The sequence below is a fragment of the Ixodes scapularis genome, unplaced genomic scaffold, assembly GCF_016920785.2.
Source record: "Ixodes scapularis isolate PalLabHiFi unplaced genomic scaffold, ASM1692078v2 PGA_scaffold12__126_contigs__length_90152505, whole genome shotgun sequence".
Lineage (NCBI taxonomy): Eukaryota > Metazoa > Arthropoda > Arachnida > Ixodida > Ixodidae > Ixodes > Ixodes scapularis.
The window spans coordinates 52027525-52099408 of record NW_024609838.1 but is presented as its reverse complement, the minus strand read 5'-3'; the positions used below and the strand labels follow the sequence as shown (position 1 = coordinate 52099408).

Sequence of the window (71884 nt, the reverse complement as noted above, 5' to 3'; positions counted from 1 at the left end):
TAGTTCTTAGCAAGACAAGCTGAAACTCGGTGTACGACGCGTTGAGGTTCGTTGACGTCACTCTGAAATTCAAGATCGGCGCCGTGTGCGATGTCGTATCGTTAACGCGACTGCAAAGAAACGGTACTGTTTTTATCGCTGAGTACTGTCAGGTATGTTTATTCTGTTTAGTATCAGTTATTCGCGTAAATAATCCGCTTCAACATATCTCTTTTTATCAGACCATGATAGGAGTCGCCTAGAGCCTTTGAGAATCTACAAGAAGAAACAATACATCTTCATGGGCGCTTTATGGCAACTCAGCAGTCCCTATTGCGACACCCTACTGAAAGAAACCATTTGAAATTCAAACGGGTGGCAAACAGGTCGACCCGTTTGAATCAAACGGTTGGCAAACTTGTCGACCCCTTTGGATCAAACGTGATTATGGGATACGGGTACTCGTTTGAAACGGTACCCGCTCGAAACGGTACCCGTTTGATACGGGTGCCCGTTTGATACGGGTGCCCGTTTGATACGGGTGCCCGTTTGATACGGGTGCCCGTTTGATACGGGTGCCTGTTTGATACGGGTGCCCGTTTGATACGGGTGCCCGTTTGATACGGGTGACCGTTTGATACGGGTGCCCGTTTGACGTGGCACGTGATCACACGCTTGGACGTGCCATTCCAATTGACAAATTATGCGCTAGCCCTAAATGGGTATCGTCTGGTAGGTTGGTTATCTTAAACGTATTTAAGATGTTCCGAAAATCATAAACCTATTTATAACATAGAGGAAACACGTAGAACAAATGTGCTCGCGTAGGTGCTTGCAAATGGACAGGAAAGCAGATACAAAAGATTGTTTTCAAATTATCCTCGACGTTTATTACCTCTTCTTTAGACAAGTCGGTGAGGTTGAGGGGCTTAGCGTGATAAACCGGAAGTTTGGAAGTGGCGCCCCCCCCCCGGTTTCCGCCATGTTTTGCGCAAATGTGACCACTCGTCACGTGACCTCCCAAGAGCCGTGACGTCACAGTTAAGATGGCAGCGCCCAGAGCTGGCGGATGCGAGTTTGTTCGGTGCGCGGCAGCCGTGATATACAGCTGCTTTCAGATGATTTCGGGCTTTTTGTGCTCGCTGACGCAGGTATAATGTGAAAATATGAAGGAATGAGACTTCATACCCTTTTTGCGCGAGTTCGCTCTGGATCATCTGGATATTAACACCTGTGGGACAGCATCAGCCGTATCGCCGTACCGGTGCTCGGATTCAGGATCTGTTCGAGGATCGATAGAACTTTGAGTGCTTTTAGCATGAAATTTTTGTATTCTCTTAGCTTTGTTTGAACGTTGAAATGTCTGAGAATCGACACAAAATGTATGCGTCGGATGTAGGGCCAAGGGGAAATTGTTTCAGCCCTAGGTAACTGCATAATCGCAGCGACGTTTAGCGCGGAAGCTCCTGCGATCTTTAACCCTTTGTGCTAATCGACGATTCTACATTCGATGGATTTTCTTCCTTTTTTGGTGAGTGCGAAGTGCACACTTATTTTCAGTTACGAGGATGACGTTTTATTAAGGGTGGGGATGAATAAATCGTTGCAAGAACCTCCTTCAAAGCTTTTCGACTTGCAATAAGAACAACTGTTTTGGTCGTGTTGAATTGAACTGACACTGGGGTAGAAAACAAACATCAAAATGTAGAAGGGACAGAAAATAGAAAGGACGACGTCTGAGCCTGAGACATCGTCCTGTCAATTTTCTGTCCCTTCTACGTTTTGATGTTTCTTTTCTACCCCAGCCTCAGGTTAATTCAACATGGTTAATATTCGCCCGCTCGCCTGCACCCTTGCGATTTTTTTTTAGATTTTACTGTTTCGGTGTATGCATAGATTAACTGCACTTTTTTCTATTTCGTAGGATTTATTGCAGCAATGCTTTTTTTCATCAAGAGTCTATTGCATTTGTCGGTCAATTATTTACTTGTTCTAATTACCTGGATAAAGTGATTCATATTTGTGTTCATCCCTTGCCTGAAGAGCAGTCTTAAGGAAAAATGTTGGCCATTCCTTTCGGTCTCTTCAATAGACTTTTTGAAAAGTGTGGGTTGCCTATACTTCGTGTCATTGTAACCTGGAAAACGGCAACCGCCACAGCCCCCTCGAGCCAATCAGAGAAACAGAGCGAAGGTGTGTGAAAAATCTGTGCAGGCGAGGATGACATGTTGTCATGTCATCCTCTGAATGACATGTTGTCATGTGCCTCTCTCCAACGTGCAAATTGGCTCACCGAGACTGTAGCTTTTGCCGTTTGCCAAATTGTGATGAAACGAATTACAGTAGCTACTACTCTAATTACCCCAGGCTTTCATACTTTGGTCATTTGTATGACAAGAATGTTATTTCCACCATCACTGTGAACTCGGCTCAGCGCCTATTGGACTCGAATGGTGCATTAGCATTCGACGTGAACTGGGGCCCATTTGTGTGCTTTACGCCGAAAAAAAATGGTAACAGTTGTGTTGCTTGATGGGGTTCTTCAAAGGGTCTATTTTGTCATATGTATAGGAAGTGTCCTGCTATATAACAATGCATCAACACATACTATTAAATTATGTGCTCAGAGGTGTGTTTGTTCTTGCAATTAACAAGTTACAGCAGTGTGCTTTAATGTTATTATCATGTGTGTAGGTTTAAGTATCCTCTCTGCAATGCCTACGAAGGTCCCTGGAGGGAATAAATTAATAAATAACATTTACACATCACTGTAGTCGCTTTTCGGATGTGCCACATGTTAAGGAGAAGTGGAATGAGGGCAGCCTAATGCAACAAGTCTGCCAGCCCGGTATGTCCCAATAATTAATATTGAAGGGTCAGAGATGCGAGTGTCCTCAAAAAGACCTGCGCGTGCGGTGAACACAATTCTTGGTGTATAAAATCTCAAGGCGTAAAGGCAAGCGGAAATATGTTCATCTGGTTAGTGTATCAAATATGTTTATTTCCACTGGATTACATAATTATTGATTCTTAGTTAATGGTTCCAGAAGAGTTCTTTCTGCGACAGTCTCCTGTCAGGCGCTCAGTCGTAATACCTGTGGATGTTGTTGTGGAAGTATGCTCCTGACACGTCGGTGTTCAGTTTGGACGAGTAGCAACTTTCAGCGACTGATGCCATCTTGTGATCATACGTCATGTGCGGCCACTGACATCTGATGCACTGAAGGTGCAGGGCTGGCTTCTAGTCCGCAAACTTTTCCTGTTAGTTTTCTGCATCAATGTAGCAAGCTCGGGCATGTATTGGTTATGTGGCTGTGTCATTTTGCTGTACCACTAACTTGATAGCTGGCAACAATGTTTGTTTGCTATCAAAGCCATTTCACTTCCATTTTGCAATGGAGATTCATTCTGCATCCCACGACCACTGCCACTTGTGTAAGTCTTGTGTGGCAAAGTGAAGTCTCCTGATGCTTGCAGTCCACTTTTGAGAGCAACCAATCATTCTATTTCTTTAAGTCATTGAGAGGCATTCTCCCTCAAGGTTGGAAATTGTGTGCTTCGTGGCGTGGACGCCGATAATTAGTGTCAGCAAATTATTAGGTATTGTACTTGGACGACTACCGACACCAGATCAACTCTCCTTGCATTGCGCTCACTTGCTTCGTCGTGCTTACCTTTCGTCCAGCTGAAGTAGATCACGAGCTTCGGGGTAATGTCGGCACCAGGGACAAAGACCGTCCAAGATAATCCTCAATCTCCCGTCGACGCTCGTCCAGATGTGGTCGAGCACGAACCCTTGCAGGCCAATTCATTGGTACGGACACCTCCAGTAGACATGGTCGGCCTCTTGCAGTGGTAGCAGATTGGATTTCGATCGGCCATTCGCAGTACCTCCGTTTTCCTCGGTGTACTTTGTTCAGCGCGGACCTACACTGGTTCTTCCCGATGTCGGGAATGCTTCGGCGTTGGGGTGTCTCGTTGAATTCGCATTGAATAGTAACAGGTAGCCGGTGGTGGTCGTTGTGACTTTGTGGCATAAGTCGCCCTCGGTTCGTCAGATGCCGCTTCGCTCGAAGAAGTCTCAAGTTGAAATGCCTGTCGAACTTCTTCTGAAACAATCTCGGCGATCAAAATAACAGCTGGGCAACTGATGGCAGGAACTACCTTCCTTGTCTCCTCCTGGGCATCGTTGTGGATGATGTCACGGATGCCTGGGCGGCTCGCGTCGAAGTTGCAGCTGGATGACTCGAGTGTCGAGACGCTGGGGAGTTGTTAATAGTGACAGGCTCGGGTCTGGAATGTACATTGAATGTTGCAAGCCTCATTGATATGAACCCTTTGACTGTTGTCGTGGGGTTGCGGACAAGGCTGCCGAAGGTGTCCCTCACATGAAGCACATGGGACTTTTAGCTTCTTGTCTTCTGTAGCATAAGGATTGGCGTGGGTGCTCGATCGCAAGCAAAACATCCTCCACGAAGGTGGTGACGCTCTCGCTGGGGCCGTGTCCTCGACAGAATCAGGAATTCGGCTCTCTCTCTTCAATGTTGACTGATGAACCTGCACTTCAGCTCGATCTTGCAAACTTCCCACGACGTTAAGGAGGATCCGTGGTTCTCAAACCAGTGCCTCGCAGATTCTTCCACTAGAGTATAGGTTCTGCAGGAGCTGGTTGTCCATCTACCCACTGTGGCGGGCGACACGGTCATATTGTTCAATTCAGCCCTCGACGTTTTATGCACCTGGCGTGAAAGGGCATCAGAGTGCGAGATGCGACAAACATGCAAACGATGGTAGAGCGGACGTGGTTAGCTGCTACAGGTTTGTCATTGTTGGCTTAGTCAGCTTCGGTTTTTCTCACAAAAGACCTAATTCCGTGGGCCTTGCTGGTAGCAGCGACAGGCTTGGATTTCAAGTTCTTCGTCCTTGTGGTACTCGCTCGTCTCGCAGTTTTTCTGCCGGGCTCGGGATAGGACCTGGTTCACGGCTCGCCGGGGGTTTAAGACTCGGGATAATGTGCCACCTGTGTCTTGTTATCGGGCAACTCGGCTGAGGAGCCGCCAGGGTCCACACAGAGTGAAGGGCTATGGGTAAAGTGCGCAGTACCTCCACCAGAAAATACAATGACAGATGAGCATGGCCTGGAACTTTCCAGAATAGTAAATATTGATAGAAAATAGGATTGGAGCAAGCATCCGTGACAATATAACAAAACAGACAGAAAAGAGTCTATCCTGACCAGTAAAGAAGCTGCATCGCTTTAGCGGCATTCTCTCCGAATAAATCCTCTCCTTCGAAGTCTGGCGACTGCCGTGGACGAGCTGAACTGAAATGGATGGAGGAGCATTTTTCTGGTAATGAGCCGCTGCAAACTGCCGTCGCAAAGCGGCGTGAACGGGTGGACTGGGTAGGTAACGAACGCGATGAAATGTCCCTACAGCTTGCAATTCACGTAATGAGTGTTCATGAATCTTTGGTGTCGACGAAACGTGCGACAGACCAGCGGAATCAATACCAACTGCAACACCTGTGCCCCGTGAAAGTGCACGTCTACGCCCGAACAATTAAGTAGGCAGCACAGCATCGCCTAAAGCACGGCACGGGAACTACCAGCTTGAAGGCAGCTCTTCGGCGCGCCACACACCTGTGCTTCGTGAAAGTGCACGTCTACGCCCGAACAATTAAGTAGGCAGCACAGCATCACCTAAAGCACGGCACGGGAACTACCAGCTTGAAGGCAGCTCTTCGGCGCGCCACACACCTGTGCTTCGTGAAAGTGCACGTCTACTCCGGAACAATTTGGGAAGCAGCACAGTATCATTTAGCACGGAAAGGGAACTACAAGCAGCAAGGCGGCTTTCCGGTGCACCGCACAACCAAAGTGAGCCTTTGGTCATTTGAACGAAGCGGCACCACGATTGCACACTGCCAAGAACGACTCACGCAATTTCCGTCTCTAAACTGTGTATCCAAATTTATTGCACACGCTTTACTGCAGATCTAGAAGGTTCCGATGATCAACGAGAGCACAGAAACGTCGCCTTAAAATTCATCCTAACGGTGTCCGAATCAATCCGAGGTTCGAGCAACGTAGGGCTGATTATCTCCTTCGTGGCAATATCCCCGTCGGTCACTAGCAAAATGCACACCGTTCCTCCGTATTTTCCTGTTATACCTACGTCAGACGCCACGCTGAACTCTGAAGTCGCTTTTGACCGGCCTCATACAATCTCATATGACGGCTTCCGCGTCTAAAATCAACTCGCCGAGACGAACGACAGCGAACAAAGCATCCGACAAGCTCCGGCCAATGCTCCGGCCCAGCTGGGGCCAGCCGCTGCATGGGCGCTGCCATCTTTCCTGTGACGTCACGTCTTTGGTTTGGTCATGTGACGAGTGGTCAAATTTCCGTACAACGGCAGCCGCCTTAGGGGGGTCACTTTCGAGTGCAGACCGGAACCCCGGTTTATCGCTCTAAGCCCCTCTACCTCGTCGAGACAAGTACAAACGTGCAACCGATCTGTGAAATGTGAGAGGCACTCTAAGCTTTTATACAACTGAGAAGACTGCAAAGCAAACAAGAACAGAGGTAATTCTAGGCTATAAAGGTGGACTTTCGGAGAAAACATTCTCCCGGCTGCCGCCAAAATAGACGCTCCATAATTATGCACAGGGTGTCACAAAAGAAAATTTACACGGTCTTTTTTACCGCAAAAATAAACTAGGCATCGCCGAACGCTCATTCTCCGCCCAAATGTAGAGCTGGAGGTCACAACCAGATGCCAAAGTTTCAACCCGATCCGATTACTTAATCGAAAGTTATAAATGATTTTCTGAAAATTTCAATGGGAAAATGGCGGCCGACGGAGTTTTCAAAGACATGGGGCTCTATGGCATCAGAAACCGAAAACGAGCGAAAATGGGGTCCATTTTCCCATTGAAATTTTCAGAAAATCACTTATAACTTTTGATTACGTTATCGGATCGGGCTGAAATTAGGCATCTGGTTGTGACCTCTAGCTCTACCTTTGGGCGGAAAATGAGCGTTCGGCGATGCCTAGTTTATTTTTGCGGTAAAAAAGACCGTGTAAATTTTCATTTGTGACACCCTGTAGATAATCTGGAAGAGTACGCGTAGAAGAACGGTCAAACGTTGCCAACAAGTAGGTTGCAGTGCACTTACCATAATAATAGCGGACTTGAAAGATCTAATCCGTGATATTTCTCGACACGGTTAACGCAGAACAACCAAACAAACACAAACGAGAGGGAACGGCTCCTTGGAAGTTTCAACACGAAGCGGCGCACAAGCTGTCAACCCAACCAAACCGCAAGAATTCCTTACTTCTTTGAAGAATCGCGTGTTGCCAATATAAGTGTAGGACTTTTCGAACACTGATAGATTTGGTGCACATCCAATACGTTGTCGAGAGCCATCCTAATAAGATAACGGAGTTAGGCGATAGATCGAAGCAGGTAGGACAAGCGAAGTTCGAGCTGCAACTGACAATAAGCAGACAAAAAAAAAAGCGGCTGTCAGGCGCACCTTTCCGGATCTCGAGGCATATCAACGTGTAGCTCGCGCGTTGCTGCGGGTCACGTGACAGGTGATAAGAGAGGAAGGAGGGGCACCGGGACAGCGGGGACAGCCCCGTACCCTCTCCCCAGGCATTCCATTGAGCCGTGTTTGTGTAGCCTCAGAAAGCAAACGCGCGCGCGCGCGCCCGCGCATTTCAGCACACTTGAACGCTGGAAGTGGCGGCGGGGCGTCCAGAAGCTCGATTTGCGCCCGAGCGAAGAAAGTACTCAGCGCGAGCTCGTAGTTTGACTGGTGCAACGGCGGGCGTACGTGCTCTCGCAATGCTCGATGTTCTTGCAGCCGCGTGTTCACGCGGACCTTCACTGCGTCTTGAACTGAAGTGAACCGGAGTGTAGAAGTACACTGTTTCACGCGGTCGCGTCTTCTGCGAGAGAGATTCGAGCTGAATGCATAAATTGAGGCAACGAAGAATGACAAAGTTTTAAAGTTCTGTCAAACATATCAGCTCACCAACGTCGCGCGTTCACATAAAAAAGTGTTATTTTGAGTTGCAGTATAAGCGAATATCAGCGCAATTGAAATAAGCATAATTACTTGCATTACGCGGACGATCTGAAATCTATGAACTGGTGCTCCCAGCCTTCCGGAAACATTGGCTGCCACGGCTGACACAGGCGTACCCATGCCACCGATCTGTACGTTCAATATCAAACGAGCTCCGGAGAGCCGTTTGATTAAACCGGTACAATTTGCCGGTCACCGGTCACCCGTCAATACAACATGGTCACCGGTTTGAGCAAGCGTGCGACAACTTTGCCCCAACGAGTCGCCATTTGCCCAGACGAGCGACCCGTTTGCCAAACGAGTGACCTGTTTGTTCAAATAGGTGACCCTTATGGCTCATACGGGGTACCCCTTCGAGCCATACGAGCGACCCCTTTGACAAACTGGTGACCGGTATGGTTAAGCTGTGGCCGGTATTGACCCGGTTGTTTTCATTTAGGTGCGATTTGTTTTTTTTTTCAATAAGGCATCTACGATTTAATTACCTGTATTCATGTTCCGCGGGCCGCTCGTGAAAACGCTCAAGCTGGCTGTAAAGGACAACGCGAGTCTCATTTTAAGTTTCTTATTAATGCATCTTTGTATAGCTTACTTGCGTCCACGAAAGCAAATTCTGGCATATATTTCGTGACATTCGTAACCCTGTCTTTAGGTTCTCATAGATAGCTGACAACGACCAACGTGATTTCGCACTCCGGATGTTGGGTGATGAATGTAATGGAGGACGCGCTGTGCCAGCGCAGATGAAACATAGAAAAAAAAGTCAACCGACAATGATGATGAATATTATTTTTTCAACTACGCCCAAAACGTTACATTTACAATTACAATGGTAAGGTTACAATATAAAGTAGAATGTGTACGTTCTAATTTTATGCAAAAAATCTTGGTGAGGGCCGTTTTCTAGTTTTTCCAACATTTTTGCGTTATAGAAAAGTAACTGAGAAGTAACGTCATTCGTTTTTAAAAGTAACTGTAATTATAACGAGTTACTCCTTTTGCTGTGGTAACTATAACGGTAACTTCAGTACATTTTTTAATGTAACTCTAACTGTAGCAATTTTCGTTTTAAAAGTTACTGACCCAAGACTGATTCTCTTAGATATGCATACAAAAATCTTTAATCCAGGCCGCTATGGCTTAATCTGCCGTAATTGCGATATTTTTTTCCAAAATAAGAACTAGAATACTTGGTGATTCTTACGTTTTCGTCTATCCTTCCGATGCCTAATGCATCAGTAATTATTTCTAGACCGTAGCCGGAACAGTTTTTTGGGGAAGCCGCCCGAAATGCCAACAGCGCGCGATACGCAAAACGCGCACGTCACTGAGAGGGCTCTTACTAACTGTGATCGCAAAGACAACTTTTTTGTACAAAACAAGAATTGCTTTTATTCTTCTTGACATGAAGCCAGCAAAATATATTTTTTCATCAAAATTAAAAAAGGTCATCGGACATGGTTGTTCTATCTTATTGAAGACGCTTCGAAGCAGCTTAGATCTAACCCTCCGCGCAAGACAAGCACTCAAAGCCTGCCTGTGCATGTCATTGGCGACGTCTTCCTGCCTCCAGGAGTGCGAAAGGTAATCAGCTTTTGCCAAACGTTTGCGGTAGAACCCCGCGAGTCGGCTTCTAAGCTGTTTTCTATGGTCTGGCGAGTGTCTCAGGGAGCCTCCCTCACTGATGTTGATGGGTGCATTTCAGAAGGAGTAGACATTCACATCATAACAACATGCTCAGACATCTGCCCATAAAGAAGATTGAGACTTACTTAAAGGGCACAGATTATCTCTCCTGCCTTAGGACAAATACGATAGATTTGGGATCATGCAGAAGGATTTTTCGGTACAAAGGCCTGTGCAGCCCTAGAGTCTGTTTTCCAGTGCCATCATGATATTTCCTTGAAGGGGCCCTGAAATCATATTTAAGCGTCTATTTTTTTGCGGTTTCCACATCTCTTGGGGTTCGGGCAAGCCAGTGGGCACGGAGAAAATAACCAAATATACGTACGTCATAATTTAAAAGGACGACGCGGAAACCTCCTGCACCTACGGGGACGACCAGCGGTGCCGAAAACGCTCAATATGGGACGTTTTTGGCCCTAGTCTTACTGCTCGTCAGAGCCGCTAAAAGCTTCCTTTTAGTCGAAATACAAAATGTAAGTGGCGCGCATCGCTTCAATTATTTAAGAAATTAGTTTTAACTCTTAGGGGCCCGTTTCCGACTTGAGTTGCGTCGGTATTGCCGTCGGCGTCGGCTTCGCCGTCGACTAAACCGCGAGGTCACGTGACCCCCTCAGAACACGTGACCCCCAAGGTCACGTGACGCCCAGGTCATGTGACCCCTGAGGTCACGTGAGCCCCCCTGGCGTCACGTGAACTCCCCCTGAGGTCACGCGACCCCCCGATGTGACGTGACTTTCTCCCCCTGAGGTCACGTGACCCCCCTGACGTCACATGACCCCCCTGAGGTCAAGGGACGTCAAGGAGTCACCTATTCCTCAGCACGCTTCCATCCTCCTCCTCAAGAGCTCCGTCTAATCCGGCGTCACAGGGAATTGTAAACGGCTTTCATTTTTTCGTTCAGTATTTTAAATCAGAAAAGAAACAAATGCAGTTTTTAAAGTGCGGAAACACGAAATGACTCGTCGACATACCCGCCACCAAGCGGTGGAAAAGGCGGCGCATACTAGATAGGGGTTGTGGGATCAGGCTTCGACGAGCGGCGAGCGTTGAAAGGTCCCGGACGTACGCGGCGGCGCTGCGGTCGAGGATCCGACCGGTTTCGAGCGTTGTGAAGCCCTTTAGAGGAGGCTTTGCTTTTTGACCGTTTGGCTGTACGGCAGCGCGAAGTGGCTCCCGTTCTGAACTGATCTTTACCCCGTGTTTTCTGTAATTTGTCGCCAATGAAGTGTCAGGCCGAACCAGTGTTTAATCGCGCAGCAAATTCAATGTGAGCTGCCCTGCCAGGCCGCTTCATACAGCCTATCCAGAACATGCTTTAGTGGCGCCCTCTCGAGCCGTCGACACGGAGTGCGGCAGCCGTGAGCGCTCGCTGAGATCATTACCCCTCCTCTAGTTCAAGGCCCCGTTCAAGCGACTAAAGACGTCATGAAGGAGAATTTTTTTGCGTGTTTTGTAATTTTAGCTGATAGCGTTTAAAACAAAGCGGTATTCGAGAAAATAATAGTTTCATTAAGTTACTATGTTCAGTGTGCTCAGGTTCGGTGCAAATTGAAAACCATTAAAAAGTCCTTGCAGGGCCTCTTTAAGGAAAATAAGAAGGCGAGCTAAGAAATTATGCATTTCGCTTGACCTGAAGCAGCTTGGTTTATCCATTGACAAGAGTAAACTGCCCAGCTATGAGATTTTCTTTACTCCAAAAACACATAAAACCGATTGCCCCCTCAGGGCCATTGTGTCTGAAAGAGGCACTTGGCAAAATATTATCGTTAACTTCCTCCAAGAAAACCTAAATTATCTTGACATTAAGAATCCCTACTTGATTAGGAGCTCAGATGAGGTATTGCGATTTCTCCAAGAAACCAAGGACAGAACGCTCATGGCTTTTCGATTGTCGTTAAGGATCATTATTATGCCCTTCCTCCAAATCTTCCCCTGATGTGCATACAGGACAGTGTTAACCCATTCAGTGTCGTAGCTTTTCAAAATGCAGCAGGGGTGTTTATCAAGGATTTTCTGGACCTGATAATAACCTACTTGCTTTCTACTTTCGCACCTGGAATAGCTTAACGTATTTATTGTCTTGCCTTCATTGGCTTCCCGAAGCTTAGGAAGAGTTGACTTATTTGAAGAAAGGGCTTGCGCCCGCTTGTCTTCAGCCGTAGGAACTCTCGTCTATTACAAGAGGTGTGCACATTGCAGTCTTATTCTAAGGCGGTTAAAAAATGCAGCACTTCCTCTGAAGCTCATGTGGTGCTCATGTAGTTTGTGCATTACTTGAAGCATCGCGTGCTAAAGTTTAACGCTAAGGTTACCTTTTCCGATGCCTTTCCTCCCAAGAATAAGAGTACACAGATATTCCCAGATTCGAAGATCGTTTGATAAATCTTAGTAACTCCCCCACGGGTTTACATAAAATGATAATAAACCAGTCGTGTTGGGATGTACTTCGAGTACATGGTGCTTAAAGTCCTACTTTAACTGTGTTTAGAAAACTCGTACTTTACTTGAAGCGCATTCCCTGAGCATGTAGTATTTTACTTAGTATATTTCCGGTACTTTCCGAGGAACCGGCTTCAAACTACCTTCCATAAATTCGAAAACAAATAACATGGCGCATCGTCATGTGAAAACGCGCGCTCTTTTATTTTGAGACGTTTTTTTGGTCATTTCTCTGAGTGATGTAATGGCGGCCGTAAGGCCTATACAAACAAGTGCCTTCTAATTTTGATCGTGTTAAATAGTTTGTCAGCTTGAGTAATACAGCTACTCTGTGGAGATCTGAGCTTATCCAGAATTTTCCGCCATTTCCGTAAAAAAATGATGCACCTCCGATTACCCCTGGATAAATTCAAGCTAGTTATAAAAACACTGTAAAGGGGATGAAAGGACATCATGAAAGATGGTGTTAAACGTACTTGTACTTTACTTTGAAAGTGCACTGAATTTACAGTACTTCACGGCAGGTACCCAGTCAATACACAACATCCTGAGGACATCTTCATAGGTCCTATCATCCTCATCCGCTAAAAGTATTTCATTGAATGTAAGCAGAATAAATCCTACGGGCGATCCTCAATTCGTCATCAACGTGGCGTCCTAAGGACTTCCCCACAAGGTCCTACCATCCTGGTCCACTAAATTTGAACAATACCGTGCAGGTTTTTCGAATAATCTTTAGGGATCAAATATAGAAAGAAAAGAAACCACTGCAATGCCAAAATGCCGCTAAAAAGTTTAAAACAGTTCAAACCGCCGAGCAGCGGGCCGACTTCTAGGCGGCGAGTGCGTGATGTCGTCGCAATGCGGCTTTTGCTTTAGAGTTTGGCCGAAATGCCGAAGCGTTCAAGGCGTATTTCAAGCGAAACCCCAGAAATGGAGTCTGACACAAAATCAACAGAAAATACTAAGTGGATTATTGTATTGAAATATTTTGCTGTAAAATTACGCTGAGCCAACGAAGCAACGGCCGAATCCGCTTTCTGCACGCCGCCGCAAAAAAAAAAGGAGGCCGGAAGTTATATGCGCGGGAAAAAAAGCAGGCATTTTTTCGACGATATGTGCGAATCGGGTAAGTAGCTTTTAATTACTATTATATATAATTTGCAGTGCAGAATGAGGAAGCTAGGTCTCCTAGTGAATCGTTAGCACAAATCTGAGGCTGGCCAGGAGTATCTGCGCAAGTGTATTTGTATTTAGTGCAATGTCTTTCTTATTGCTTCCGAAAGTGCCGCAGGTCATCCCTTTCGCCGAAAGGTTGCCAGACGTGTGAGTGGCAGTGTTCCGCTAATTGATACTTATTCAGACTCATCAGAACAAGCAAGCTCCAGCGATGCTAGTGAACACCACTGTGATGCTATCGCAGCTGTTGCATGTGCTGTCACTCGAGCAATTGGAAAAGACGCTGACGACTGGGCGGAAGTCTTGATCGCTGAAAGTGGACTCGAGCAGCTGATCGCTCGTTACCGCGTTAGCGGAGAGAGTCCCCATGGTCGATGTCCTCGAGTCGTTGAAACTAAAGCTACGAGAGTGGGCTGTTGAATACCAGTGTGTGACTCGCATGCCAGCGGTTCTTCACAGTCACAAGTGCTTGGCTACCCTTCCCCTCGCTGCAAGAACTATCAAGGGAACACCTAGAAAATCTGGAGTGATAGAAGATTTTGGCAGTGAAAAATACGCGCACTTTGGTATTGCAGCTGGTCTTGACATTCACCCGAAGAAGTTGGAACTGCCAGTCTTTTTTGTGTTAAACTTTTACGTTGATGGCCAGCCCTTAGACAATAGCTCTAAAATCAGTTCTGCCCTATCTTTTTCCAAATTAGCAACTATAAAAATAGTCATTTATTTCTTGTAGGAGTGTTTTTGGACAAAGTAGGCCCTCCTCAGTAAAGGACTTCCTTGCTGCGTTTGCTCAGAACTTCAACAGTTGCTGATCTCTGTAATCTCCCCTATTGATAAGGTAATTTCTGACAGAGTAGGTGCTATCATTTTTTATGCTCCTGCTATGGTATACACACTGAGCACTGTAGGTCACACTGGGTACTACAGCTGCTATAAATGCACAGTAGAGGGCGTCTACCCTTATAACCAAGTGTGATTTCTTGATTCTGTAGCTATGCTGAAAACAGATTCAAGCTTTCGAGGCACGTTGCTGGAAGAAGATCACTGTGGGAGTAGCATCCTCATGGAATTGCCAATTGACATGATTAACCAGATAACCCAAGATTACATGTATCTTGTTTGTCTGGGGTTGTACATAAGCTCCTCGTCTTGTGAATTAAGGGGTCAAAGAAAGTTCGGCGGGGACCCTTGGTTCGGGAAATCTCTGTAGGAAACATCGAGCTCGCATTTTATGTTTTGTATGAGTTCAATCGGAAACCACCAAGTCTGAATGAACTTGACCGCTGGAAGGCGACTGAGCTTCGTTTCTTTTTGCTTTATGGCGGACCAGTTGTCTAGACGAAAATCGTTTATAGGATGTTTCAAAACTCTCTTGCTTTTTATGTAGCAATCACCAGTCTGGCTACTCCTAGTTCAAGTTCAGATGATTTCGGCTATGCCGATAGTCTGTTGATGTCTTTCATCAAAGTCTTTTCAAAGATCTATGGACAGGAGAATGTCTCGCACAATGTCCACGGGTTGTGCCACTTGACAAGCGATGTACGCTCGCGTGGTCCTCTGGATTTGTGGTGCGCCTTTTCATTCGAGAACCCCATGGCTGCACTGAAAATGATGCTTAGAAAACATGGGCTTCCATTGGAGCAGCTCTGCAACAGAATTGCTAAAGAGAAAAATGTAGCATCAGGGAAGAAGGCAAACATCCAGGCAAAGCTTTCCTTCGATGTTGAACATGAGGATGGCCCCTTGTTGCCACAATGTCAGGGCCCTCAATTCGGACGCGTGACTGTGCAGCACAATTTTTTTTAAAGAGAGGTAAAGGGGACATTGTATGCGTTTTGACGATGGTGCCTTCGTTAAGATTGAAAACATCGCTTAGTTCTCAAGATGAGGTTTTCCCTGCATCATTGGTCGCAAATGTCTGTAAGTGAATTATTTTTACACTACTCCTTGCTTTTCTTCAATCCTCGGTATCCTTGAAGTTTCTGGTTCGTCAAGCATGTGTTGCTGGCCCACTTGACAGCGTATCAAAGAAGTGCTTATAATTCATTTTTAACAAGCGAAACATCGTTTTTTTTTCATGTTCACACAAAATTGTAATTTGCACTTCGTGTTTTCTAAGCCAAGTGTGTACTGTGAAACAATAAAGTGTAAGTGGTTAAGCTTGGCGGCGATGGTACATCAAAGATGAATCAACGATGATTGGTGGTATTGGCCTCCCGCAAAAGGTTCGAAGATAATTTACATGCTTACTAAAAGACGCGAAAAACACAGGAGAATGGAAGCGTGTGCTGGGCATTCCAGTAGCATCATTTCGGTAGTATGATGGTTCTTCTTTATAGCTCCAGTTTATTTCACCAAGAGCCCAAAATGGGGGAAATTCAAAGGATACTTTCTGTGTGTTACTATCAAGCATTTTAATGTAAGCTGTTTATTCTGATGTGGTCAAAGGGCAATAAAAATTAACACACTGCTGCATGTATATATGGCATCATGAGGCACATACAATTTTTTTGTGTTTCAGTAGGCAAAACAATGTCACGAGTAGTTATTTTAAATAAGCTCAATAATTAACTGCTATAGGTTTTTTTTTTCTCTCTTTGCGCTGAATAATTAAAGCAGCGTGCCGCAGACAGCTTAAAACGTCGAGCATTATGTTCTCAAAACTGTTGTTTTAGCGTTCGGTTTGGCTTTTTGGGTGGGTTTTCTGGGAAACACTGCTTATTTTTAGTTGTTTGGCGTGTTCCCATGTGTGATCCCGAGTGCAGAGAATTTCACTATTGTTTGCGTGTTTATTTTTATTTTCTTTCATAGCCATGCATTTGCATGTCAGACGTGTATTTTCCAATTAGGTGAGGAATAAAACTTGAAAATTTTGAGATATTCTGTTTGGTACACTGTAAAAAATGTACGTAAAATCTACATGCATTTTCACAATAAAAAAATACGACGCGCCCTCCTATTTTTAAAACACGAGTTGTGATCGTTTCTCGGAGTGCGCGGGGCGAAAAGCGCGCGCGGCGAGCCGAGAGCCCGCGGAGCATGCCAGGCGCCAGGACGCCGAGCATGCGCAGAGAAGGGCGAACCCGACCCGTGCTCGACGCCACCACCACCTCCGACGCCCGGAGGCCCCCCTCTCCCTTTCCGGCGCATCGTCGCGTTTGTTCATGTACCGCCGCGTGTAGGACGTACTAACAAACTTTTTCTTTTCGTTCTCGCGGCAATCACAACCTCGTGGTTTTTGGCGTTGCCTTATAAGCCGTTCCCTCCATTCGTTCCTTGCGGGAAGCGACGTCCAAAGGTATGCACTACTCCAACAAACTTTCTATATAATATCGAAGACAATATGAGCGTGAACGCGCCTCCGCTTGTCACTGCGCAAGCGCGTTCACGCTCATACCGTTTCCGATAGCACTTGACCCTTTCGCACCGCAATCGAAGCATCGTGGTTTTTGGCGTGGCCTGTTTGGCTGTATCTAGCCGTTCCCTCCGTTCGTTCCTGGCGGAGCGACGTCCAAGGTATGTGAACACTACTTTATTGCTTCAAAGAAACATCGAAAGGCATAAAAAGAAGGATGGAGCTTCTTGAAATCGGTACTCCAAAGAACATGTTGTATACGCTACAAAGTGCTACTGGTCCCCGCTCTGCATTGCCGTAGGTAGTGTCTGCGGTGCTGCATGAGGACCGAGTGTGAGTGCGTCCTTTTGAATAACTATTGTATTTAAAATCCAATAGATTTGGCGTGTCTTTGAAGGTTCAACACTCAAACGTGCTTACTTGAAACTGGTCATACAAACAGTTTTGAGCCAAGAGTATTATGTTTTTTCTCTTATTCGTCAACTCTGAAGCCGTGAAATCTTAAAAACAGAACAAGAACGGCTACCGTGCATATTTTCGTTGCCGTCGGCTCCGGTAATGTAGTACTGAATGCAAAAAAGAAGCCTCCTCTATCCTACAAGAGGCTGGTGTCCAGCAAAATAATCGCGTTAAATAATGATTTGATCGAGGCGTTTGAAAAATCGTGCATTTCTCGAAACAATGTTAGGGCCTTCTTCTTGCAAATCTGGATAGCTCGCCGAGTGAATTCCTGTGCCCCTTGTAAATCGCGAGCGATCTCTCTGTGTGTTGCGCTTGTAGATCAAGAGACGAACTGATGTGCCCAAGGAGGTGGAGCGCGTAGAGCGGTTGGAAGAAATTCGCTGCGTAGTGGTTCCGCATAGGCTCGCGCGGTTGACGTATGTATATTCACTCGCGACATTTCGGTTTCGATGTTTATGCCGCCGTGTTTGTCACAGCCGCGACAGCGTTCGTATCCATTTCGCTAGCAGTACTGTTGATGTCATGTTATCAGGTGGGTGCATTTATGTTACACGAGCCATACGAACGTGCTCACGGTGCCCACCGTGCTACCCAAGTTTGGTGCCGACGCTCTCGCCTAATAATCGAAGTTGAAATCGGAATCCACTAATAGGTACTTGGGAGGGTACGAGTTTCGTCATTGTTCCGTGGGGAGGGTAACAATTCGTTTTTTAGCTAAGGCAGCAGAACCGTAAGTTATGTACCGTATGTCGGATCACGACGCGACGTCATCGCCCGAGATGGTTTCCGTGCAGCCCATGAAGTATCGCCGCAGAGCTCGGCAGTGGCAGCGGCTGCCAGAGGACAGAGCAAACTCGTTTGGTGCAACATGTGCCGCTGAGCTCACTCGCGGAGGCTGGGCGCTCGAAGCTGCGATTCTGCGAGCGCTCTCGGTTCGCAAAGGGAAGGGGCTATAAAGCGGTCCAACGGTTGTTTTTGCCATTTCGTTCTGGGGACGCCCAAACAGATAAGCAAGACGAAAAAAAACAAAAAAAACAGGTGCAATCTTTTTTTGTGTCTGTAATGTAGATTTTTCATAAATAAACGTTTCTTCATTTTCAAATATTTGTTCATCTGGGTAATTGTTCATGTGATCTGTAAAATTAAATCTTCATCGCAATTATATCGTTCATCGCCAGCTGCAAATTTTGCCAGCGTGCCAAACGTGCCGGCTTTTACGGTCGCACGGAGCAGATTTATGCAGACGGTAAATTCAAAAAAGTTTCCGTTACCTGGACCATGCAAATTCAAGCGTGTACATAATATTAATTTGTTTTTCGTAACTTTTTTCCCCAAACATATATCACTGTTTTGTGTGACTATGTGACCCTGTGTTATGTTGTGGCGGAAAGTGAGTCATGTAGTATAACTGACATCAGCAACATCTCAAATTATGTGTACACCACTTGACTAACTCTATCAATGAGTGTGTTGATATAATTAGGCCAAACATCAAAAGGCAAAACGGATGTGTGCAGCTCTCCGGAATCAGACAGTGCGTATTTTCTGGTCTACAGTCCGTAGACTATGCATGTATAAAAGTTGTTTTTTTATGTTGTGCAGACTATCTACAGATACGGGTTATACTATGCAATAATTTTTGTTTCTAGATCCTTCGTTAGCACCAGACTGGTCTGATTGGCTTGCAGATTTTAGAATGTTTTATGCCGGGATTAAGAAGTGAACGTCACACTTTCAATCTGTTGCTCAGGCTTTCTATGCCTTGCGTGTGACACACTGCTTGCTTGGATGCCTGCAAGCGGTCAATGTGGGTCAAGCTGAGAGCTCTGTGGTTCACCCAGGAGAGCTGCACAAGAAAATCCAGACTTTCGTCCGCAAATATCTTTTGTGCGAGAGGTGCGGACTGACAGACTATGGATGTTAGCTTTTCAGCCTATGTTTTGCCCTGCGGACTATGCATTGAGCGCCAACTATCCAAACGAAAACTTATTTTTTAGGCAAAATTGGCTCCTAGGGTCTTTAAACCGGAAAATACAGTACTTTAAAGCACTTGTTGCTTACGCTAGAAAGTTAAACGAACCCTGCCGTCAGTGTTCACTGTCTTCGGAGCAATAACTTTCCTATCAATCATGTTCGGGAACCGACAGTTGGAGCTTAGTCATTAAAATCAGCATAACATGCTGATGATAATTTAACAAAAAGGGCTTTCGCACCGTCCTCCCTGGAAATTATTTTGCGCGCCTAATTTTTGTTCCTGTTTCCCCAGACCTACAGAAGGGCTCTTTATGTCCCTCTGTCCGATGGTGGTCGCAAGCGAGGCCTGCACCGTTATTGCCATCACCATAGTCTGAAGGTACGTTTACACCACTTGACCACTTCCATAGGCGAGTGTGCTCAAACATTAAAGGGCCAAATGCCAGCGTGCTGGTCTTTTACATTGGGCAACACTCCAAACCATTTGTTTTATAGGCAAAAAAGAAGTTTTGCACTTGAGCGGTCAGCGGTGGTGGTATTTCACTCTCTGCGGAGTTGTAACTTTCTTGAGAATCATGCAAGCGCAGCACAATTTGAAGCCAAGCAACCATAACATGCGGATGGCCAATTCACATACTCTTTCCTCTGTGGCAACTACTGCAGGCGTCTAATGTTTCTCTTTTTTACCCAGACCGACAGCAGGGCTCTGCCTGGCTCTGAGTCCCTCTGTCCAGTGGTGGTCGCAAGCGAGGCCTGCACCGTAATTGCCATCACCACAGTCTGAAGGTATGTATACACCACTTGACTACTTCCACAGAGGAGTGTGCTCAAACATCAACGTGCCAAATGCCAGTTTGCTGCTCTTTTGAATTGGGCAACACTCCAAACCTTGTGTTTTATAGGCAAAAAAGAAGTTTTGCACTTAAGCGGTCTGCGGTGGTGGTATTTCACTCTCTGCGGAGTTGTAACTTTCTTGTGAATCATGCTAGATCAGCGAAATTTGATGCCAAATCAATAGCAACCATAACATGCGGATGGTTAATTCACATACTCTCTCCTCTGTGGTAATTACTGCAGGCGTCTAATGTTTCTCTTTTTTACCCAGACCTACAGCAGGGCTCTGCCTGGCTCTGCGTCCCTCTGTCCAGTGGTGGTCGCAAGCGAGGCCTGCACCGTAATTGCCATCACCATAGTCTGAAGGTATGTATACACCATCTGACAACTTCCATAGAGGAGTGTGCTCAAACATCAAAGGTCCAAATGCCAGCGTGCTGCTCTTGTAAATTGGGCAACACTCCAAACCATGTGTTTTATAGGCAAAAAAGAAGTTTTGCACTTCAGCGGTCTGCGGTGGTGGTATTTCACTCTGTGTGGAGTTGTAACGTTCTTGTCAATCATGCTAGAGTAGCGCAATTTGAAGCCAAATCAATAGCAACCATAACATGCGGATGGCTAATTCACATGCTCTCTCCTCTGTGGTAATTACTGCAGGCGTCTAATGTTTCTCTTTTTAACCCAGACCTACAGCAGGGCTCTGCCTGGCTCTGCGTCCCTCTGTCCAGTGGTGGTCGGAAGCGAGACCTGCAGCGTAATTGCCATCACCATAGTCTGAAGGTACGTATACACCACTTAACTACTTTCACAGAGGAGTGTGCTCAAACATCAAAGGGCCAAATGCCAGCGTGCTGCTCTTTTAAATTGGGCAACACCCCAAACCATGAGTTTTATAGGCAAAAAAAAAATTTGCACTTGAGCGGTCTGCGGTGGTGGTATTTCACTCTCTGCGGAGTTGTAACTTTTCTGTGAATCATGCTAGAGCAGCGCAATTTGAAGCCAAGCAACCATAACATGCGGATGGCTAATTCACATACTCTCTCCTCTGTGGTAATTACTGCAGGCGTCTAATGTTTCTCTTTTTTACCCAGACCTACAGGAGGGCTCTCCCTGGCTCTGCGTCCCTCTGTCCAGTGGTGATTGCAAGCGAGGCCTGCACCGTAATTGCCATCACCATAGTCTGAAGGTACGTATACACCACTTGACTACTTCCACAGAGGAGTGTGCTCAAACATCAAAGGGCCAAATGCCAGCGTGCTGCTCTTTTAAATTGGGCAACACTCCAAACCATGTGTTTTATAGGCAAAAAAAAAGTTTTGTACTTCAGCGGCCTGCGGTGGTGGTATTTCACTCTCTGCGGAGTTGTAACTTTCTTGTGAATCATGCTAGAGCAGCGCATTTTGAAGCCAAATCAATAGCAACCATAACATGCGGATGGCTAATTCACATACTCTCCTCTGTGGTAATTACTGCAGGCGTCTAATGTTTCTCTTTTTTACCCAGACATTTGTAGTTAATTTGTGGAATTGAAACAAGCCCACAGACATCAAAATAGCTTGTAAAGTGGGACACCTGTTCTACAATTTAAATGGAACACAGATTCGACAAACATTTTGCTATTTTGGATCGTTGACTAATGGAAAGCTGGGTCAATTAAACTAGGATGTCAAATAAACACATTTAACGCACACTTTCAGTGTAGGAATCTGCCTTTTCTGGACATTTGATACTTTATGAACCTCTGCCGTTGGTTACATAAGCACAACATTATGGCAGTATTCATCAGCTATGTTATTTCTTATTTCAAAACCTCTCCCATTTCAGGCCGGAAGTTCACGTCATTAAAACTGCCTGCATCATGTACAGTTGCCATGTGTGCAAGCTGCAACAGAAAAACTTGTACCACTATGAGAGACAGTATAGGCTTCATTCAACAAGTCACAACCTAAGTTTGCCCTGCTTGAAAGAATGGTGTAGCAGGTCTTTCCGCTCATTCAATGCGCTAAGAGTGCATACGTCAAAATGTCACAGTCAGCAGAAATCTTATCACGACGGGAGAGAATATGTTTGCCCTCACGCATTCCGCTCACAAAAGGTTTGGAGCAGACTGGAAATGACCAAACATATCAAAGGCCACATCAGTTCAGGCCTCAAGACAAGTTGCTTCATGGAAAACTGCAGACGGCAGTTCCATAACTCAAATACATTCTCAGCGCACATGAGTCGCTGTCATAGTCACCCCAAAAATCAGTCTCGCTTGCTACGGTAGTGTAGTTTGTGACGTAGGTTCAGCTAGGTGGTGGATTTGTTTTGTTAAAATAGTACCAAAGAAAACACTTACCTCAGCAAAGAGTTGCAAATAAAAACAATATATTTGTTATGGACCAACGTGGTTTTGAGCTTATTCAGATTAGAGCTTGAAAATGTTGTGAGCCGATGGGACGTTCGAATTAGCTCAAACATTGAAGGTAGGAACGAAGACACTTATCACTTCACTCTCATCACCCGGTTTGTCTCGTATATGGTTTAGTGCCCCTCAACCGCGTTTTTAAACTTCCACCTGAGACAGCCTTAATTCCATGTCTGTCCGTAGGAAACCTATTGTATTTATTTGTAACATTTGACCGGGGCAAGTTTCTCCTTCGAAATTTTTATAAAAGAAATCCACCACCTAGCTGAACATACCGTAGTATACCGTGCATCCGCCCACTCTCCACTAAGTGCCCATTCCCAAATTTGTAATATCTGAGAAAGTCTGCGCAGTACGTTGAAATGTAAAATTAATAACCGGAAAAGCGCCCATCTCCCATTTTTTTTGCGATTATGTCTAAATATTGAGTGGGCGCTTGCCCGGTATTTTACGATACGTCACAAATTACAGTGCCGCTTCTCGCGAAAATGGGTTAGATTCCCTTTGGTTCTCGCTGTAGAATGTTTAAAAATTGGAAGACTTCCTTTGTTTTCCATAGTTTATACGTATCATCAACCTGATTACTTTTTATATGCCATATTTTTTTAGAGTGATTAGTGGGCAGGTTTCATATGTTGCCCTAGTAGTCTTAAAATAGTCTTGTTTTCACCTGTAGCATATGTGACTTGCTGTAATTTGTGGATGATTTCTAAAAGATCCTAAACACAACACCTGGCCTTGAGGTGTTGGGATCAACGAAAACTGCATTTTCCCTGATAACCGCAGGCTTTTTTCAGATTAAAGCGTAGGCTGGGGTCCTGACAAGCCATTCTTTTTTTAACCGGTCCGGGCACATCGTTTTTTTGAAGGTAAACTACGGTCTTTTCCAAGTGTCTGCTCCTTATTCATCATAGACATTATTTGCTGCACTAAATTTTTCTTCTCTTCTGAAATGTCAATTGGTTTTCAACTAAATCTAAATATTCCCCGGCAATTGCAGGTTTTCTGCACGTAAAGCGCATGATGGAGCGTGGACAAGTTTTTTGTTGTTTTAATCATCCAAGGCATGGAGTTTTACTGAAAGTGAGCTATGGTCCCGTTACAAGTGGTCCATGTTTTATTCGTCAGACATTCACTGTGTCAGGTTTTGTCTTGTTCCTCTTGTGCAATATCAACTTAAACTCCATTTTTCCTGATAAGCGCAGGTTTCGTCAGACGAGAGCGTAAGCTGGGGTCCGGACAAGCTGTTATTTTTTTTTCTTAAACGGCCCGGGCACATTGTTTTATCGAAGGTGAGCTATGTTGTTCTTTAAGTGTCTGTGCCTTATTCGTGACAGACATTATTCGCTGCACTAGATTTATCGTCTGAAATGTCAGTTGGTTTTCAACTAAATCTGCATTTTCCCTGGCAAATGCAGGTTTTCTGCACGTAAAGTGCAAGATGGAGCGTGGACAAGTTTTTTTGTTTTTTTAATCGTCCAAGGCATGGAGTTTTACTGAAGGTGAGCTATTGCCCATTACAAGTGGTTGTGTTTTATTCATCACAGACATTATTAGCCGCATCAGGTTTTATCTTGCTCGTCTTCTGAAATATCAATTGGTTTTCAACTAAAACTGCATTTTCCTGTTAAGCGCAGGTTTCTTCAGATGAAAGCGAAGACTGGGGTCCGAACAAGGTGTTCTTTTTTTTAACTGGCCCAGCCATATTGTTTTATTGAAGGTGAGCCATGGCCTCCTACCCGCCTTACTTGTCACAGACATTATTTGCTGCCCTAGATTTTTCTTCTCTTCTGAAATGTCAGTTGGTTTTCAACTAAATCTGCATTTTCCCTGGCAATTGCAGGTTTTCTGCACGTAAAGCGCAAGATGGAGCGTGGACAAGTTTTTTTTTTTTGTTTTTTTAATCGTCCAAGGCATGGAGTTTTACTGAAGGTGAGCTATGGTCTCATTACAAGTGGTCTGTGTTTTATTCATCACAGACATTATTAGCCGCATCAGGTTTTATCTTGCTCGTCTTCTGAGATATCAATTGGTTTTCAACTAAAACTGCATTTTCCTGTTAAGCGCAGGTTTCTTCAGATGAAAGCGTAGACTTGGGTCCGAACAAGGTGTTCTTTTTTTTAACTGGCCAAGGCATATTGTTTTATTGAAGGTGAGCTATGGTCTCCTACCCGCCTTACTTGTCACAGACATTATTTGCTGCCCTAGATTTTTCTTCTCTTCTGAAATGTCAGTTGGTTTTCAACTAAATCTGCATTTTCCCTGGCAATTGCAGGTTTTTTGCACGTAAAGCGCAAGACGGAGCGTAGACAAGTTTTTGTTTCGTTAATTGCCTGAGGCCCGAGGCACGGTGTTTTACTGGAAGTGAGCTGTGGTCTGTGTCCTATTTGTCACAGACATTACTTGCTGTATCAGATATTTCATGCCTCTCTCCTGCAATGTTAATTGGTTTTCAACTAAAACTACGTTTTCTGTGATAAGCGCAGGTCTCCTCGGAGGAAAACACTAGGCGCCGAGATGTGCTGGCCTTCCCTTATGGTCCAGACCAGTTGTTTTCCTCAAGGTGAGCTGGTCTCTCTTTGCAGATGGACCAGGATTATTTGTATTGTGTGCATGTCAGGCTCACCTTGTTTTGTATTGTTTCGACAGCCTTGTGCTTACCTTATGACTATATACATCTTTCTTTTGCATACGCAGGGAGCATTGAGATAGCCCTACACCTCGGAAGAAGTACCCATAAACGAATTTTAGATATAATAAAGAGCTATTACAATTTCCCTCGTTTTTTGTTGTTTAAAATAAGCTCGAAGAAAACAGCTACAAAGAGCTAAAGAAAAAAATTTACAAACGACCGACCAAACTATTTTGCATTTTCACTGCTGTCTCAATTCTGAACCCTTTCTCAAGGGTGTTTATGTTGTGAGAATTTGCTGCCGATATGATGCTTTAATATGATCCGGCCAGCTTGAGCTGCACTTTCGAAAACCTCCAGGTCGCTCTGGTCTGTTGCAACTCTAGAACAGTAAGAGCAAGCCCCTCCCACAGTGCCCGCCACTCTTTCAACATCAGCAGAGCGGAGGCTGGAGAGTAGGGGAGTGGGGAGGAGAAAACAACCAATCATGGTGCAATGGTGGTTTGCTTCTCTCCACTTACCTATTATTCTTGGGTTGCAACAGATTTTAGCAGCTGACAGCTGTGTCTGCAGGTGCATCACATGAGAAACACTGTAGCTAGCTGCTGTTTTGCTGCACCCTATCTCACCTATTTTGAAGTTAAAGTTTCTGTGCCAATTATTTTCTCTTCATTTTAGACAAAGCAGCAGAGCTGCTCCAAAGTGCATGAATTCACTATTGCATTGCAATCCCCATAGTATATGGCTCACGTTTTCAGGTGCATTAATGACCCTGAAGTTATATTTCAGAATATCGTTGCACAGAAATTTGTGTGAGTGAAAAATATTGGACAGCAGAACATGAGCTACTTCAGTGCCTCAGCTAAAAAGAGATGTAGAAACAAATATTTTGTAAAAAAGAAATGATAAAATGCTTAGCAGCTCTTTTAAGAGTGGTTGCCCATTAAAATGCTAATGTGCCCACATATTGTGAAAATATGTGAAAAAAGATGTCGTCAATGCAACGGTACCCATTTTACCAAAGTGCCAGGTTGCTTGTTGAAATTATGTGCATGCATAATTTTAATGGGCATCCTTATACTTCGGAAGAATGAGTATTATCATATTAACGACTTTTTTCACATTTTTTCAGAATATGGGGGCACGTTAGATTAATGTTATAATACCCATTTTTTTAGAGTATAAGGATGCTCATTAAAACGATGTGCACACATAAGTTTAACGAGCATCCTCGTATTTTGAAAAAATGGGTATCTTTGCATGAACGTCCTTTTTTTACATATTTTCTGAATATGGGGGTGCGTTATATTAATGGGCATCCCTTCTTAATAGAGCTGCCAAGCATTTTCTCGTTTTTTCTACGAAAGATTTTTTACAGTGTAGTTCAAGCAGCCTTTTAACAGCAAAGCTGCTCAGACTCACCGTAAAATGTCTGATGTTAACAAAACAATTCGGACTGCCCCGGCCTCCTTGCCCACACGTGCGCAGGGGCGCCGAGAGTAGCACTGTGGAAGGCGTTCGCGCCTTTGACAGTGATCGCGGCGTACCCGGCATTGCCTAGGTGGACACCGCTACCTAGGCTCAGTTTCATGTGTAGTGTGCAGCGCTGTCAAGGAAACTCGCGCGAGCGCGTCGCCTTGCATGCACTTCGCCTCATTCCAGCGCGCTGTTGTGCAGATGAGACGCTAGAAAGAGCCACGCTCTCATGCCTGTGGCTCTGACCGGCTGTGGCGAGCACAGCCGGTTAAGCGACCGCAGGTGGCGTGAAAGCTGTCCCGGTTAGCGAGTCATGTGAAACCTCCAGTGTCGATTCTGCCAGTGCATGAGTGGCGCGAAGGGCCGTTTTGAGCGGGAATTTCTGGGCATGGAATTTGGGCACGGCTTTCACATCTGCGACCGTCTTAGCTAAACTTAGGAAAAGCTAGGTCTATTCCCTGCTCCGCTGTTTTCCCAGTTTTGCACTACTAGAGCAAGCTGCTCACATTTTAGTTTTATTTTACAAGCCCTGTACGCTTTCCACAAGGCCTAAAGAAAAGAGAATTATGTGAATTACACGTTCTTGAGATTTTTAGCTCATATTGTTTCGGTGGATATATTCTAAGAGTGTTTGTAACATTTGTGAGAGGTTTCATTGAAATCTAAGTAGAAATAAGACAGGAATGTGTTAAAGGCCATGTTCTACCTTATACTGGAGCTCGGGGCTCACGGAGCCAAAGCTCTTAGTAGGGAGTGCTGATAGCCTGACTTCAATCCCGACCCAAACGTGTGAAGTTTCTGTTAACATGCTTTTTTTTTTTTTTTAGAAAAGCAGTTTATGGTGTACGCCTTATGTTGACATATAATCTAAATACGTATGTCTCTATTAACTTGTTCATATATTCTGTTTATTTTTTTTGGTGGCAACTGTGTTCTAACCCAGCTTCCAAAATTTGCCCCAGAGTCTTTAAAAAAAATAAAAACTCGCAGAAATCCCAAAGCAGCTGAATATATCTCGAACCTGTAGAGCGAAACTGACCTTGGAAAAGGGAAGAGGAAACAAAAAGCAGCACGCATCAGCGACTCCGATTGAGATGTTCCGCAAAGGAGAAGGCCACAGCCCCCGCCTCTGACAGGACGCAATGCCATGGTGGATGAGGGCTCCTCTAGTCCACCCACTCCAGGTCGTGCAGCCACACTAAGAGGTACTCTGGTTGTCTGATGTGCCACCATTGCAGATCTCTATACCGAATTTCTTGATAACATGTACCGAGCTAAAACAAAGTTAAGCACTCCATGCAGATGAGGCAAGTTTTATGTTGTTAGCAGTTGAGGGGAAAGTCTCAGTTATTTTTTTTTGTTCCTTATTAATAAAGTAGTTAAAATTACTTAACACAATTTCTAAATACCAGCTTTAAAAACGCATTAGAAACCCACAATGCAAGAAATTGAACTTCCCATATTTCTGTTTAAAAGATAAAACAAATCCCAGAAACTTAAAAAAAATATACATTGCGACTGAGTCTTCCAAGTTGCGACTGGTGGGTAAGTGTTTATGTGGTTTTGCTGTTATTTTTTAATGTCTCATCAGATGTTGGGAAGCACCTGACAAATGTGCAAGCTTGTGTTTATTGCAGCCACCATTTGGAAACTTTTTCAACTACTCATAATTGCGGGCAGTGTTTGCATACAAGGGGGGGCACCTATTCAATGACACAGTTAAAGGAATTTGCACTTGCTTTTCAAAGTCATGTGCATATAAACCTCCTCATACCTGAAAAGAAACTAATCAATTGGTTTTTAAATAGCTTGTTCTATTTTTACTTATAAAGTGCGTAGGGTTCTGGTCCGATTCACCGGGCCCCTGTTTCCGGATGAACATGACACAGCAACACCTAGATCTTGGCAAAAGGGGTTTATTCCACTCACATTTTGCTGGGTGGGGGGAAGGGTCTCGGGATCGGAACAAGTAATCATGGAAGCCTGGAGAGGGTGCGCCGTCACTGTATGCTGCCGGCATGCCGATCGTCCGTGCGGTGCTGCTCCACACCGCGTGCTATGGATGTCGCCGTCGAGGGTTAAATCCGGGGTCTAAGCCCGGACCATGTCACCGGGCCGTCGCTCGAGCCGGCGGCGCGGTCACCGCCAGCGCGAATGTCCGACGTGTCCCGTTTCCCACGCAAGAGTCCCCTCTGCCATCTCCCGTCGTCCGTCGTCCCAGCTTCCCTCCTCTCCGCGCGGTCGTGCCCACCAGACAGACGGAAGCCTCCGGTCTCCCATCCTGGGCGGTCTTTCGCTGGAGCTCCCCGCCTGGCTCTGCCGCAGCACTTGCAGGGCCTCGGGCACCGACGCTGTCCGGGAGGGGGGTCCTAGGATGTCCACCGCCGACACCTCCAACCTCTTCAAGATGGGTTCCGAGGGAGAAGGCACTCGGGCACCAAGCTTCAAGGGCGCCCTCTTTGCCACGGAGGCGAGCATAACGAGTCCCCAGGCACCGGCGTCGGGATTTCGACCAGAGGGTGTCTGACAAGACCCCACAAGTCTTATGAGAACAAAAAGGAAAAACCGAAGTCGCAAAATTTTACATCATGCTTGGAAGAATGACCCGAGGTACAAAATTGTTACCTCAGGCTTTAGTGCTTATGAAAGGTCGTGAAGCAGTTGCTATCTTGTAAGCATGCTAATATAAAAGATTATGTTGTCACTACGGATGATTTAAAGAAGGGTCTACAAAAAACTAGTGGCATAGGGAAAACACCTTTGTTCTTAAAAGTACCATCATACACCTCCGGAATAAAAAATACTGGGTAAATGACTTGCTCTGTGTTTGTTCACATGAGTGCTCTTCCTGTGCAGCGTCCAAAACGCAAAAAAAAAATAGTTCCTGACAGGTAACAATTGCAAAGTGAATAAGTGCTCACGACCTGTAAGCGTTTTAAAACTGTTCGGTGGTGAGGTCACTTATTTGTTTTTGATTTGTCTTCAGTGAAACTGTGTTTTTTTTGCAGCATTCAATCGATTCAGCACAACCCCCAACTCCACAACTCCTTAACGTAATGCTGAAAGTAAAACTGTATCAAAAGGAACGTGAGCCTGAAGGTATGAAACCTTTCTGATTGCCTTTGAGAGTTCGTTTTAACAATTTTATAGAATGCTCCTGTTGATGGCTAGGGTTTCAGGCGACACCCCTTAAACATTTTACACATGATCCGACAGAGGCTTGACATCCTTATTGCCTTGATGGGCACTTTGTTAGAAGCTCTGAACAAGCACAAGGAGGAGGATGACGACGACTGCACCATTCAGGAGCCACACGCGAGCTACGACAGCTTCATGGAATTTGAGTGCCAAATACAGGCTAGCGAATCTATCAGGAAAAAGGTTGAAAGTGGATTACGTGATAATTTGGCTAGACTCCATGGAAGCGCCTTTTATTTATATAAACCTGTTTTCTGTGACACAGGTAAATTGGCTCGCAAGACTGGGAGGGAAGAGTGTAGGAGCCACTACTCGTCGACTGCTGGAATCTCTAATTACCCAAAATGTTATCAGTTATCAGGTTTATTGTGCGTAGATCAAAGGTAAATACATTATAAATATTACAGAAGGAGGTCCCAGAGTCAGAGACTGGAAAGGGACCTCCTGTTAATGGTAGCAATAATAATAAAACAAATTTACAGCAGTCAGAATAGAAAATAAATTATGACATGAATAAGTGAAACACAGAACTAATTGCAGTGATATAAAATGAACAAAATAACAGTAAGTTAAACACTCATAATAATTATAAACTTATAAATAAAATAACACTGAATAAACAGAGCAAGGTTATAACAGTTGGAATTGCAAATCAATTTTGAGAATAAGTGAAATGCAGTGCTAATTACAATAATATGAGAAACAAAACGGCAATTATCAAAAAGAGAGATACACAATGACGTCATGAGAGCAATGTATGACTAAAAGGACTGAAGAAATATGCGAAGTTTCTGCTTAAACACGTGAATTGATGGTGATTGCTTGATGGCTAAAGGTAATGAATTCCACACAGCCGTGGCTGAGAAGTTGGTGGTAAATTTACCATAGTTAGTCCTAGGCTTAGGCAATAACAAGTTATGATGAAATGCGAATCGAGTTATCTTATGCTGTGGAAACTGATTATCGTTAAGAAGTGTTGGAGCGAGTTTGCCGTTCACGAGATTATACACAAGTAACCCGAGGGTATATTTATTTAAATTGCTAACAGATAAAATATTAAAAGCACGCAAAAACCAAGAAATATCAGATGAAAAGTGACTAAAGGTGATGATACGAAATGCTTGATTTTGGACGTGCTGCAATGGAGACAAATGTGTGCGATAAGCATTTCCCCACGAAGATATGCAGTAGTTAAGATGACTATGTATAAATGCGTAGTAGAGGGAAATGAGCGTATCGATGTGGAAAAAGGCGCGTACTTTGATTAATGCTCTTATGCCGAATGCTGCTTTTCTAGTTAAGGAGTTAATATGCCTGTGGAACTTTAAATGAGTGTCTAATTCAACCCCAAGAAATACAACGTGGCTTCCAGCCGTCAATACATTAGAGTTTAAGTGAACCAATGGAAGCCCTGGAACGATTTTGTTGGTTGATGTGAAAATGACAAAAGTAGATTTAGAAGCGTTAATGTTCAGTATATTACGCCGACATCAGTCAGCAACATTGGCAGCGTCAGCGTTAATTTTGAGTAACAATGAGTCAAGGCTGTTATCGGAAGTAAAGATGGTAGTATCGTCAGCGTATAGTAAACAGTCAGAAAAATTAATGCACTGAGGAAGGTCGTTAATATATATTAGGAACAGCAGAGGTCCAAGAATGCTGTGAATTTCAGCTGGAGAGGGCAAAAGGGCAAGGCGAAATTTAAACAGCTGCAGTGTGTTGAGCTCAAATACCGTAAGTATACAACACATTATACCAATACTTCTTAGAAGGGGCGGTGTTTGGAATTAGTGGTTTTTCCCTAAATAACCGATAAACATCTAATATATGCTCTGAAACTGCGCAACAGTTTCACAGTGTGATTGATCAGTTGGCTGGCTCTAATATTCAAAGTATTTATGATAATAACCCAATCACCTCAAGGAAGGGATGAGCAGACTCGTGACATTGTTGCGATTTTGCCGCATAGCTAGCATTCTTGGTTTTGAGTAACTAGTAATAAAAACCTTCCAACTTTTCAGAAGCTGTAAAAGTAAACCCCCGTATCGCAACGACCCGTCACGACATCAAAGAGATAATCAAGACATGGCTACGACACGCGGCGGAGAGGCGCAGGACGCTTGAGGAATCTGCTATTGGCAACATCCCCTAACATTTTATGATCATCTATATTCACGTAAAGTGTGCATCTTGTTAAATTCATGCTTTATTTTTTTTCTTTTCAAGCTCCTCTAAAGGTAATAAATTGTCTGACCTGCAGCCACCATTACACCATAGGAAAGTTTTCTTAGTTCACCATTACCATTTCCAGTAATTTTAGTGTTCAAATTCTAGTATCTATAGCTAGTTTCTTTCTGTTGAATATTTCTAGTCATTTTGATTTCAAGTATTGCTCGTGCCTGACAAAGCTGTCAACTTTAACTGTTTTATGGGTGCTTATATTGAGGCATAATGAACGTCTCTTGTCTGCAGCCAAATCATAACTTGTTAGACATGCAGCCAGAATTTCTCTACAGAATTAATTACCATTTCCGGTTATTTCTGTTTTTAATTTTAGTACCCTCATTTCAACATTAATCTTTATTGCTTGCTGTCATATTGCTTAGGAGCTCTGACAAGCCCAAATTCATATTTTCATCGTCTAAATAAAAATATAGAAAAAAAAATCTAAAATAAAAACATCGTAGCACGCCAGCTGACCATTTAAAAATCCCAGTCTTCGTTCCCCATATTGACTCCTCCATTCATTCATCCAGGGACGTCGCAGGAAAGCCTTGTCACTGTCATTCCTCAAGGCTTTCCCGTGATGTCTCCCGATCAACGAAGGGAGGAGCCCAGAAGAAAAACGAGGACCGGCATTTTTAAAAGGTCTGCTAGCGTTTTAGAAATTTTCTTTTGAGGGGCTCTTTTTTAAGAGCATCTCAAAAGAAAATCTTTTGTATCTTTTTTTATTTTTAAGACAAAACAAAATTGAGTTTGGCCTTTAATATATGCACAGTACTTTTCTTTCTTCTACTGTTCAATAAAAAAAATGGATGGTGCTTTCTGCCTACTCTCTTGTTAAAATAATTCTAATTTTTGTGTATTAGTTTTATGGTTTTCGAAGAACCTCAGCAGCATCCATCGCAAGCCAGTTCGGCATTTGCATGGGTTACCCAAAAAGTCCGGTCAGCTATCAGGTATCGCCTAATGGAAATTTGGAGAGATGGTACCCTGATAGCATAATACAAACATTAAAAAGAATAAGCACCCTAGGCGAATGAAATCAGACGTATGTTGTGAGCAGTCATCTCGAAATTTTTCACTATATTTTTTAATGTGACATTCTGTAAAATTAATTAAATCAGCTCTTTATATATCGGTTTAAGAGCTGATTAGGAATGTTGTGAAGCAGGGGTGGCCATGCTGACCCGTCCTAAGTGCCGCCAACAAAACCACGAAACTTCCAAGAGCCCCCAGGGGGGGGGGGGGGGGGGACTTTTGTTTAGAGGAAATACGAAACTCGATCTACTTTCAATCTATGTGAGTCAAAAGCAGTACAGTTTTACCTAAGGTAGCTGTAGTACAAGACTACGAAACCGCAACCCGTCTTTCGATTTAAAGCGCTGTCCATTTTGTTTTTTTGGAAAAGTGCTCGTGTGACCGGGAGGAAGGCGGGGGATGATTGTGTGTGTGTGTGAGGGAGGGGGGGGGGGTGGGGCGGGGGGAACCGCGAGCCGCACTTTAACACGCGAAGATCCGCATGCAGCTCGCGAGCCCCAGCTTGGCCACCCCTGTTGTTGAGCATCATGAGAATCCTACAATTATACTGTTTAAAAAAAGTTGTAAATTCTATAGTTCTGTTTACAAAACAAAAAAGAAATGCTTAAGCAATTTTAAAAGGCCCTTTGACCACCCACCTTCCTACAGCGGTCCGTGTGTTGTTTCATGTGAGTTTTTGTTTGCCTTTCAAAGATGACTAGTAAAAACACACACTGTTGTAAGAATCATAATGATGAAAAAAAAAAGACCGTCCAGATATGGCGTCTTTAAAGTCAAGGGATTTAAACTAGCTTAAGAAATTTCTGAACTAGTTAACCGCAAAATTGCGAAAAGCGAAATCGTTGTACTACAAAGAAATGTTTATTGACTTCGACACAGAGCGTCCTGATATTATGCGGGAAAGTTAATGACTCTCTGAACCTCGAGACAACCTCAAAACGTATAGGTGACCTAATTGTAAATTGCCAAACTGTGCCTGGAGTCTCTCTGGCTAAACGTTTTAACGACTATTTCGTAAATATTACACCTAGCCCGCAGAGTGGCAGTCCTCTATTACTTGTTCACGAAATCAATGGCAGTTTGTTTCTAAAACCTAGAGCTTGAAACATAAATATTTAATACGTTTATTTTCCTGAAACATAGTAAAAGCTGTAATATCGATGATTCACAGATAAAGCCTATTAAATTTGTCTGAGATATGATCTCACCGTGCTTAACATATTTATTCGATTTGTCTTTAATTTCTGGTAGGTTTCCTCAGAATATGAAACTTGCTAAAATCTCAATTAGTTTCAAAGGAGGGAATAAAACATGTTGATTGTAATGGACCAATTTCTATTTTTTTCTATTTTCTCCAAGGGGCTAGAAAAAAATATATAAAGGTATTGAGCGTTTTTTCGTAAGACATTTACTACAAAAAGAGGTTCAATTAGGGTTTCAAAAAGGTAAATCTACTGAATCGCCATTATTACTAAAAAAAGAAATTATGCTTAGAAATATTGAAAAACTACTCTCACTTAGTGTTTTTATCAACCATAGTAAACCTTTGAATTGTATCAATCGCACAACGCTACTTTCAAAGCTTTATAATTATGGGGTTCGCGGCATATCATTCGAATTGCTTAAATTAAACCTAGAAAATCGCCAGCAAAGTGTCACTATTGATGGCCAAAGCTCACCGTTCTCGAACAAGCTTGTGGCGTCCCGCATGGCAGTATCGTAGGACCTTTATTATTCAATGCTTATAAAAACGATTTCGTAAACATTACTGATAAAACTCAATTTATAATTTAAGCATATGATACGAGCCTTCTCTTTTTCGGTACTGATGTCGATTAACTCATAAGAAGGGCAAATTTTGTTTTAGACAAATTTTTCTTTTGGTCGGATGTCAACGGACTTAAAATTAACACATTAAAGTCAAAAGCAAATCTATATAGATCACTTAATAAATGAGTAAATATTACAAATCCCCTAGTGGTTGGAAACACATCAATTTAAATAGCACATCAACACAAAGCTCTTGTCGTGTACTTTTCTGAATTAATGATATGAAATTACCACATTAAATATTTAATGAAAAACATTTCTCAAGTAGTGGGGGCAGTTGCCAGGCGCTGATTTTTTTTTTCCGTTATATATTAAGCTAGAAATATTCTGAGCCTTATTCAATTCCCATTTGAATTACTGTCACTTGGTATGGGGAACCACTACGAAGACACATTTAAAAAAGCATTATATTACTTAAAAAAAGAGATTGCGCTTTATTTTGCATGCCGCGTATAACCATCATACTGAATCCTTATTTCATAAATGTAAATTAATTCATGTAGAACACTTTTGTGAGTTCCGCCTACTTCATTCAATCCGCTTCTCACCTTCTACATTTGTGAACTTTTTTATATTGCACCTCCGAACTAACTCTACATGAAAGCACTATCAATACAGGTTTTTCAGAGAAGTTGTTGGTCCCTCAAAACCGCACAAACTGTAATCTTCTATCACTTCACCACATCATTGCAACATTCTTAAAAAAAATGATTACTTCATGGTAGCAATGTTTTCACTCTTCCTAAGAAACTTCGCGCATACCTTGCTTAGAGCCATGGAATTTTTTTTTTAATTCATATGTTGGCTTGACGTTGTAGCGTGAAAAAAATGTAATAATTTGTAATGTCATACTTTACAGACTGTATTATGATACTTTCGTTAAGTTTCTGCTGCCGTTTGGTACGGGACCCCAAACCCCGTCAAGGCGCCAATATAGCACTCTTTTTCTGGAAGTCCCTCCAGTGTGTACCTGGAAAAATAAAGCTTGAAATGAATACTCGGTCATTTATCATGACATCCTAAGACTTCAAATCTCACTTGACCTCCTAGACCATTAAATAAAACGTTGATCAATTAATTTACCCAATTAGTTAACTCACCACAATGAAATAAATAGTTACATTTTCCGTAGAAGACTGCATCAACATATACTGTAGTTCATTTTATCCGTCTAGGGTATTTCATTATTACATGACGTTCGCTGCATGTTATCTGGGGCACCCTGTATATATATTTGTGTACTTCATTGATCAGACGCTTCATTGAGGATATGCGTTGACTGAACCTTTATGCCAAAAGTTCCCCTCGCAGTCCTTAGGGCTGGCAACTCAGGATGTTCTCAGGACAAAATGGGTCTGGACAAAAAGATCATTTGAGGATCACTCGAGACTCTTTCAGGATATCCTCGGGACTACCTATCATCCTGGACTGGATATCCACTCTACAATTACAGGATGCCATTGCGTGACAGGGCACATTGCACCCGGTGTACTTGAGATTATGTCCGTGAAGTACATAAACTCTCACGTACATTGTACTTTGTATCAAGTACCTTTTCAATGTACTTTACGCAACTCTGTACACAATCAAACACGGTCTGCGAAATCAAGCTCAGGCAGTACTAAACCTCAAAGTGTAAATGATCCATCCACAGTACATCATTGTCGAAAAAATTTTAAAAACTATAAGGCACGCACACGCAGAACCAGCTATAAAAAAAGTTCTGTAAAAAGCACTAGGCGCTTTATATATGTGTACATTTTGTTTCCATATCAATATAAAAGTAACTTCAGAAGTCACTTTTATACGTGTGAATTTTTGACAACCGATGGGAAGAGAGCGGGCGAAGGAGGGGGGGGGTGAATTTTGCTGTTTTTCGTTTGTACGCGCAATATCGAGATTCCAATTCCCCTGCGCAAATTCATTTTAATCCCATTGCCACGATTACATTCGTTGGTATGTGCATTTATTTATCAAAAACTGTTTTGCATTCATAGAGTGTAGTAACCATTTTGTATCTCTCCGTCATCGCACCCGCGTATAATTAGGCGCGACATTTATGGGGGCTTTAAATGATAAAAATTTGGGGAGAAGTCATTTTTGAGGAAATGGCTTTTCTGATATTTGGACATACCCACCCAGGTCTGTACAAGATATTCTTGCCCTGTCTAATTTTCAAACATTAAAAAAAGTCTTCATTTTTATGAAAATTCACTAAAAAGGCACATCGTCAAGTGTTTTTTCCTCTCTTCGCACTTGTTTAAAGGGCAACTCCGCTCTACTCCGAAGAAAATTAGGCTTACATGTGATTCCGTTTCAGAAAGCACTACTAAACAGCTCTACGTCTTCGGATTCGCGAAATGTGGAATATTATTTGTGTAATCTCAATTTAAACATCAGCTGATACCGAAACCGAAACTTCGGTTGCGTCGGGCATTATTGGTTTCGTGTCCTCAGAGTGATGGCCACGTCACGTCAAACCACGTGGTCCTGTGACGTTCGGGGGGCGAGGGACAGGACACGCGACGCGGGCAGGTCGCTTCGCATGGCGTGGATGGTGATGGCCCAGGGGAGATGGGGAAGGAGAGAGGACAGAAGACGCGAAGGGGAGCGGAGAAACAGGCCGATAAGCCCGCAGGGCAGCGCAAACTAGCGCATCCGCGTTACGGTGATCACGTGGACGCCGTTCAGCCGACACCGGGAGGAGGAACTCATGACGTCAGCGTTCAATCTCGCTTTGAGAAGTAAAACAGACGAAACGTGAGAATGACGTAGTCATGCCTTTGACGTAGTGGCTCAACGGTGGCCGCTCCAACTCCGTCGCATTGACTGCACTGACAATTGCGCCTCACGTCGCACGCTAAAGTTGGCAGATTTCGGAGACTTGGCTCACTTGAAAGTTTGTTGGCCAGTTTATTAAATATATAGACGAAATTAGATCGTAATACTTGACATTGGGTCTTCCTACATGATACTGACGAGGGCTACATACTTTTCTAAATATCAAAAATGAAGCGGAGTTGTCCTTTAACAAGCGAGTGCTACCATGACGGAGGATGTCTCGTCTGTAAAACGGTGTTCAACGTTGCACCAGGAGAACGAGATCACCTGCCATTCAAATAAGGCCCGACCTGTGTGCAAGCCATCCGAACAACAGCGGTAACACATATAAGACCAGTCGCGGGACAACGGGAGCAAAAACGTGGCCGAACCCGTGGCACGAAACCTCTCCTAAATGCATCATTATGCGCGAGTTACAAAAATTATAAAACTACATTTAAAGAACTTCCACCTAAAATGCTCTCATTGCATTGTTTAATTACTTGACACGAAATATAATTGAACGTTCATCCAAAAGAAACGAATAATTCTCATTTTCTCTTTGTATCACGTGCACATTGCGACTCATAGTTTTATTTTGTGTACCAATTTATACAAACATAATAGAGTGGCTCTCAGCACTAGTCTGAGTGAATACACGTAAATCTAAAAAATAATGGGCTCCGGCAATCCAATTAAGTAAAATGTTCAAATAATATTCGCATAATTATAATGAAGGAAGAGTCACCCAAGAATTACGGCTTTGCTCTTTTTGTTAGTCAACTCGCGGAGGAATGATGAACTCCCCGGAGTCGAAAAAAAAGAATGCTGGTTCCGAATGAACACATTGCGAGTTTCCTTTGACTCGTACGGTCACGTTTTCTTAAAAATCTTGAAACTTAGCAACTCTGAATTAACTTGAATAAGAAATAAAAACCAAGCAAGAAAGTCACCCGAAAAGAGGGTACATTGCTAAAATTTTCTCGAAGTTAAAATAAATCATTCCCGAACGCAACGTTGCTCATTTCAACTTTCATGTCATGCTATTAGTAAGATGAAGCATACCATTTTGGAAGTTATGTATATAAAAAACAGAGTGAAAGCAACTCGAAAAAAAATCGTTTCACACTTGCCGACTTTCCAAAGTAGATCCCTAGTCATTTGGGTGAGTCGCTGAAGAAACTGGAAGATGCTGGGCAGAGACGAATCGCTTAGAGAAATCCGGTGAGGATGACAACGTCTGTTGAATGATCGACCTATTGATGCTGGCAGTCATACATTCCGATGGTGATGCATCCGTTGGCTCCAAATCGCTTTTTCGTTTAGTGAAGTAGGAGGTAAGCACAGTATTCGGCTGGCGCTTCAATGAGGTGGCCTAGGTGATATAAGTTATCAAAGACTCTTGAATTCGCACACCGATCATTCTTAGAAATTAGTTGTTAAACTTACACCGGGGCATGGGTGCACAATGAACAGTGCGAGATGCTATAAGAACGATGAAAATCGGCAGCCGCTGCTGATGTGAGGGGATGGCGCACCGAATATTATCGCTTCTGTGAAGTGCACGAAAACACGGCCTGGTGGAAAGGAGGTAACAAATAGAAAGATAAAGAAGCTGCAGGATAAGATAACTTCTCCTCACAACGTGAGTACATCAAAATCTTCTTTCTGGGACTCTGATGAGCTGGCTCAAGTGAGTCAAGACAGGTGTGCTGCTAGTCCGTTGCTCACTCCATTAAAACCCCGTAAAACCATTTTGAAAAAAAGGCGACAAGCCTATTTGAAGCAAAAACAAGCTCAACTGAGTTTTTTTATTAGAAGAAAGCTGTCGAGCGTTTATGGCGGAAAAATTGGCGACGACAGTTGTGAGCACTGCGCGGAGTGGTTAGACGCATTCCACGAAGCGCTGAAGGCATGCAGTTCCCACCAGGAACGCAAACGATTGTGCACGCTTCTGCAACCAAGCATCTCGAAGGAAGAAATATTGCGTCTGGAGCCTGAAACAACTGCTTACAAGATTGATCAAAAAAGGAAACTAAAGCGTAAAGGCTGTGTATGGGCAACCCCTGGTTCCTACATGGAGAAAAAAGCGAATCCCGAAAACGTAAGGGCTGCACTTGAGTACTACACACGCGACGACCTCGCATGCTATGTTCAAAGCCCCAACACAAAGGACGTCGGCAAAGCTATGATCAACTACAAGACCAAGGTTGTAAAAAGGTTTATGACCGGCTCCATTAAGGAAGCTTACCAGATGTTTACGAAGGACAATCCCTACCCTATTGAAATTAGTTCTAAAGGGCCCATCAGCCTTGAAGGATTATGGGACCTCACAGGCATTCAAAACCCTTCAAGAATACCCCACAGGAAAACCCTTCAGCCCCACATCCTTTCAGCCAAACTCCTTGGCCCATCAACCTTTTAGACGCGCAAATAACTGTGAATCATAGACAAAAATGCAGTTCAAAACGTTATTGGAAGTTTATTTCAGACATTTTGTTTTACATGCATATTGTAACTCAAAAAGACGATAAAAACTAACGTTTGTTCAATCCCGGACGGAAGCAGCTGTAGATAAAAACGATCACATCAAATAGGGACAACTCAGTTCTTTATCACACAAATCAAAATATATTAAAGTACTCACAATGCCGCTGGGTTAATTCCTGGTATACGGTAATTCAGCTAATAAAATCGAGCAGGTGCACCTCATGGACACATATACACTCCAAGTAAGCACGTTTGGTGAAAACCACGAGCTTGCAAGCTGCATCGCTACCGTTGAGAAATCCTGAGCACAGTCAAGGTGTCGTCCCCGATGCCGTCGTGGCGGCGTCTTCAGCACCATTTTCGCTAGCTGGATGCTTCTGAAGTTCGATGGACGAAGAGATGCACGGAACGGGTCCGGACAGCGGCTGCCATCCACCGTCTGAGGCCCCGCAGTGAGATGATCCCGGTGCGCAGGCGCTACGTGCGGTGGGACGCTGACTCCGACTGCCTGATGTGCGGCGAGTAGGCCGACACCGGCTGGCGCGAGAGATCGCTGAAGAGGCCGTCCTGCAGAGGGTCCTCGGGCGTCGCCTAGCCTTCTAGTGGGTCCCTGGTCACTGCGGCATCCAGGGCAATGAGCAGGCTGACAGGCTGGCCGACCACGTGCACGACGAGCCCCGGTTCCGGATGTCCAGCGTTGGCCACTTCGCCGACGCCAAACTCCTTGTCGCCCGAGCGGCCGCGGCGGCGCACCCGATGAGCGGTACGCCGCCGGGAATCGCCCGACAAGACCCCCTCCGGGGCACGAGTCGTCGAGTCAATGCCGTCGTACACCGTATCCGAACGAACTGCGCCACGACCCCGGTGCGGCTCCGCTGTTTCCGCCGCGACGACGAAACGCCAACCGACGCTGTCCGAACTGCGGAGAACGGACAAATATGGCGAACCTCCTCCGCGCGTGCAAGGAGCAGGACGGCGCTAGGGCGGCCATGAGAGCATCCCCTGCAGCGCTGGGCCTTCCCTGCGGAACGAACGACAAGATTTTGCTGCCACAAGGCGACAGACGCACCAAGGAAAGAGCTCACCTTTCTCGAGGATACCCGCCTCATCGAATCGCTGTGAGCCCGTGGACGAGCGGATGGGCGGCCGGTTAAATAGACCACCGGGTGCGCGCCTCAAACCGGAGAACTTGCCAGGCGACGAAAAAGGGACAAATGACTTCCGCGCGGCTTCCCCGAGCTTCCCTCCCCCAGCGCAACCGGTCCGGCGGCTCCTCCTCGCCCAACGGGGATCTTTTTCCCCCGCTGGATTCCTGTTTTACCCCTCTCTACTTCCCGGCTTTCTTCTTCGGCCATTCGCCACCCCCCCCTCCGTCGCCTCTATTTTCAACTCTTATCTCCCCATACCTCCCTGCTTCTCTCCCCCCCCCCCCCCCCCCCCCCCCCGAGAGCCAATGAGAAATGCGCCCTGCGCACACACACTATTAACTCTCATTTTCCCTCCTCATTATTATTTACAACGCTCACAAACACACACCGAGCGGACGGGATTGCGTTTGCTTGCAAAAGCCGCTAGGCCGGCGCCTCGTCAATTCTCCAAATGGGGCGGTCGCCTACTGAAAAACACCATTTGAAATTCAAACGGGTGGCAGACTGGTTGCCCGTTTGAATCAAACACGGGTACCCGTTTGAAACGGTACCCGTTCGAAACGGTACCCGTTTGATACAGGCGCCCGTTTGATACGGGTGCCCGTATGATACCAGTACCCGTTCGACCTGGCACGTGACCACACGTTTGAACGTGCCATTCGAATTGGCAAATTATGCGCTAGCCCTAAATGGGTATCGTCTGGGAGGTTGGTTATCTTAAACATATTTAAGACGTCCCAAAACTCATAAACGTATTTATAACATGGAGAAAACACGTAAAACTAATGCGCTCGCGTAGGTGCTTGTAAATGGACAGGAAAACCGACACAAAAGATTGTTTTCAATTCTCCTCGAAGTTTATTACATCTTCTGTAGACAAGTACAAACGTGCAAGCGATTTGTGAAGACTATACAGGTAGACTTTCGGGGAAATTATTCTCCCGGCTGCCGCGCGAATAGGCGCTGCATAATTCTATAGATAATCTTGAAGAGTACGCGTAGAAGATCGGTCAATCGTTGCCAACACGTAGGTTGCAGTGCACTTACCATAACAATAGCGGACTTGAAAGATGTGATCCGTGATATTTGTCGACCCGGTCAAAGCAGGATAACCACACAAACAGTGTTGCAATTTTAGAGATTTTGTCGCTAGATTTAGCGATTTTCTATACATTTAGCCACGGATTTTTTTTTAATTTAGCGGCTAGCGACTTTTTAAGCGACTTTGGTGTTCAAACGTAATCTTGATATTTTTAACAATTTTAGAGATGCTCGCGCGCTAAACCTTTTAGCTTCTCTAGCCGAGTTTGCCTTGGGTATATGCTCAATTTAGTGGCGCACTTTCAAAAACATGTCAACACTGTTAACACTGCAGACCATCTCTTCCGCGCCCACGTACCCACGTGCTCTACACCAAACGTCATCCTCACTATAAGAGCTAACCTCAAAAGGCACGCAAAGACGTGTTTCGACTACGAACTTCCAGAAGAAGTTGTTTGGCGAGTTGGCACAGCTGAAGCCTACAAAGCTGGCAAGGAACCGTCGACATCGGCAGATTTTGGGTGACGAGTGCAGTCACCATCGAGGAAGAACTCTTCTTCTTCTGGACTGTTCCGTTGAACTGTTCTTGAAGACAAAGCAGTCATTATTTCCGTGTTAAAATTAACAAGTACCCGTTTCTCATTCGTACTTTCGTACTTACCTCCCAGTCGTTTCCCAAAAAGACATTACAAATGAAAAAGTCCTAGTTGTTTTTCAGTGTAAATTTAACCTCTCAAAATACCTGAGATATGATTATTTGAGGTTCACTTACTTTAAAAGGGTTTAATAAGCTTTTGGAATTCAGCGAATAGTTTAGCGACTTCCCGGCGAATCTAGCGACTGTTTAGTGACTTCTTGGTCTCAATTTAGCGGCGCGCGCAAAAAAAAGACGGCAACACTGCACACAAATACAAACGAGAGGAAACGGCTCCTTGGAAGTTTCAACACGACGCGGCGCACAAGCTGTCATTTGCCGAACCCAGCCAAACCGCGAGAATTCGCGACTTCTTTGAAGAATCGCTCGTTGCCGATATACACGTGTGACTTTTCGAACAATGATAGCTTTGGTGCACATCCAATACGTTGTCGAGAGACATCCCAATAAGACCGCAGGGTTAGGCGACAGATTGAAGCAGGTAGGACGAGCGAACTTCGAGCAGTAACTGACAAAAGCGGACAAAGAAAAAAGCGGCTGCAAGGCGCGCCCTTCCGGATCTCGGTGCTAATCAGCCTGTAGCTCGCGCGCTGCTGTGGGTCACGTGATAGGGGTGACAAGAGAGGAGGGAGGGGGCGAGGTCAAGGCGCTGGGACCACCGGGACAGCCCCTCTCCCTCTCCGCAGGCATTCCAGTGAGATGTGTTTTTGTAGCCTGAAAAAGCAATCGCGCGCGCGCGCGCGCATTTTAGGCTAAAATGCGCGAAAAGGTTCGAACGTGCTAAACTTTTTAGCACGCTCGAACCTTGGAAATGGCGGCGGGGCGGCCAGAAGCTCGGCTTGCGCCCGAGCAAAGAGAGTACTCAGCGCGAGCTCGAAGTTTGACTGCTGCAACGGCGGGCGTGCTCTCGCAATGCTCGGCGTTCTTGCAGCTGCGTGTACGCGTGCTACCTTCGCTGCCTCTTGAATTCAAGTGAACCGGAGTCTAGGCGTACATTCTTTCACGCGATCGCGTCTTCTGCGAGAGAGATTCGAGCTGAATAAGTAAATTGAGGCAACAAAGATGGACAAAATTTTAAAGTTCTGTCAAAAATATCGGCTCACCAACGTCGCGCGTTAAAAAAAAAAGGTGTTAGTTTTAGTTGCAGTATAATCGAAAATCAGCGCAATTGAAATATAAATATAATTACTTGCATTACGCGGACGATCTCAAATCGATGAACCGGCGCTCCCAGCCTTCCGGAAACATTGGCTGCCACTTCTGAAACGCTAGGCGTGCCCACGCCGCCGATCTGTACGTTCAATATCAAAAGGGCTCCAGAGAGCCGTTTGATTAAACCGGTGCAGTTTGCAACATGGTCACCGGTTTGAGCAAACGTGCGACAACTTTGTCCAAACGAGTCGCCCATTTTCCCAGACGAGTGACCCGTTTGCCAGAGGAGTGACCTGTTTGTCCAAATAGGTGACCGTTATGGCTCATACGGGGGGCCCCTTTGAGCCATACGGGCGACCCCTTTGACAAACTGGTGACCGGTATGGTTAAACTGTTACCGGTATGGACCCGGTTATTTTCATATGGGCGCCAAATGGTTTTTTTCAGTAGGGTCATCCCCAATGGCTTCCTTGGAGACCGAACACCCGGGCAGTGACAGACGGGTCAAGGAGCCGACTCGTGTTTGATAGAAGGGCAGTAATAAAAATTTGACCGGACACACATACGATCGACATTCTCCAAACGCTTATTTTTTCCCCATCGCAAACAATAAGTAGTTAATTAAACTTCTGCAAGAAAACCAGAAGGACGGACAACCATGAAAGTTTGCTGTTGTCCGTCCTTCTCGTTTTCTTCCTCAAGCTTAATTATCCCTATCATCCCGCTCGTTCTGTCCTTAAATAAGTAGCTATGTTCTAATTCCGCGAAATGTGTTTTCTCCACCTAGGCCGTGGCCACACAGACATCTCAAGAAGCCTGAAAGTTTTCCCGACCCCATTAGAAAAGTTATTGACAGGCTTTCAGACATTTCAAAGTATTGTAAAGGGGACTTCAGACATATCAGGAGAGCCCTTGATGGGGCCAACGAACCCACCAGGAAATATCGGTGCCCCCTTCAAACATATCAGAAATTCCTGAAGTCCCCTTCACACCCTTTAAAAAAATCCTGAAGTCCCATCAGAGCGATTTTCAATAGGGTATCGAGAACTAGGCATTTCTGAATTTCATTCCCTACGACCAAAATGAAAAAAAAAAGAGTCCCGAGCACGAGGTGTGCCCATGCGTTTATTGCGTCAACTTTCAGATGCTTTTAACGGCAATGACAAATGCATGACAAAGTACAGTTGCTAAAGAGAACCTCAAGCGCGTCTACCTCTGCAGCGTTCTACAGAGCGATTGCTTCGTGTGCCGTTGAGAAAAGTGCCCCAAAATGCTGAGCATCCGGCTGTGGTTGATCCATCGCGACGAAGACGAAGAGATCTGTTTCGTGTTAATGGACGCTGGTGAACTAGTCAAAGAGGTTATGGACACTTCTGCTTTTAGGTGAAACTGCATTCATAGAGCGAAAAAGTATAGGATGCATTCTTACATCCGTGAGCTTCAACGAAGCCTGATACGTGACACAAGAACCGCCTTATCATCCAAGGCAGTGATGTTCTACTTCAATTTCGCCAAAAAATTGGAGAGTAATCTTCTAGCCGAAGTGTAGAAGTTTCATTGGAAAAATAACTCAACTGTTTCTTTTCACATGTAAAGCTGAATGTTCCTCCCACGAATATAGCGTTCATATATATTTTAAAAAGTATCAAAATTATGACCGGATTCCTCATTGCACGAAGTGACTTCGAATCACCCGCTACAGACTTTTTATTATACACTCCACCACTGATTCCTACTAAGAATTCTTAATCCTAAGTTTGGATTCTACGTAAATGTATTACCAGGTGCATCACTCACTGACAGTAACACTGTCAAATGGTCACGACATTTCAAGATCCCTCCTCGAGGTTATTCTTGAGAGAAAAGAATATTTATATTTTTGGTTAATATCGGTTACCTGTAAATAATTTGCGGTTACAGTTGCGGTTTTAATAAATATCAGATGACGCTTTCTGTCATGTATAATACGAGCAACATTCCACCACTTTGTGGAACTCTCTACGGCGCCACTCGGGCGATCACGTAGTGCCGCCATCCCGCCGCCGCGGCATCCGGAGATCAGGTTACCCGAGCCGCCCGCAACGCGAGTAGGCTGGGCCTTACGAATATCGTGGGAATGAAGCAGTTTATACTCAGCCAGCGACTGAAGTGGTCTCCCTCGATATACGGGCCGAGACGCCCCAACATAACATTGGCGACGAGGAGCTGGATCCGAACCTACGAAGCCTGACTTCTACGGTGGGACACCGGGCCACAAGTCATGACGACGGAGCGGTCAATCGAGGTTTACACGGGCAAGTGCTGGTCTTCCTCGAGCGAGCGACTGAGCTTCTACTTCGTGGCCAACTCGATCACCGATCCGGTGAAGAAACGTGCACTTTTACTAACCTTGTGTGGCGCGGAGACATTCGAGACTGTTCGTGCTCTAGTTGCACCAAGAACACCAGGAGATGTCAGTCTTGAAGAACTGGTCTCAACCCTCAGAACGCGCTTTGATCCTCAACCGTCTGAACTCTACAGTCGCTACAAATTCCAGCGTCGAGATCAACAGCAAGGCGAGTCGATTACCAGCTACGTCGCAGCACTAAAAAAACTTGCAGCCGACTGCAATTTTTGAATAGCAACAACAGCGACCACGACTGCCGTATCGACAACTGGTTCGTCCGGTCAAGCAGCCATGACGACGCCCGTACATGCCACCAAACTGCCACTATACGTCATGCTACGTGACAGGTTTGTTTGTGGTGTAAAGGACGAGTTCCTGCAGCAGCGCCTGTTTGCGGAAAGGGATCTCACTTTCGAGAAGGCTTTTGAGCTCGTAACCCGAGTCGAAAGCGCTTCAAAACAGCAACAGAGTATCAAGCATAAGACTGACCTCCCCCTCGTTCAGAAGACATCAAAGGGAAAAGCTGAGAACCCTGGGCGATCGTCCACTCGACCTTGTTTTCGATGTGAAGGCCAACACAGTCCTTCGACTTGCAGATTCCGCAACGAGGAGTGCCGTTACTGTCACAAGCATGGACATATCGAAAAAGCCTGCATCACGAAGAGAAAGCAAGGTAAAAGTGCAAGCCACAAAAGCAGTCAGCACAACGTGGACTTCACGCCCACAGCAGTCGACCGGCAGCGAGAGGAACATGGAGATTTTTACCATGAGCTCAACAGCGTGACACCGCACGGACCGTGTCCAAAATTCCTTGTGAATTTGAAGAATGAAGGCAAATCACTAGAATTTGAAGTGGATTTTGGTGCCTGGTGTACGAGACGTACCGCAAGGTGTGGCCCCATAACCCTCATCAGCTCCACGAGGGCAACCTGCAGTTGCACACCTGGACTGGAGAAGGCCTGCAACTTCTCGGTGCAGCGCAAGTGTCCGTTCGCTTCAAGTCTAAAGACTTCTTGCTGCCACTACTCGTCATGAAAGGGACGGGATGCAACCTTCTTGGCAGAGATTGGTTTCAAGCGCTTCGGATTCGCGTCTGTGGCATAAACCAAATGCAGTCAACTCCAGCAGCCTTCATGGCACTGGAGATACAGGAGGTCCTCGCACACCACCCGGATGTCTTTAAAGAAGACATCGACGGTTACACGGGCCCTTTGGTTCACTTGGAACTGGAAGACGGAGCAGCACCCAAGTTTTCCAAGGCTCGTTTTGTGCCCTTGGCCTTGCAAGGACCAATGGAAGAAGAACTTGGTCGTTTGCAACATCAAGGCATCCTGGAACCGACACAACATGCTGAGTGGGCCACACCAGTGGGGTCCGTACGCAAAGGCGACGGCACATTTCGTGTTTGTGGCGATTACAGGAGCACTGTTAACGCAGCCACAAAGAAGGCATCGTGCCGCTTGCCAACAACTACTGAAGTGTTCGCAAATCTGCACAGTGGAACTGTCTTCTCGACTCTGGATCTGTACCAGGCATACCAGCAAATGAAGGTCGACGACGAAACTGCTGCTGTGCTCACCATCAACACCACCAAGGGACTGTTCCAAGTCAAACGGCTCCCGTTCGGAATTTCTGCAGCACCAGCCATCTTCCAACGCATGATGGAGACCACACTGGCCGGAATTCCGGGGGTGAGTGTTTACCTTGACGACATCATGTCAGTGGGAAGGGCACTCTCGAGCATGTGGAACGCCTGGACCAGGTTTTATTGACGCTAAGCAAGGCAGAGCTACGCCTGAAGCAAGAGAAGTGCCGATTTGGCATCGAGTCAGTTGAGTTTCTGGGATACAGAATTGACGCTAAAGGAGTGCACACTACCGAGGAGAAAGTGCAAGCTATCCTTCAAGCGCCCGAGCGAACCGATAATACATCGCTGCAAGCTTTTCTTGGACTTCACGCATTCAACGACCGCTTTTTGGAAAACCGCGCGACCGTTGCCGCCGAGTTGTACAAGCTCCTGGAGAAAAATACGCCCTGGAAATGGGAAAGGAAGCACCAGACCGCTTTTAATGCACTTAAGGGCTTGATTAAATTTTCCACTGTGCTTGCTCATTACGATGAAACGAAGCCTCTTCTCTTGTCTGTCGACGCGTCACCGTATGGAGTCGGTGCCGTGCTTGCCCAGAAAGATGAACTCGGCAGTGAGGCCCCTATAGCATTCGCATCGCGAACACTGGGAGCCGCGGAAAAGAATTACTCCCAGCTCGACGAGGAAGGCTTGGCAGTAGTTTACGGTGTCAGTCATTTTCACCAGTACATTGCAGGCAGACACGTGACAGTTTTAACAGATCACTAACCTCTGCTTGGCATCTTGGGAGAAAAAAAGCAAGTGCCCCAAGTCCTGTCACCTAGGATGACACGATGGTGCCTCAAGCTTGCCACTTACGACTGCAATTTAGTCTACAGACGGGGGAGACTTCATCAAAACGCTGATGCGCTCAGCAGGTTGCCGCTTCCGGCACAAGTCGACGAGCCCTGTCCCCCGGCGGACGTACTTATGTTGGCGTCACCTCCAAGTGTCGAACTATCGCCACGTAAACTCGCTCAAATGGCCCGACAGGATCCACTCTTGTCTCGAGTGCTCACAGCTATTTCAAGTGGAGAACTGCATAAACTGTCAAAGAAACAGTTTTCACCGTACTGCAGACTCGGCACAGAACTTTCAGCGCAACAAGGTTGCCTCCTGAGAGGTTCCAGAGTGATCATTCCCACACAGGCGAGGAAGGATGTGCTTGACTTGGCGCATGCAGGTCATAGAGGCGTAGTACCTATGAAGGCATGCGCACGAGGTTACTTTTGGTGGTCAGGTCTTGACAGCGACATTGAAAGACTGGCAAGAAGCTGCAAAATTTTCTGCGACACCAGAAGGCACCACCCAATGCACCATTCCCCGAATGGACGCGCGCGACGACGTCTTGGCAGACCATTCATGCGGACTTCGCTGGCTCCGTGTAGGAGAAGATGCTGCTGATTGTTGTCTACGCGTACAGCAAGTGGCTAGAAGTACGCTGCATGCGCAACATACAGTCAATCACACTGATTCAGGAATTGCGGGAACTCTTCCCAACATTTGGAGTCCCCGAAACGATGGTAACGGACAATGGACCATCCTTTGTTTCGTTCGAGGTGGAAGACTTCCTTAAGAAAAATGGTGTGACTCATATAACAAGTGCGCCTTACCATCCCGCCACAAACCGACAGGCGGAAAGAATGGTCCTCGAGACGAAGCAGGCATTTGCAAAAAGTCAAAACGAAACAGCAACATTCGCGTGCAGACTGGCAAGGTTCTTGCTCAAACAGCACACAACCGTCTGTACAACAACTGGAAAAACACCAGCGGCGCTCATGTTCGGCCGCGAACTTTCTACAGCGGTCACACGCCTACATCCCCGCGTGCCGGAAGAGCCGACATCGGAAGGCCGCAGAGACAAATCGCCTAGAGAATTACAGTAGGACAACCCGTCTTCGTCCGCAATTTCGTTGGAAACCCTACTTGGATTAAAGGAACCGTTATGAAGAGATTGGGACACCGCTCTTGGCTGGTTAAGTGCGAGAATGGAACGGTTCGTTGACACCTGGATCACATTAAACCCGGTGCACAGAAGAATCAGACAACGAACCCGACATCGCGCAATTCCATCAAGGAACCGGTGACAAGCCATGTTCCGGCTCCATATGCTCTACAGCCGGACTTCCCAGCATCGTCCGAATCCAATCGACCTCCAGCGCCCGAGTCCCAAGATGGATCTGCCGCGCAATCTGACCCGTGCGACACGGTACCTGCCGACCAGCGGAAGAGTGAGTCAGCGCCAGTTTCCACTGCGGTGCCAAGACCCCAGCGCGAACGGCGTCCCTTGGACCGCTAGGGTGATTCAATCTGAGGAGGAAGGGATGTCATGTATAATACGAGCAACATTCCACCGCTTTGTGGACCTCTCTACGGCGCCACTTGGGCGATCATGTAGTGCCGCCATCCCGCCGCCGCGGCATCCGGAGATCGGGTTACCCGAGCCGCCCGCAACGCGAGCAGGCTGGGCCGTACGAAGATCGTGGGAATAAAGCAGTTCATGCTCAGCCAGCGACTGAAGTGGTCTCCCTAGATATACGGGCCGAGACGCCCCAACATAACAGTTTCGTTCCGGTTATGGTTACTGAAAAAAAAAAAAAAAAAAAAAAAAGCTTATTTTTTAGACGGTTTTCGGTTTTTGTTAAGATTACCGTTTGAGCCCTTGATGCAGCCAAGATCAGAGTCTTCCTGGGAAATGACGTCCTTGAAGGAGAATAAGAGATTTCCCAAGCGCAGGAGATCTTGGCTAGGTGTTTTTGTTTAAAAAAATAGCATGAAGCAGATGTACATTGCTCCACTTGTTCCGGTGAAGTGTCTAGAGAGCGGATTCTAGTTTAATGCTGGCATTTGTAGAGTACAGCGTTTGCAGTAGGAAGTCGCTATTGGCATCATTAATTCGATGAATGAGCGTCAGTGTTGTTCCCTGGTACAATCGAACCACTTGTTTCGTGTCGGTCAAAACGCAAACGGGAACGGTGCTCCGAACCTCAACGATATTGCAGAGTGATGTTGCTCCTTTTCGCTGAAGGATGTCTGTACAAGATTTCAAGATACTGTTAAAGGCCGGTCCAACATAGTTAACATGGCCATTGACAAAACTTCACTGCAAGGTGGAAGCAGCACTGTAGCAGCAAGAAAAATTCTTAGTAGCTATATTTTGGCGCCCGTAGTTTCTACACATGGTTCCTTTGCTCGAAACGAGGAATCCAGAAAGTTAAGACGTAACGCGAATGAGAAAAATTATGTTAGGAAAGTATCTAGTCGCCTTTGACATCTACGTATAACGTCCAAGATCAGAACTTTCGATTGGCTGTCTTGATGTGACCTAGTTATAGAAGTGAGAGGGACGCTGTACGGAAAAACCAAAAATGGGGTTTTACGCTAATACATCCGGACAATTAAACGAATGCGTGTGGCTTAGCTAATAAAGGACCAGGAATTCAAATAAGCATATAGTGCAGAATTTCCGAAAAGCGTTTCACGACCCCTTTAAAATATTTCATACATTGAATACATTTCCTGCAGAGTTGCCACTTAAAATGTCTACATGTTTAAAAAAATATTCTGCAGCCGAGGGCCACCCTAGAAGTAGGCAAACCCAGCAGGCTACATGAAGAAAATCTTCAAGTTCCTTGGTTCAGTGCCTCCGAATAACGAGAAGCAGTGTTTTCCAGCCATGGCCACTTCTGGGACATTTTCTTCACTTGTTTTCAGACGTACAGTGCGAAAGCACTGCCGAAAGCGAAACCGTTTTAGGAGTCTTCTAGAAAATCAGCAATAGAATGATTGTGTGGTGTCGACGAGGATAGTGCAACTGCCAGCATCAGGGTCGCTACTGGTATTGACACAAAGAGACCTAGAACAAGTGGCACTGTCAGTGATTATAGTGCGATTCGCAGAAGAGGCCACCGCAAGCAGTAATGTACAGCGGGAAAGAGTCAAAAGAGGCCACGTAGCCGTAAAAGCTGCTTCGGCTCGCTTTTGAAGAACCCCGACAGGTTCCAGTATAACACCAAAACACACGAGTCTTTGGTAGCAGCAGTAATGACATTTCTAAATAAAAGGGCTGTGCAAGGAACTTTACATTATAAATGGTTTTAGTTAATAGTAACATATGAGACGCATTTGTTTAACAGTAAAGATTTGTGATATTCGTTTTTATTGTAACTTTGAACAATTAGAACTCTTTTATTCCACATAGCGGCGGGCTTCTGTGCACTTTTTTTCACCAAAGCAAATAAACTTGGCGTGTGTGTTTAGCCAGTGTATTAATTTGCCTGAGGAATGGCAACAATATATTATGCTGCACGCATGAGAAAATTAGCAAGTGCTGTTAGACTGCTAGCCTCATGACACACAAACGCACATTGGCATGATACTCATACAGTTCAAAATGGGCATCGGCAAAATCACTTAGATAGCAATATAATACTAAATTTACTACACCTACCAAGATTTGCTGTAGTTTACAAATTTCACATGACTGCTGTATCAGCTTTTGGCTAGGATTAGTGATCAATTTGTGCAGCACTGATTGACTACGAGTCCTAACCGAATGCTTACACGCCATTCATGTGCAATCAACGTGCTGCGGCTGATCAAGGAAGGTAGTTGATGTTGTAAATTCACTATGCATGCATTGGTGTATACTTGATTCTGGCAAGGGCACTGAACTTGGATTACCCGAGTTCTGAAGCAAGAGTTTTCGTCCCACGTGCTCCCAGCTGCAGTGCACTAACGCACCCGGCCACCAAACCCCATTACTATATGGAGACTTTTCATCAAAGCTAGAAGCGGCAGCGCTTCTCACACCGATTTGTGCTTTCAGCGTTGAGCGAAGACTGTCCTGCAGTAATCTTCTCACCACCAAACACGCAAGTACTTTGTAGCACCAGATTTGATCGTCGTCTTGTCATAAGCTTCGATCGTCTGCACAAAATCGCTGGATAACCATTTCTCTCTAAAATCTTCCAAATGTTCTCATGCTGGTCTCCTCCAGAACGACCACTGATAAGCAACCCATGTTGACTCAAGCTCGAGACCCCCTTCATCGCATTTAACAAGCCAGACTACCTGGAAATATGTTCAACAACTGGCTCCAATTCACGGCACGCATCAACGAAGTGTTATTCGATGTCAGGTGGATGCTGGGAGTTGGCACTTGGGTATTTGAGGACACATGCGCTGACACCCCAGACAGCTTCCATTTTTAGGTGAGGAACATTGCCAGGAACATAACAGGTGAGATTGGTCCTACTATCTCAAGTTAAGCTGAAAAAATGAGGTTGAAATTGATGTCTTACCTGGCAGTAGAATTTGATTACAGTTGAACCCTCTGAAATGGAGCGTCCTGAAAGCTTAGGTTTTGTAAATGTAGACTTTGAAATGTAATTAGTATTTATCAAACTTGTCATGAAAGTCTTCAGCTGTCTTCCTGCTCTCTTGCAAGATATCTGGGCCCGTTATTTGTCAGTTATTCGTCTTGTTTTCCGTCAGGAGAGAAAAATGTTGATAACGTAGTACAAATAGTCGGAAACGGACGCCGAGCTGAAGGTTTCCCTCCTACAACCACAATGCAGCCTTGCAATTCTCCTATGTAGGGCCCTCATATCAAACAACTACCTTCCCGTGGAGCGTTTGGCCATGTAGCATGCGAAGAGCGACAGCGAAAACTGTACTGATTGTTCTTGCTGTTGTGTGCGTCTGCGTGGTTACACTCTGTTTAAAACAAAATTCTCTATGCAAAGGTCACAGGCCTTTTAATGCCACCTTCTCCCAAATGGTTCAGTACAGCTCCCAGCCGGGACATGGAGGCGCCACAGGCCAGCACTATGGGACGCGACACATCGTAGAGTGCAAAACAGCTGAAAAATCTAGCAGACACCTGGTACTCTTGCACATCACTGCCTCCATCTTAGTTCTAAGCCACACGTCATTCTTATTCCTAAGACAATAAAACTATTTTGAGCACATGGGCGGCCCCTTTCAGAAAACGATTATAGTAGTTCAAAACTACCAAGAACGACGGTAGCACTGTCTTGTTCGCCGGTTCCAGAGCATTCTCGATGGACTCCACCTTTACGGCTGAAGGAGTGACGTTGTCTTCGTTGATGCAGTACCACGCGTGCGATTCTTCTTTACTTAAGTTATTTCCGTAGACAATTTAGGCAAACTAATTTGCTTTATTGTTTATCTCACGACAAGTTGCGATTTCGCTCTTTACCGCTGCTCGAACGATAGTGCCATCCTCTCCCGCTGGGGTTTCGCCGACCGTGTGCCTCTAATGATCCTGGCACAGGTAACGCCATTTCTTCGTCCAGTAGCAAACCGTGGGTCACACTTGAAAAGCTCACATGTCAGCATTCAGACGCAGGCCGTCGTCATGGATGTACTTCAATATCCGCTGCGGCCAACGACGATTGGCCGCAGAGGGTGCTGCTTGTTTTCCCCGAGAATGTCGCCAAGAAACACAGCCCTGCTCGAAGGTCGTTCACGAGTTCTTTCATATTACCCAGGAAGATTGCCACAGCCACAGCAAACTGCAATCAGTTCACCTTGGAACGCCCCTTGTGAGTCATTACAGTCGATAACAGGGAAATGTTTTCGTCGACGCCAAGTGCTGATAAGCTTGATAAAAGTCAAGCCGGGAAATCGCTGAGCAACCTCCCCGCTTTGCTTAGGGCTCTTAAGGAGTGGGTAGCGGATAAGTCTCAACCCTAACGAATGGTTGAGCTTTCCCTTGTTGTCACCGCAAATTCTCATCTTCTCATCCTCTTTACAATCGACACGATAGGCATCGCCCAACAAGAGTGCTCGACCGGAACTTAGACACCTCGTTCCACCAACTTCTCGATGGCTTCCTCCACTTTCGGCAGAAGCGCGAACAGTACTTTCACGTTCCTTGTGCGGGTGCGGCATGATTCCCAACTTCAGTTCGCACAGGGCGACCCTTGCTCCTCCCCAGCTCGTACGTAAGCACTTTCGAGAAGTCTTCGAGGAGAGCTGCCACATTCATCCCCAATGAGTGCTTTTAGACTACAGCTAAACGGCTCTCCTCGTTGCAGTTCCAGAAAATGGGGGCTCCATAAATCTAATGAGGACCTACCAAAAAGATGCCTACCGGTTGAAACCACTCGCATCCGAAACTGCTCTTTTTGACCCACTTTTTCATGGGTAGCGGAATCTGAGCTTCTGGGCCGCTATACTTGACCTGCACTTTCACCTCTGCCATGAGAGCCACAGGTTCCTGTGTGTAAGTTCGAACTCATCGTGTGCACGGTCGACGCGCTTTCTTGGAAATTTTTCGCTTTCACATTGTCGTCAGGTTGACAATGAAGCACACAAAACCAGAGACCACATCCATAGGTACTTGGCTTACATTGACTGTGAAGGTTGTCATGAACGCTGGCAGGCCACTCTCAATGTGGTAAACTCCGTAAAGACTGGCGCGTCAAGATTTGTCATCACTTAACGTTCCTGGGCGGTTGTCGCTGCACTTCGTTCACCTCCGGGTAGCTTCCTTCTTACGGCAAGCTCAGACGGTGTGTCTCTTCCGGTTGCAGAAATGGCACTCCTCGTTGCGAAAACAACAGTTCCTAGGGTAATAAGCACCGTTGCAGCGAGAGCATCAACGTGTTACCAACTCTAAGGAGGCTTAGGTGTTCCGTCCTGCTTGCTGACACCCTTGGGTATTTGTAGAATGCGATGCTAGTCGGACGTCAACGGCGCAGGCCACGCCTCCTGATGTGGCGGGCATCCCGGGTGGCATACATCAAAGGGACAACAGTCTCAAACGCCTTTTTGAAGATCAAGGTTGGTTTTGTAAGGAGACGACGCTGCACCCCTTCGTCCCGGACACCGCAAACCAGGGGAGCCTATACAATGTGTAACAAAGTCTCACCCCGCAGGTTGATGTTTGATTTTTCTAGTCACCACCTAAGCCCTTCTTCTGGCGGCTGATTTGGCCGTGCGGAAAGGATGATTTTGACAACCGACACATGATTCATGGCGAGTCCACGGAACGCCAAACAGTTCGATACGCCACCTTTACCCGTCTTGTCATAACTTCTACTGATTCAACGATGCTGCTAGACACCCACAGACAACACTCAAATCAAATTAAATACAAAATTCTTTATTTTTCTCCATTTGGCGAGGGGAAACAGAGAAAAAGCAACAAATGAGTTGCTTGACAGGTATCCGCCTCCCTTCAGACGCAACAGAGACAGCACACTAAACAGTTAACACACAAAAAGGAACTACATATTTAGTTATTCCTTTGAAATAAAAAAAAAAAATAAAAATAAAAATGACCACATTTTATGTACCTACACTAACATTGCAGGCTCAACAAAAAAGGAAGGCAAATATTTGTTTACCATAGCCAAAAGTTCAATGTTTAATTCTATCAAACGATTTAAAAGACGGGGAACAGTATTTCGCAACATCTCATTTCCATATTTTTTTCTGGAGTGCGGCACTAACCACGTATCTGCGTTGCGTGTATTATAAATTCTGTCTCTATTTGTAATCTGGGGAATAGGCAGAAATATGCTTTCTTTTTAAAGAAAACTATTTTTATAGGTTACGCAAAGTTTATAATGATAATATTTTGGAATCTGTACGATATTAAGTTTTTTAAACAATGGTCTCGTAAGAGCATCGTATGCAGTATGGCATATCATACGCACAGCTTTTTTGTAGAATCTGTTTCTGCTTGAGATTTGCGGACGTTGTATCCCCCGAACCCAAAAAAGTAGTGATTAATACACATAAAATAGAGAATGATATAGGAGAGACTTTTGCTGTCACTGGGAGTATATGACGATATTTGTATATAACACCTATGACCTTTGAGAGTTTTTGACTTGTATAATGTACCATTTCATCCCATAGCGTGTACTCATAATTATTACACCCAAAACTCTAACACTTTCGACCATATCTATTTTATGGGTACCGAGGGAGAGAGTAGAGGTATGAAAGCAATGTGTATTTCTTACTCTAAAAAGAGCCACTTTAGTTTCACCACAAGTAGTTCGCAAGGAATTAGATACTGTCCAAGTATTTAATTTATCTAGAACTTTATTCGCAGTACTTGTAATTTGCTCAATATCCCTACCTGAAAAAATACACTCGTGTTATCCGCGTAAATAATAAAACGTACATTTCCATCAATATTTGCTATGTCGCTGACTCACAAGTAAAAAAAGTGGTCCCAAAGTACTACCTTTTGGCACTCCAGCTGTTAATGGCTGCAATTAAGATCGCTTTTAATGTATCTCAGCGCACTGGTAGAGATACTGAAAATAACGTTTTACTATACTTAGGGCTCTACCACGCACACCGTACATAAAAAGCATTTAGATCAAAGTATTATGATTCAGGCGGTTAAAAGCCTTTGACAAGTCCATAAATACTTCTAGTGTTAACGGCTTATTTGCTATATTGCTCAAGACTAAAACGTTTTGCTTTAATAACCCAACTTCTGTCCCTATTGGAAAACCGTACAAGAAACAAACCTGCTTCTTGTACAGTTCTGGTATGACACCACTATAATTTCTAGTTATTATACATGCAGCTAGTTTGGTTTGACGTTCTGCATAACTGGAGATGGCGGCACCGCTTTGGCTCCGCGTCTGTCTATACTGGCCGCCAGTTTGCTTGCCAATATGTTGTGGTGCGGCTGGTATGATTTTGCGTCCGATAACGTAGGCGACCATCATCTTTCCAACGCAATGCTTAGAGACCTTTCCATCTCAGTAGTTAGGCGACCGGCCGCGAAGGGGCCCTGGGGAGCGGCCGCCATAAGGTGGCTTCAAATTCGTCCAGTTTCGGTATGCGCGAGGCCTCGCAAGGCGGTGGTTGAGAGTTTGGTCGGTTTAACAGGCCCGATTTTTCTGGATGGACCACGCTTCAGTGAAAAAACCGCCGTACCGAGCCGGCAAGACATGTTCGGTGATCGGTTGCAAGAATAGTGGAGGGTTCTTGAAGGCGTGGGACACTTCTGTCTGCGATCAACACGGTCCGCTCCTACGCGCCGAATGCCCTTGCCTGCGCTCGTACGCGCTGCACTGGTTTCCGCAAGGGGACAAAAACGAAGAAAAACGGAGGAAATGGCTAGCCAACCTTCAACGCAAGGAGCTGAATCCCACTAAGAACGCAAGGGTGAGTACTGGTTTAGGTATTTACTCTAACTTCTCGCCTATGTCCCGGTGGTGCGGGCGGCATGTTGGCAGCCGCTCGTCGGCCGCTGTGGCGGTCGGGCTCACAACATAAAGAACGAGGGTGATGGCGAGGTGCCAAAACGGCTTGTGTGTCAATCATTCATGGTAATTGTTTTGTCGGTTGTTTCTTACGTTTCACGTGTGAAACTCGCAGCGCAAAACTCGCTGCGTGAAAGTGACGATTGTTGCTTGGCCTCACATAACTTGCTTATTTATTTATTTAGGTGTGCTCCATTCACTTCATTGACGGCAGGCCGACGGAAGCGAACCCATACCCTACGATCCATCACCGGACTGGGAGCGTGGTAAGCTTGCTTTTACTCTGGCAATCCCGATATTTTTCTTCCTTGTGATGCAAAGACATTCACTATTTGCCTTGACAAAATATCTATGACAACTGGAGATACCCTATGACGGTTATGACGCTGATCAACCACTACACAAGAGTAATTGATCACTAAATTAAAATAATATAAATAAAGAAAACACCTGAATTTTAACTGAGAAATTAGTGAAGACTGCCAAATGGGTAATGAACCCAGCCAGTTTATTTCTTTTATCTTGTTCTCTCCTTTCATTATCTTTATTTCATAATTTTTACTTGAAGCCAGCTTGCCAATATTTTGTTCTTAAATACTTCTCATGACCACTGTGAACTTTTTTTTTAAGGTTCCAAAGAATAAAGGGAGAAAAAAGCCGACACGGTACCCCATTGCAAGCCCGGCCACGCCAGCTACGCTGCAGGCGAAGTCCAACTTGAGGGAATGCATCAACAGATGTACGTCCTTTGCTGCTACTACACACGATTCTGTAGACTCGGGTGAAGACATTCATCCACATGACGATGAGCCATCGAACACCATTCCGAGAAATGCTGTCGACGCCCCAGTTGACAAGACTGATGTGTCTGTTACCTTCCCTGCATGTCAGTGCATCTGCAGGTGTGATGTAATGAAAGAAGACAAGGCAGTGCAATGCGAAGATGAACGCTCGAAGGACCACTTGTATGGGGCGGCTTCACCTGTGTTCCCGAAAGGACACACACGTGCGACACAAACTGGATTGTCATTCTATGATTGCATTCCTCCAAAACGCTTTCCTTTTTTTACTGGACTTTCTAAGCCCATGTTCGACGAGTATGTGAGGGTCGCGTCATCAATTGCAAAGCTAATCTTCAAGCTTGATGTTCACAACCAGGTCTTGCTGACCCTCATGAGACTACGCCTCGAACTACTGGTAGTCAACCTAGCTTTCCGCTTCGAGATTTCAGTGTCGCTGACTAGCAAGGTGTTTCACTTCTGGATCGAGGTCCTTGCTGGTTTTTCGCGAGATTACCTTGTCATGTGGCTACCTCAAGAGACTATTTTAGCGACACGTCCTGCTGTCTTCACAGATTTCCCTAACACTACATGCATTGCAGACTGCTTTGAAGTATTTGTCGACAGAGCACAGAACATGCTCAAAAGGGGTTGCTCTTTTAGCCCGTACAAGAGCCACAACACTGCCAAGGTTCTTCACGTGATTGCTCCGAATGGTTTTATTATGTTTATTTCGAAGGCTTATGGGGGACGAGCCAGTGACAAGTTTATCACGTTGGACTCTGGTCTGCTGAAGTACCTACTCCCAGGTGACGAGGTTCTCGCAGACAAGGGCTTCACCATTGCCGACATTCTACCATATGGAGTAAAGCTGTCGTTGCCGTCCTTCAGACGGAAGAAACAGCAACTGTCCGAGGCCGAGGTTGTGTTCTCCCGTCGGCTCTCTAAGGTACGAATTCATGTTGAGAGATCGATCTGTAGGATGAAGTGTTTTCGGTTCCTGAAATACATCCCATCTCCAGTTTTCGCGAAGGTAAACTGTGTTGACAACATTCTGGTAGTCATCGCAGGGCTATGCAATCTGCAACCAAGCCTGATCAAGGAGGGAGAGCAAAGTTGAAGTCTTTGAAGTTTCATGTACTTTATTACTGTGTTTTTGCAGTCAGCACAGAATGAAACCCGAACGCCGGAACGCGTGGCCATCGACACAGGCTGCTGCACCTGGAGGGCCCCTGAGAACTAATGAAAATGCACTGGGGTGCAAAGGTTCGGGTCCTACTAAGATGTGCTCGTCCTTCGCGCGGTGCGTCTGGGACTCCCGCGTTTCGCCGGTGGCACACTGTAAGCGCCGTCACTCGGGGGTGCTTTTGTGTTGCCGCAAGGTTGCCCGGTCGACACCTGCTGCTCTAGCATCGACCTCTCGTGCCGCGCGCAAGCCGCAGGTGTCGACAGGGCAACGGTGCGGCGACACAAAAGCACCCCGAGTGACGGCGCTTACAGCGCGCCACCGGCGAAACGCGAAGTCCCAGACGCGCCGCCCGAGGGTCGAGCACATCTTAGTAGAGCGGCAACCTCGCACCCCGGTGCATTTTCATTAATTCTCAGGGGCCCTTTGGGTAGAGAAGCCTGTGTCGATGGCCACGCGTTCTGGCATTCAGGTTTCATTCCGCGCTGACTGTACATTTCCATCATGATCAATGAGAGTCAACAAGTGCAGGCAGGTACTGCTCAAAATAAAGTGTTTCCAGTTTTGGCAGCAACTTGTCCACAAATTCCTTGTCATACGGCACACCAATTATGTGCGCTTGACCTTTCACACCGATATGCCCTTCACCTCTCGCCCACACTACAAAGTCACAATGTGTTTTCCCCAAACAGAAGAGCTGCAGCTGCACTTGGGTGTAGAACGAAGATTTTCCATCTCGTGATAGCATTAACTTGGGGCCGTCGTATCTCACGTCGTATGTTCTACTTGAAAAGAGGCCAGTTAGGCCGCCATGCCTGTTCAAGACATTGTCTGTTGGACACTTAATTTCCAGCAAGCTGTCGCTGGCAGGAACAAAGCCGTCTGGGCTGGCAGCTAGCCATGGAGTGGCCTCCTTGACAGTCATGCCACAGAGCTCGACTCTGCAGTTTCTTTCGCTCTCATACCACGCCCGTGCCTTGGGCTCGGATAACTTTCCATGCCTGCGGGAAACAAGGAAAGGAGCAGAATAAACAAGTTGCATCATGCTAATGTTTTTTTTTTTAATGAGTATATTTTATGTACTTTGAATATGTGCATGGAGCTCTTAAATTACACTGGTAATGACCTGTTAGATGTAGCTACATTTTCGTTACCAGAGTTGACCTTGTATACTCTGCCTTAATTAAGTGCAGTAGTGCACTTAAATAAGTTTAAGTGCAATAGTGCGACGTACTGAAAGTATGTTGCACTTCTGGCAACTCCTGCAGTGCGTTAAAGTCAGCCAAGATGGCAGATGAAAGGTGGTTGGACGAGTCATTGTTTAACTTTTTGCATCGCAGCGTAGAAGCGCAACACTTTATGAGACCTATGTTCTAGATTGCGCAAAACGAGAAGGTAGCAGCATGAAAAATATCACGCTGTTTGACATGAGGGTGGGTATGTGAACCTAGGGAGCCTACATGTTTCCGGCGCTCCGCTGTTTAGGGTGGCGACAACGTTTGTGATACCTGAGGCTGACAAACCACTGTTGCCTACCTCGTTGCCATGGCAACCTCCGCTGTTTTCGTCGACCATTTTGTCGCACCTGCCGGTCGTGCGCTCCCACTACGCCGCTAATCCTCATTAGGGCTAGGGAGCGCCCACAGCTCTTTCAACTGCGTGCAATGCCAATCTGTTGCGTCCCATTTTGTTGCGGGAACTTTCGTTTCGTAAAAGCAACGCACAGTTCCTGCTCGCAACTTCAAAACATGAAGCACCCGAATAAAGAGAGCGACAGCTACCATGGCCGCCATCCCGCTGGGCCTCCGACTCCTCTTATAAACGGAAACGGAAGTCGCCTCACAGTGTTGCCGGTGTTTCGAGACTACAGAAACTGAACGTTGTTTACGTTTAGTGAAATAAGAAGTGGGGAAAAAAGGGCGGCGGGAAAGGGTAACATGAAGTTGGCGCCACCCTAAAGCGAAGCGGAAAGACGTAGGCACCCTATGCAAACCTATCGTCATGCTATTGGGACAGAATTTGTGTAGCTCCACTTAAATTGACCAACATTCTAAACTTTCACACAAACCAAATCACAGACTTTCGATAGGCTTGGCAAAGAACCTGCGTATCTCTCAGATTAACAAAATGTCACCCTGCTGAGATTCACTGAGGTGCCGCGTAGCACACTCGCTAAATCATGATTATTTGGTCATGCTGAAAAACATGCACACGAGACAGTGATGTTTATGAGAACCAAGCAGTGAAAGTGGACGCCCAAGGCGAAAGGACCTCCTTTCACTGCTTGTCAGTGTCGTGGCTATGTGGCATAGGTTTCATGTTACGTCACGCCGCGGTGGTGGCATGTCGGGCGCACTTCCGGTCACGGGCTGTGGGCGAAAGTCGCCATACGGGACGTGCATTCCTGTGTTGTCTTGGAAAAAAATAGACAAAAACCTGCCTTCTCATCAAAACGCCGAGACTGGGGCCGCACCAAAAAAGTTGGCAAAGGTTTGAAGATCAGTTTTACATGTTTTCTGCCCGCTTGGTTCGTCCGAGAACGCAGATAGGTGCCGTGAATAAGGAAAACCAGACGCCGTTGGACCACGATTGCTTGTGCGGGAAGCACTTTGGGCTGGCTTTACGGATACTTCTGGTCGTCAGACTTATTTGTTTTGTTCTAACATGAATGCGGAAAAACCGCCAAGTTGCACGGACCATGCGCGACATTCAGTGCGTCTTCAAGTTAAAACAGCCGCCTGATCGTTCGAACTGTCATCTGCTCTTTCAAGTTGTCTGCTTGTTGTCATGTGCTCGTTCAAATGATAGCGGCCCGTAGGCCAAACTTTGACCCGGTAACTGGGATAAGCAAGTACAGACATCAAAATATTTATGTGCAAACTCATCTCTGTTACATCACGGCGCGGTGGTGGTGCATTTGGCGCACTTCCGGTCTGGGGCTGTGGGCGGAAGTCGCCATGGGGGACGTGCATTCCTGTGTTACTTTGGAAGAAACCGGACAAAAACCTGCCTTCTCGTCAAAATGCCGCAACTGGGGCCGTACCAAAAGAGTCGACAAAAATTTGAAGATCAGTTTTCATCCGTTTTCTGCCTGCTCGGTTCGTCCAAGAACGTGAATAGGGGCCGTGAAAAAGAAAAAAAAACAGACGCCGTCGGACCACGATTGCTTGGGCGGGAAGCACTTTGGATTGAAATCATAGATACTTGTGGTCGTCAGATTTATTTGTTTTGTTTCAACATGAACGAGGGGAAACTGTCAAGTTGCATGGACCACCTGCGAACTACGTTCAGTGCGTCCTCAAGTTCAAACGGCTGCCTCATCGTTCGAGCTGTCGTCTGCTCTTTTAAACGTTTCTGCTTTTCATCTGCTCGTTCAAACGACAGCGTCCCGTAGACCAAACGTTGACCCGGTAATTGCGATAAGAAGTGCAGACCTCAAAAGACGGTTAAGTTTGAAGGTTGCTTCAGATAGGTAGGCTCGGTGTAAATAGTAGATATTAGAATATGTTGATAATTGTTACCAGTGGTCATCACCGAATTGTTATGCCTGATTCACTCGGTCCGATTCTGCTTGCGATTTTCAGTATTGACGTCGATATCTCAGCTATGGTTCAGGCTTTTACAGCCCGAGCGACGTCATGACTGAAAATAGCGAGCAGAATCTTATGATGCGAATCAGGCTTTAGCGTCCATTCTGCGGCGTCCACGCGGAATAAATCGCCGCAAGTTACATTTTTTACGCCACGTTTTGCAGTGTAACGAGCCTCGTTAATTTTGCTGACACCTCTCAAGTGGTCAGACATTGCCAGGAAGATGTAGAATCAACAATTCCAACGCGAAAAAGAGCACGGGGACTCGCACCGACGCCAACGACATCCCATTCCAATGGTTTGTCTATGGGCGACGGCGAGCTACTGCCCACACCCCATTGCGCGTGCGCGGCGTCAGTGCCATCCGCTAGGGGCGCTCCGGTTTGATTGTAACCATGAATTGGTGTATAGGGTTGAAAGTTGCTTGGGGTAAGCATAGGCTCGGTGTAAACAGTAAATACAAGATGTTGGCCATTGTTACCAGTAGCCATCACCAACTTGTTATGCCTAATTCACTTGGTCCGATTCTGCTCGTGATTTACAGTATCGCCGTTGGGCATCACAGCTGCCGTCCACGCTTTTGCAGGCCAAGCAACGTCGTGACTGAAAATAGCCAGCAGAATATCATGGTTTTAGCGTCCATACTGCAGCGTCCATGCAGAATGAATAGCCGCACGTCACATTATTTACGCGAAATATTGGAGTGTAGCGAGCTTTCTTAATTTCACTCGGGCCACTAAAATGGTAAGACATTGCTAGGAAGACATAGAAGCAACAATTCCAACGCGAAAAGGAGCACGGGGACTCACACTGATGCCGACAGCGCAACATTCCAATGGTTTGTCAACACGGGACGCGGTGTTTCTTGCCCACACTCTATCGCACATGCGCGGTGCCTGAGGCGTGTCACAAGGGGCACTTCGGTTTGCTTACAAACATGACTTGGTCTATATTCAAAGTCGTCGTTATGCCAGATTCAAGTCACCTCGGTGGCTCTGAAACAAAGTGCCGGCCTACGTATCCCCAGTTTGGAGGCTCAAATCTTAGCCAAGTCACCTGCAGTATGACTATGGTGCATAGCACGTGTCTCCGGCTGGTGTGTTTACCGGGCCCTTATTTTTGGGTCATTGATTTCCACCTCGTGGTGTCACAAATATGTCGAGCTGTCACTCGTCGCAATGCTGGTGGTAACACCACTGCAAAGGCAGATATAGCAGACACCTTTTCCTCTGTACGTCACCGTGCAGTCCGACAGTCTGCAAAAATTCGGCCCTAGCGTCCACCTGTCTTCTTGGCTGGCACTTCCACGACCAATTGCCAGGATCACGATATCCAACTGCACGACATTCCGGCTCCCGTGACACAATTTGTTGCCACTTCAGGACCACTTTTGCGAACGGGCACTATGGGGCAGTAAACACACAAGTTGAAGTTGGTTTCCAGGCACCATAGAATGTTGGAGGCCTATTGAATAGAGGGCACGGACTGTTTAACCGAGCTTTAGGCTGCATGAAAATACCCCCAGGTGGTTGAAATGAATCCTCAGTCGTCTGCTGGGACCCTTTGTTGGTTTGAACATAAACTAGAAAATTTATTCATGCACCAACTTCAGTTTTGTACTCTTGTGAGAAACATTTGACATGTTTGTGAACAAACGGTAGACAGAGCGCAAGAAGAGCACATTGACTCTGCTAAGATGCGGCTAGTAACGAAATGCCACCTGCAGGATTCAAGTGCCGTATATGTGGCCATACGGCCAAATCCCACCACAGTCAACTCTATGCTTCGCATGCCAGCACCCACCGCCAAGCTATGAGCACAGCAAATGCTGGCTGTTAATTATTTCGGAAAGTTTTGGCCAGCGCTTGCTGAGAAAGAAACACAATGCCCGAGTGGAGTGAAAATCATGCAAAGAAATGTAGCAAGCTTTGCAAGTGCCTCATCATGCATCCTGTGTTGGCCAGTTTCGGGCCTGGAAGAGACACCGAAATAATTTCGGATGTTCCCAATGTGGCATGGAGTTAGCTTTTCTGCATCATTATGGGGAATCACAAAAACCAACTGCTTATCATCACGTGCACTGACTGATACCCAGATATAACATACCCGCAGTTTGAAAAACAAACGCCTGTGGTGTCTAGGCTTATGCTTCTTGTATGCGCAGCAGGTTGAGTATACTTAGAACATCAACAAGAAAAGCTCCTGTCTTCATTACTAGACTGGAGTCTGTCTATTCAAATCAAGGTAAAGTGTTGATTAAAGGTAAAACTAAAGCCAGAGCCCGAGTGCATAAACTCTGAGTTGTTAATGTGCTGTTCTTACTGTGGTAAGTCTAATGAAAAGTGAACCATTGTGAATCAGGTCGTTATTAATTTGTCTCAAGCATGTAGGCCTTAGATACATGCCTTGTGCTGTCATTCCCACGGAATGTGTTGTTAAGCCGCCTGGCAATCCAGTTCTCTGGTGACGCAGTCTTCGGGATTGAGCCAGCTGTGCTTGCGGTGATCCTCAGGCGTCGTTGTTGCAGCCATTCACTGCTCCCCTGGCTTGGGGTTCGCTCTCCCAGTGACGATATTTGAATTGCAGTCAACTGCACACTCTTCTCGTAGAATTTCCTGCATAGCTGGCATGACAGGTCCGCGCTGTGACTTCCATGGGCACGAGCTCCTGGAAAATATATCGCACACAGAATATTAAGCAATGAAAACTTGCCCTCTCTGTTCGACATTACCTCCAAAAATCTGCAGTGGAGGCGGCTTAAGTGTAGCTTCCATCACCGAAGACAGGATGGATCCTCCCGGGCCCTGGAACCCAGATCTCATGAAGTGTTGTTGGAGTGCAGCATGGCTGTCAAACTGTAGGAAAGCTGCCTTTTTCGGTGTGTGTCCACATATGGTCTCCAGCGGGGAAGGAACAACGTTCTTTACGGTGGACGCGTTCCAGTTGCACTGCACATCTGTGCAGGACGACCCGGTCAACCCACTACTTGTTGCTTCCGCTACTTTGAACAAAATTGCTCCAGCATGGGAGCATGATTGTCCCAGCCCTGCCATGCAAGAGCATACAATGCTCAATATGACGTTGTCCTCGAAGCTGATCAAGGTATCATACATTTTTGATACCGTCTGTGACGATCGCACACTAGCCCTCAGCTGACATGAGCCACTGCCCCCTCGCACGAAAATGGTTGCTACATGGCCAGAGTCCAGCAGGTTTAGGGCTTCGGCGAATCCCTTATGGTTGTTTGCTGGCTTCCCATCCAGGTCCTCTCGGTCCACCATGTACTCATAGATGACTGTAAAGAAAAAATAATATGAAAGTTGTTTAAATTTCTTTAATACGAAACATCCGGTCTTTTCCGGTCTTTTCTATATTCATGTCTGAATTTTCCACCCAGTCTGAGGTATTCCAACAATATTGATAACTTACACCAGCCCATGCGCTTTTGCTGTTCTTTTTTTCCATAAAACTTTGATTTCCAGGAAAACAAGTGGTGCCTGTTTTTGTTTTTTTATGGTTCTTAGTTTTTGCACCATGTCTCACGTGTTTTAACAAAACGGTAAACTTACACCAGCTAACATGCACTTTTACTGTTCTTTTTTGCCTGTGGCTAGGGTTCCGTCCAGATAAAACACAGGCTACTTGCCCTGCTGCCCCCCATTGCACCACCGGAAAGGGAGTCCCACACCATTTAGTTCAGCGACGTTTCCTTCACAACATTTGTTACTTTCAGTGATAATTGTAAAAAACGAAATGGGTAAATATCGCCAAATGTTTAAAAAAAGGAAAAAAGAAAAAAAAAAACACTATGCTCTGCGGATTGAACCTGGGAACGCGCCGTATGAAGCCGACACCTTTTCACTGAGCTACTCTGGAGCTTCAGACGGGAACTCCACCGCATCCAATATTGCTCCATCCGGACGAAACTCTGAACACTCCGTTCCTTTCTTTTTCTTTTTTTTTTCTTCATAAAATTGATTTTCAGAAAAACAAGAGGCGCCTGGTTCAAGGACGGCACTTACTTTCGACCAGCTTTTAGATCGATAACGTAAATTTGGAGGTTACGTGTCACACCAACGAAGGGCATCTCGCACGTCGCAGCAAGGGCCGTAAATTAATTTCTTTCGACGTGCAACCGCGATCTCGGTTACGCGGCGAATTTCGCGCGAAAGGACTCCGTCGTATTACGGGGACCTCGGCCGGGGCTCGGTAATCCAGCCCGCCAACTGGAGGACCCGTAGGCCGGCGCTTTGCCTCGTGGGGCGTTTTTAAAACGAGCAATTCGTGCGTGATTGACTTTCGGCATCAAAAAGTCGGATGCAAACAGAACTCAGGCTGCCTAGGATAACTTTCAACGAAGTTAATATATAACTGAATCAACAAGGAACGAAAACGCATATGATAGCTAAGTATTGGTACTTACAGGATCGCTGAATCTTGGGCCAAAGTTTCAAGTCGTCCACCCATCCAGCCTCCATCGCAGCCACGGTCGTGATCGCGGCGGGCTGAGCTCTCGAGCACCGTCGGAATGCCCAAATGAGCTCTGGAGCTATCTAGAGGCTGCCTCACGACAATCACGTCCTCAGAACAAAGTTACTAACCAGGCACCGGCACAAAACGCAAAACAAAGACGACGCGTAAAGAGGAACACCGCGTTTCGATCACGGAGTAACAAGCTGCGGAAAGCTAGAGGAGCGGCAGATTGAAGCCACCTTATGGCGGACGAATCATGTGATGCCAAGATGGCGGCGCCCATAGGAATTTGGGTGAAAAGGTCTATACCTCAGCAAAACCGGTATCACCAGATCATAAATGCGGAAAGGTGACCGCCATCTTCCAAAAAAGACATCCATCATCAACCACCGGTATCGTTACATATGCCATACATGTCGAAACGGAACATAGACCGACGTTGAGCTCAACGAATTCATCGGTCAACTCTTCACGGCGACGTCTTGGGGCGACTGTCTCGAATAATGAGCACCGCAAGTATTCGACAGCTGCACCAGCCATACTGCATAGCAAAGCCAACGTGCACGACAACAAACCGATCCTGACACCAAGCCGAGGATACCGCGTCACCGGTCGACAGCAGTAAACGGCCCGTTGCTCGTACCGCGATTCGTACACGGCCAACTAGGCATCCTTTCGTGGTTGCTCTCGTCGCAACCAGCTGCAACCGCACGATTCCTCAACCGATACCGGCGTCGGCTAAAAGCGAAACGTGAAGTGGCCGCCCCTGTGACTTCCGCTTCCGCTGCTCGGCTTCCCCGCTTTCCCGGCTCCCGTCGTCACGGAGAAGATGGCGGAGAGTGGGGGACGTCGGCTCGTGTGTTGTACGGGACAGACGTTTGGCAGTCCGTTTCTACTGCGACGCTGGTTCTCAACTCGACGGCGCCTCTCATAGTTCACCCAGGTGTGGTCAGCCTGGGTCAGCGCAGCACGGCCGGCTCGCCTCGTCCGATCGCCGGACCGTCCACGACTTCGAGATGCGAAGTTCAAACGGTAGGTCTAGGATCCGAAGACGTCTGTCTTTCCGTGAAGCGGTAAGCGAATATCATCCCCTTTTCGTTCTACTTTTAAATTAAGTTAGCTGCGCTTCAGTGTAAGCATTCGTGCCAACTGTTCCTGAAAATTTTGAGCTAGAATAATTGTGCCTCATCACGGTTTGTCATTTACCGAAAATGTAAATGGAGCCGATGAACAAGGAGCCATGCTTGAAAACGATGTCTTCACGATGTTAACTTATACCTGGGCAGCTTAAAAAAAGAGAATAATGGTTACGGTTGGATGCGAGGCTGGTCCCAATGCAATGGCCGTTCAGAAAGGCACTTAGAGCGCCTTTCTGAACGGCATTTAAGCAATATAGCGATCAACGAGACGAGCGACGACGAAAAGCTACGAGTGCCGGCGACGAGCGACGAAGATTTCTCACTGTCCCTGCTTGCGTCTCTCGGTTTTCGGGTTTCTCAAAAACGTCGCTCATTGCCTTGGTCGCTCGCACCAATCGCTTTCATAATGTGTGTCTCGTCGCGCGGCTGACTACCGTATTTATTCGAATACAAGTCGACCTTTTTTTTTCGGAAATCGTGACCAAATATTTTCGACCTACATTCGCGACCAAATTTTGCGACCCTACCGGAGGCATGAAGCTATCGAGTCACCGAGCGGGCGTTGCCGTAGAGCCGCGCCGCTTCTTGTTTCAAAAAACTTTTGGTAAACAACCGAAATAGCCTGCCCGCGGTGGCAGGTGCCGCTATCGCGCGCACCCCTCGGGCGTCCGATTTCACCATCGCGCCTCAAGCGTTTCCTATGCTGGGCTAAGGGGAAGGAGAGGAACGCGATGCGCCACGCACTTTGCCCTCCATCCTCGCAAACGCGCACAAAAAAAAAACTGTTAGTTGTTTGAGGCCGCTCGGCTCGCCTGTTGCTCATGGTGACACGGCGGCTTTGCTTGCGTCTTTGCAGTTTGTCTTTCGTCACTTCGCACCTACTTTCGTTTCTTCTTGTCACTTTTTAAACGGTGTCAGTGAAGTATTGTTCCGAATTTGCGAGGATGTCTACCAAGCTGACGAGGCTTCGGACGACGATGACATGTCCAGAACTTCTGACGGTGATTAAGTTTCAGTGACCCACGATTAATGGAGCTGCTCCAGTAATTTTCTCAGAATACTTAAACAATAAAATGAAAGTTGAAAACATGTGCGAGCTGCTGTATTTATTGTACGGTTGACATGCAAATGAAGCTGCAACATCAAGCCTGATACGGTAGTTTTTTTTATTTCATGTTCAGTACATGGTGCTAGCTTATGCCCGAGTCTCACTACAGCGACAAACAGAAACAAATGACGACAAGTCTCAAACCTGAGTCTTTCGCGATTTGACAGGCTTTGTAGAATAAAGGAGGCTATGCTTAAACACAAGCATCATGGACCCGAGGGTATCTTTGGCAGGCTTAGAATCACTCATGCTCATTTCACGAGCACCGAACGAATAAACGCCTGCCAAAAGTACCATCGCGGGCATGCTGAATGGGTTGGAGGCTTGTAGCTGTCGTTTGTTTATGTTTGTCGCTCTCGTGTCTCACTAGAGCGACAAAGGCTGGTTGCTGGTCGAGTATCTGCTGCCCGGCCAGTGGGCTCCACAACTAGTACGTGGCTCTGCCGATTCGAGTACCAATGACAGCAGTTGTCCATGGTTCACCTCATGGCCACTTCATGGCTGTGACGTAGAGCTCGATAGCAGCACCTGGAGAAGGAACAAGATAACCAGTGATGAATGTTTAGTAAATATGTTTTACATGAACTATAAATCATGCACCTAATTAAATTAAAACACAGCAGAAAGGCCACCCAAAAGGTCTTGGTGGTATGTTCAGTCTCCTTCGATATAAAAGACGTGCTAAAAGCGCGTGGCCGAGATGGCCGTGGTCGGGGGCGCTATGTGCGCTCCACGAGATTCTGATCTGCCTCGAGGAAAGGACGCTCACTCGGGGCTGAACTGGTCCTGAACTTGCTAATCGTTTTTGGTGTAGGTTTAGACTAAGAGTGTGCTGTATCGGCATTGCGCCCAGAGATATGATCGTGGAGGCTCGGGTAAGCAAGCTCATTATTGTTTTCGTTATCAGTTGTTTCTGGTGTAAAATTTGAAAACAGGCACAAATATTTATGTTACACCCGAATCTCATATTTGAAAAATAAAATGTCTTGAAGAGCGGATTCATTAATCAGAAGGATGGCATGGACCACGCACTTTAGAAGTGAAAATAATTGCCTTGACTCGGGCCAGTTTCTCTCGGACAGCCATTTCAGAATTAGTGGCTGTGATATAATGTGAATGAACTGCTCTCGACCGTGAATCCGAAAACTGATAAGTGTGCATCGCGCTTTAGCTGAGCACTAAGTGAGTTCCCCCTTGGGTAGATTGGGA

At 45.8% G+C, this 71884-nt stretch overlaps 2 protein-coding genes, 1 long non-coding RNA gene and 1 pseudogene across 3 annotated transcripts; 3 read left to right on the top strand and 1 right to left on the bottom strand.

The window, feature by feature from the left end:
- The first annotated feature begins 15554 nt into the window (after nucleotides 1-15554).
- On the top strand, nucleotides 15555-31877 carry LOC120837075 (annotated as a pseudogene).
- Nucleotides 19504-20756, top strand: LOC120837080. Its single transcript, XR_005714804.2, has 3 exons — nucleotides 19504-19554; nucleotides 20281-20375; nucleotides 20695-20756. It is a non-coding gene; the product is annotated as an uncharacterized LOC120837080 (long non-coding RNA).
- Nucleotides 31878-58038: 26161 nt separating the features above from the next.
- On the top strand, nucleotides 58039-60299 carry LOC120837018. The gene is made up of 2 exons (XM_040206174.1): nucleotides 58039-58302; nucleotides 59541-60299. Exons 1-2 carry the CDS (start codon nucleotides 58039-58041, stop codon nucleotides 60297-60299), a joined length of 1023 nt encoding a protein of 340 aa, XP_040062108.1.
- Nucleotides 60300-60873: 574 nt separating this feature from the next.
- LOC120837011 lies at nucleotides 60874-68433 on the bottom strand. The gene is made up of 4 exons (XM_040206171.1): nucleotides 68379-68433; nucleotides 66687-67250; nucleotides 66361-66622; nucleotides 60874-61366 (listed from the first exon to the last, which is right to left on the bottom strand). The coding sequence occupies exons 1-4, from the start codon at nucleotides 68431-68433 to the stop codon at nucleotides 60874-60876; spliced, it is 1374 nt and encodes a 457-aa protein (XP_040062105.1).
- Between the last annotated feature and the right edge of the window lie 3451 nt (nucleotides 68434-71884).

What these genes read in the sequence shown, in the direction of transcription:
- LOC120837018 (XM_040206174.1), top strand. Translation starts at nt 58,039, where the DNA reads ATGGACCACGCTTCAGTGAAAAAACCGCCGTACCGAGCCGGCAAGACA. An exon ending in ATCCCACTAAGAACGCAAGG is followed by an intron (nt 58,303 to 59,540) that starts GTGAGTACTGGT and finishes CTAATCTTCAAG; the next exon opens with CTTGATGTTCACAACCAGGT.
- LOC120837011 (XM_040206171.1), bottom strand. Translation starts at nt 68,433, where the DNA reads ATGGAGGCTGGATGGGTGGACGACTTGAAACTTTGGCCCAAGATTCAG. An exon ending in GCCCAAGATTCAGCGATCCT is followed by an intron (nt 67,251 to 68,378) that starts GTAAGTACCAAT and finishes TTTTCTTTACAG; the next exon opens with TCATCTATGAGTACATGGTG. An exon ending in CGTGGGAATGACAGCACAAG is followed by an intron (nt 61,367 to 66,360) that starts GCATGTATCTAA and finishes TGTTTCCCGCAG; the next exon opens with GCATGGAAAGTTATCCGAGC.